The following is a 72,089-nucleotide window of genomic DNA, read 5'->3' as shown; positions in this document are numbered from 1 at the left end:
CTCAATTCTAGTGCAGTTGCTTTGAGATTAAGAAAGGTTGAATGCTTTGTCTAAAGACAACCAGTTCTTTATAGGGAGAAACAAAACCAGTACTGAAAGCTAAGTCCCTGCCCTGCTTGTTCACGTAAGGATGCCAGAGAGGTGATCGGGAGAAATAGTTGGCCACTGTCTCCTCACAATCTTACTTATTCTTTAAGTATAGTAATGGTCATCACCTCTCTACTTATCTCTTTCCCTATGCCCACCTTTCCTCCTCTGTTCTCCAAAGGATCAAGTTTAGCTCCAAAGTATTAGCATACAGAGAGCTACATAACCCCAGGGTAGGAATAATCTAGACAGGAGCTAAGGTTTGTCTTTTACTCCCTCTTGATGCCCTTCTAATATCCTGTATCCACTGATGGTCTTTCCAGATGTTCACCACCTGAGGTGACTAACCTCAGATTGCTCAAGAATGTCGAAGAATCCTGCATCCTGGGAAAATGCTCAGGCTCCAGACACTAAATCATCTTACCCTACCCAACCTTATCAGTACTTTCTCCTAGGAATTGTTCTAACTCTTAACCAAAGTCATCTCGGATCCATTCAGAAAGCAAATATTTATCCAGAGCCTAGGATATATTAGGGGGACAAGCTATGGGAGTGCACTGCAGGGATAATTTTAGAGGGTGTCAAAGAAAGCTTTCTGGAAGAGAATCATTTAGATATTTTTTTTACATGACAACTCACACTGCCAGGGAACAGTCTCAGATATTATCTTCCCAGGTGCATTTCTTCCCAGGGAGAAATGGTTCAAAGACTTGAGTCACCAGTGCCCTACTTCCTTTGATGTCTTACAATGTCCATAAGGAGGCTGAGATTTGAAGCCAGCCTGGTCATGACAGTCCATAAAACACTATCTCTAATTAATCACTAAAAAAAAAACAAACAAACAGAAGTGGAATTGTGGCTTAGATAGTAGAGGACCAGTGTTGAGTGAAAAATAAGAGACAATGCCCAGACCCTGAGTTCAATGCTAAAAGAGAGTGGGGGTGGGGAGGGGGAGGAGAGAATAAGTGATGGGAGAGTAAGAGATGGAGGGAACAAGGGAGGAGGGAAGGAATAAAGGAACCAAAAACAAAGTAGATTAAATATATTAACTATAATGGTGGCCATAAAAGGTAATTATACCTGGGATTTTTGAGAAAGGTCCTTGTATTCAAGTACTAAAACAGTTCAACACACACACAAACACATGTACACAGCTAGCTGATATGAACTGAAATTATAAGGACAGATACAAAGGTATTTTAGGTGGTGGTGAGGAGAACTCCATAATTATTCTTCTAACTATCCATTTACTCCACTGCTGGACATAAAAGACTTCCTCTTACTCTTCATTTATGTTAAGAAGCTTGACTAGAACCAGATTCATTTTTGTCTTTGGATTAAGATTTATACACACACACACACACACACACACACACACACACACACACACACACACGTTCCTGAAGATGTGGGAAAATTAAGATGGAACAAGTCATCCTAGGAGTAGCTGACCTCTTCCCAGGCCATCATTTGGTGCCTGCCACTCCAAACCACTGCTATTTTATGATAGCAACTGGACAAACAAACCTAGAGTCCAATGCAGAGCTTTCCAAAGCTTGATCCATATACCTCAGACGGCAGCAGCAGTCCTTGGAGTAAAAAAAGTTTTCCAATGTAGAGAGAAGAATTAGGGCTCTGGAAACAAGCAGAGAGAAGGTTTCAACAAACAAAAAAACAATGGATTAATGAGAAAGCATGAAGAAACTGGGCTCTGGCTGCATATTCTAAGCTTTTTTTTTTTAACCATGAAAAGTAACAAGAAAAAGAGAAAGAAGGGACTTCTTAGGCTTCTTTTTAGAGTTTTATAAGTAGTAAAAAATAAAGACAGGATAAAATTATATGTATCTGAAAATTTTTCATCATTGATACACGCTACATAATTTAAAACCACCAGGTTGGGCAATGACTTGCTTTTTCTTCTCTGCTGATCCTCATTGCTCGTTTAAATCAAATGATGGCTAAAGTCATTATCTTTCCTATCTGGCCTTTGACAGGCCATTTCATTTAGCCCTGAGCCCGCTGTAGGTTTTCAGTTGATTTGCTCAATGTTGCTCAATGTTGTTCGAGGTTGAGCTAGATTTTGACTCCTTGCTGTCCTAAGCAATAGCTTTTGGTGCTATGGGTTCCCTGCATTTCTGTGCTGCACTCTACCATACAACTAGATAAATGCTAGAGCAGAAAATCATGTCCTTGCTTCTGACACCACTGAGACAAATGGAACCGAGAGCACCTGGCTTCTGTCTGTAATACTGGCAGCAAATTTGGGTGAGACATTTTGTTTTGGCTTGTTTTTTGAAGTGTAGTCTCACTAGTCCATGTTGACCTGGATTCGTGATCTTCCTTTTCCAACTCTTGAATGCTGGCATTACAAGTGTGTGCCATCAGGGGAAGAATTTTTGAACGTCAATAAAAGGAACTCATGATTATACTATAGATATCTGCTGCCATTTGTTAGGGGTGGAAGAATAGGAGAGGATGAAGGCTGATTCTAGACAGGAGATTTGCATTTGAGAAGGTGCCAAGAAGGGCAATCTGATGTTGAAAAATTCATCCACGTTTTTTTTCCAAAGCCCAAGTTTTGACTTTCTTAATCGAACTGGAAACCAGGTCCTTTTAAAAAAAAAAATCCCAATCAATACTGGATGAACAGTGGATGCTAAGCAGAAAGCACATGGTTGTAGAAAAAGATGCTGATGTCTAAACTCTGAAATGTTCACCTTGGTCACTTGAAACAAAGGACGGTTCGCCTTTTGTCCATGGCATAGGCTTGCGTTATACTTGCCTTGCATTCACGATTCAGTTAATGAATGCAATGCACGGCCTGGTGATGGCTGTCTCCCTCCTCCGCAGGTGGCAGAAGAAGACAAGGAGGAGAGCGAGGAGGAGCTGATCTTCACGGAGAGCAACAGTGAGGTTTCGGAGGAGGTGTACACAGAGGAGGAGGAGGAGGAGGGACAGGAGGAGTCGGAGGAGGAGGACGAGGACAGTGAGGAAGAGTCCACAATCGAAACTGCAAAGGGTGTCAACGGAACGGTGGACTCCAGCCGGGTCAAGCCCCAGACCTTTAGGAGCCAAATGGAAACCATCCACTTAACCAACGGGAGCCGCGCAGGGTCCCCCGCGCCCCCCGCGCCCCCCGCGCCCCCGCACCCCTGCGGCAATCCCACGGTGATCGAAGACACGCTGGAGAAGATTCGGAACAACGACCCCGACACCGTGGAGGTCAACCTGAACAACATAGAGAACATCACGTCGCAGACCCTGGCCCGCTTCGCCGAAGCCCTGAAGGGCAACACGGTGGTGAAGACGTTCAGCCTGGCCAACACGCACGCGGACGACAGCGCGGCGCTGGCCCTGGCCGACCTGCTCCAGGTCAACCAGCACATCACCAGCCTCAACGTGGAGTCCAACTTCATCACCGGCAAGGGCGTCCTGGCGCTCATGCGCGCGCTGCGGCGCAACGCGGTGCTCACCGAGCTGCGCTTCCACAACCAGAGGCACCTGATGGGCAGCCAGGTGGAGATGGAGATCGCCAAGCTGCTGAAGGAGAACACCACGCTGCTCAGGCTCGGCTACCATTTTGAGCTGCCCGGACCCCGAATGAGCATGACGAGCATCCTCACCAGAAACATGGATAAACAGAGGCAGAGGCGGATGCAGGAGCAAAAGCAGCAAGAGGGGAACGATGGCGGATCCAGTCTTAGGACCCACGTCTGGCAGAGAGGAACCCCTGGCTCTTCTCCCTACGCGTCTCCCAGGCACTCTCCCTGGTCCTCCCCCAAACTCCCCAAGAAAGTCCAGACCGGGGGGCGCAGCCGGCCCCCCTCCCCCGTGGCCCCGCCCCCGCCCCCGCCCCCACCCCACAGGCTGCCCCCTCCCCCGCCACCCCCCCCACCGCCTCCACCCTCGGAGAAAAAGCTCATCACCAGAAACATCGCCGAAGTCATCAAGCAGCAGGAGAGCGCCCAGCGGGCACTGCAGAACGGACAGAAAAAGAAAAAAGGCAAAAAGGCCAAGAAACAGCCCAACAGCATCCTAAAGGAAATAAAGAATTCTCTGAGGTCGGTGCAAGAGAAGAAAACGGAAGAAAGTTCTCGACCTTCGACGCCACAGAGATCGGCTCATGAGAACCTCATGGAAGCGATTCGGGGGAGCAGCCTGAGCCAGCTGCGAAGGGTGAGTCCCCCCAGAGCAGACCCCCAGGCCCAGTTCAAGGCCCGATTCAGCTCTCCAAGCGCTTACTCACATGGCTATTCTTATCTTTTGGTATGCTTTTGGTCCTGTGGCGTGGCTTACACTCTGTTCCTGAGCTTTTGTGCTCAAGAATAATAGTGGTGTGCCCCTTGAGCCACAGCTCCACTTCCGGCTTTTTTGAGGGGGTGGGGGAGTTAATTGGAGACAAGAGTCTCACAAACTTTCCTTCTTCCCCGACCCCCCCCCCCCCCCCCGCTGGCTTCAAACAGCAGTCCTCAGATCTCAGCCTTCTTGAGTAGCTAGGATTACAGGCGCAAAGCTATGGGTACCTGGCTATATTTTGAATATTTTAACATGAAAGAGTGAGTATAGACAGTGTAAAAGATGAGAAGCAGGCACAGGAGAGTTGAGAACATTTCCTTCTGAGAGGTATATCTGGGCTAACTTCATATAATTTCCCAAATACAGAAACCAGGGAGTAATAATCCACGTTTCAGAAGGTTGATTAATCCCTTGTCAAAAACAATGTCACACAAAATGGCAAGTGATTCACTGGCAAATTTATAATTTGAAATGTGAATATCATGCAGCAATAATCCATACTTGAGTTCTTCCCAGAGAATACTAATACCGCTAGGGACAGAGCCTGCAAATACTCTTTTCTATTTTATCATTAGTTTTGCTTCACTGAAAGAAAACTTCTGTTTTTGTAGGTGGAAGTTCCAGAAGCTCTGCGGTAAGGAAAAAAAAAAGTTTCTTAGAAGAGGACACTGATGTGTTTGTTCAGCGGTGTTCAAAGAAATGTATTGTGAGATGTTTCGCAAATACCTTCTGTAATTTGAAATGCTCCCTGACTTTAAAGATAGCCTCACCCCAGAATTCCAAAGAGAATTTTAAGAAACGATGAGCAGTTTTCTTCTGTAAATATGAAAATAAACCTTCTTTTTTATGTTATGAGATTTGTATGGGCAGGAAGAAATTAAAGGTGCTCTTCCTGTTTCTGGCTGTCTTGGAGATTTTGAGTTGTAATAAGTTAAAGAAATGTGCTGTTATTTTTGTAATCACAATAAATTTGAATTGCGGTTTTCCTTTCCTTTTTTTTTAAGAAAAAGAGAAACTAATATTTTTCTGTGAGGTGTGTACATAACATTACTGAATATTAAAAATATGACATTCTCACTCCAAAAGGGCTTGAGTCCATAACATTTGCCTTTCTTTGTTTTTTCGTGTCCAAGAAAATCTGACCAGTTCTCTTTCTAAAAGACTGGAAATCAAGAACTTCCCAAAAAAAAAGGCTCTTTTAGCAGTGAGACAAAAGGTTTGGAAAAGACCCCAGTGTGAACATTACCCTGGATTCATGGACAATAATGTTACATGACAGCAGCAATTCCTGTCAGATAACTCCACACATTTATTATTATTCATATCAACTATTGTGGGGAATAAAAGTGTAAATTTAGGAAGTTTCTTGGTTAGGAAGAAGGTCTAGGAGAATGCCCAGAAGGTAAACCTCAAATTCAGAGCTCTATATTGTGGCTGGTGCTTTCATATCTCCTTTGATTTTCCTCAGACAAACCTTAGTCTACTGAGTCTACCCCTCTCCCCTGCTCAAACCTCATTAATGCCAACAACCAACCACAACATACACCTGAGGGCACGGACTTGTATAATTTCTGTCTCCAGCTATCATTCCATCCCTCCTTCCGTAATTCAGGAGACATCAGACTTCAAATAAGAGAAAGATGTACCAGCAAATTTCACCCCACTCTGATTTGCGCAAGTTGTAAATCCCTTCTAAAGTTCTTTGTATTAACTATGATTAACCATGTGTTCTTTGTGTCCTACAGATTAGAACAGGGACCTTAGCAAACTCTCTGGGCCACACATTCAATAATTGTCTGCTTCATTGGCAGAACTTTGTATCATTTCCAGTGAGCATGTTCCAGAAGAAAGATCTCCATGGTTGTCTCCGATGGTTCTTGGGTCTGCTTCCATTAGTTTGCTGGTACTGCCCATCCATTCTCTTGCTCAGTCGGAACAACTATTATAACTACCATATCATGAGGATTCCAGGGGTGGGGAGCTAAGTGCCTGCCCCTGACTTCAGATGAGTGATATTTGATGAACTGAGTTACATTAGGTACACTTTACAACAATAAAGCATGCTATCCTCCCAAGGGCAGAAAGGCTCACCAACATGTGAAATGAGGTATCTCTGACTTCAAAGCCAGGCCTCCTCTGTCAATGCCTTGTACGGTCTCCATCAGACTCAAATGTTCCACAGGAAGACTCCATTCTCAGAAACACAATGCAGGCTGCTGCTTCCTTCGCGAATGACTTCACTATTTTTACCTCTTCCCATTGGAGTTGACAATCAAGCTCATCCTTGTCACTCCAACAAATAAAAACCGAAGTGGTAGTTTTTAAAAAGGTGTGTGTGTGTGTGTGTGTGTGTGTGTGTGTGTGTGTGTGTGTGTGTGTGAATTTAGAGCAGAGAGCTAAAACAGACCTTCTTTCTCCTCAGCTTTGTGTATGTGTACCAAAGGAGAAGAGTGGGAAGTAAACAGTTTCTAACTCCATTCTGTTGAGGTAGAAGAGCAAATGTTTGCCAAGAAACCATATCAACAATAAAGATCCAGACAAAGGGTGTGTGGTCCTCCTGAATGAGTAAGGAGGAGCAGAGTACTTGAGCTGCCAGGAGCTGGTTTGGGCTGGGGAGACTGGCCAGACCTAAGTAAGTGACTAAAAGACTTGTTTCTCACTTATATTATAAAAATTCTGCTTTGCTTAAGCATTTTGTACTTTAAGAAACTGCAAAATTCACTTAGTGGGCTCTTGCTAAAATTTAAATGAAGTTATGGATGTGCACATGTGATCCACTGAACAGAATATTATAATGCCTAAAGTGAGACAGATATTATATGGTCAGATACTGATTAAGTGAATTTTTCATTAAGGAAAGGCACATCTACAGTATGTTATTTCAGAATTCAGTACTGTAAACACTCAAGGAATTACAATCATCGCTATGCAAACCAGAACAGGGATCCTAGTACACTATGCCTATAAACTCACACACTACTATGAACACTAATTAGTTCATCTCCTATAAAGAGCTTTCAACTCATTGAGAGAAAACCTATCCAAGCCTAGATGAAATGTGTTAGGCTATGATTTATAGGCGTACATCAATCTCTGGAAATATATCTCATCTTGATATGGAGCCAGCATGGTGCCTTACCGGGTTCAGAGGCCCTGCTTGTCACAGGTATTTAATAACCCAGGGTCAGCAAGATCTTGATTTAACACTTACCTTGAGCTATGGCTACCAGTGAGGAAAGGAGAGGGGATGCAATATCTTTGTCGAGAGGCTCTCTCCTGGGTGGGGCAAACCTATGCTCTTGAAAAGCTCCTCAAACGACTTCCTTTTCCAACCAAGTTAAAACTATCCCGTTACCCTGTGAGCCTCTTAAGGTAGACTTTTTCTTTCCATTTATCGCCATGTAGCATGATATAGAAGACTTGATCTAAGACTTAGAAACCTCAGAAATCTGGCACAGGTTTGGTGTAGTTAACTTCCACAGCTACTTTTTTTTTTTTGGTTGTGGGGCCTGAACTCTGGGCCTGGGCGCTGTCCCTCAGCTCTTCAGCTCAAGGCGAGCACTCTACCACTTGAGACAAAGCACCACTTCTGGCTTTTTCTGCTTATGTGGTGCTGAGGAATCGAACCCAGGGGCTCATGCATGCAAGGCAAGCACTCTACCACTGAGCCACCTCCCCAGCCCTCCACAGCTACTTTCTGAGTTCCTGTTGTGTTCCAGGTACTCTTCCAGACACTAGAGATACACTGAGTGAAAAAGGAGATCAAACCTAGTCCTCCAGAAGCAATACCACAATGGAAGGAAGAGGTTGACACCATTCCTTATGTACTTGTCATAAAAAAGCACTCTGTTCCAGTTTGGGAGGCCAAGTTGACTTAAAAAATGTCTTCTTCCTCACACAGTGGGGAAGAAACCAACCCTCCCAGACTCACAAAGACCCTTAGTTTCCAAGCTGTTCAAGAATAAGCATTGGGTAGCTTTTGCTGCTGAGCCACATTTTACCATAGACCCTAACTAAAGCAAGAATAGAGTAAAAGAAAGGTTCTCAAGGAGATTGACACTTAATTTGGGCATTTAAATATTTGAGATTTGTCAGGTACCAATGGCTCACGCCTGTAATCCTAGCTACTCAGGAGGCTGATATCTGAGGATCATGGTTCAAAGCCAACCACAGCAGAAATGCCTGTGTTTATCTCCAATAAACCGCTCAGAAAGAGCTGGAAGTGGCATTGTAGTTCAAATGGTAGAGGGCTAGCCTTGAGCACAAATTGGCTCAGAGATAGCACCCAGGTCCAGGACCAGGAAAAGAAAAAAAAAAGAATGGAGACTTACAACTAAGGACATAGTACAATCGCTTATGAGGAAGCCATCCTCACAATTTCTCCATGCAGAACTATGAAAACCTTATAGTGTACATCTTTTTTTCAAAATTATAAGTGCATACTTGAACACATGTATAGCTATTTTTATACAGAACTGGAAGGCAGCTTATACATCACCCTGCAACACACAAAATTTAAGCAACTTCAATAGTTGTTGGTCACTTAGGTTATTTTATTATTCCTTGGGTGGTGAGTATTTCATCTGTTCCACCTCATCCATTGTTTTTTTTAGCTTGCCTAAAAGCCCATATAGAAATAATTGGCTAGAAAAGACTCACAGTTACAAAAAAACCCTGTCTGCTAGATAAACTAAATGCTGTGGGCATCATTGTGGCACATCAAAACTAGCAGTTAGGTTTCAAATCATCAATTTACAAAGTTTTTCATAGTGAAATCATTATATGCCTAACTACACCATATTTTTAAAAAAGGATGGTAGAAGTCTCTATATCTGAATGAAAGAGGTGGCTTGAGCTGAGTCAAAGGGCCTAAATTGAATAAGAGGTACAAACTAAAGAATTTAGATTCAGACAAAACCCAGAAGGAATATCAAAGGATTGTAGAAGGGGTAGTGGCATGATGTGAAAAGGTGTGTCAAGAAGGGGCATCTTTGATCACCAACTGCAAGTGTTTGCTAGGCTTAGGTCCAGAGAATGTGAGCACAAGTCATTGAAAATGGAAGCAGAAAAACAACTAGGATCATGTGTGTTATGCAAGTGGATGATACCTTTATTCTGTCAAGTACAAATAACTACTGATGAACTCTAAGCAGGCAAATGGTGTGATTATGTAATCCAGAGAAGGATGGCTCTAGCAAGGCTCAGGCTGTTGGAAAGGCCCATTGTAATGACCTACGAATAAAGTAATGCAGACTGTGCTGTATGAGGGTGCACAGGCCAACAAATAAAACAGAGCCTAAAGAAAGTATAAGCTCTCCAAAGTTCAGTTATTAGTTAGTTGGAGGAGGCAAGAGAAAACAACAGAGAAGAGTCTAGATTGACTACTGCATTCCTGGCTGTGCAATTTAGCACGTCAGGAAATGGAATAGAGAGTTTAGCATGAAGAATTATTGAACAAGCAACATGAGTCAAGCTAAAAATACACTATCTGAGGTGTCTGAATTGTGGAGACGAAATTTGTGTTGAAGATCACACTGCATGAGAAGTATTTAATAGTAGAGCTTTTGATGAGCTCCTCCTAGGTGAGTAGAGAGGACAGAAAGATGGTATGACCAAAAAGAAAGCAAGAAATTAGAAAAAGAAATGTTGCAAAGCAGAGAGCTGAGCTAAGAAAGGAGCAATCCATACAGTAAAATGACTTGGCAAGTTCTACCTCTTAAAATGTCTCCTTGAACTGTTGACCTTTGTGAGAGCTAGTTCATACAGGACAGCAGAGATAGAAATCAGATTACAGCAATAGAGTGACATAACTCACCCAGAGCAGAAACTTAGAGCCAAGTTGGGAAAAATGAACTTGCTATTCTGGTGGAGTCAGAGAGTCTACAAAGACCGTATAAAAATCTTATTTTCTTTCAAACACACACACACAAAAACAGTGATCAGCATGATGATGTTTTGGTCAATGACAGACCCCCTTAGCAATGGTGATTTCATCAGATTATATCTTCTAGTGATGTCATAGCTGTTTTCATTTACACAATTACTGGTATGAAATTCACACAGGAAGTTGCCTGTTTGATCTCTCAGAAAACATTCCTGCTTGTACATTTGATTGCATATCTATCTATCCATCTTTGTCTATCTATCTATCTTAGGTAGAAAAATAGAAACTTATATCTAAGATCCAGATAAAATTGACTGGAAATTTGATTCTACTTGTGACAGCCCAGAACTTTCTGGAAGGCACCAGAAAGTTCCAGGGTGGAGGTATAAGGATGAGAGGCTTCTTGCCTATGATAATTTTTGGCTCCAAACTGCATTTATCTTACAAACCTGTGACTAATGCTTGCATTTCAAATCCCATCAAGTTTTTTTCTTAATTTCTGTAGACTTTATATTGTGTGGACATTTGTGAAATGAAGGTGAGGTTGTTGCTTCAGCAACACCAATGACATCAAATTAAACATGCAATGCTTTCTATTTAAAATCCTCTGGCTCACCAGGGGACAGTGGCCCGTGTTCTGTCATCCTAGCTATTTGAGAGGTTGACAGTAGAAGGAAATAGTTCAAGTCAGCCCAGGCAAAAAGGCTCATGAGACTCTAGCTCAAAAATAGCAGCAGAAAATAGGATTGGAGGTATGGTTCACGTGGCAGAGCAACCAGTCTAGCAACATGAAGACCTGAGTTCAAACCCCATAACTTCCAAATAAATTAATAATAATGAACCCTCTTACTAACTTGCCACCAGAGATTTTTTTCTTTTTTGCCTAGTTGCTATTTTATCCTTCATTATAGCCTACATTTTCTGGCTAGTTTGTAATTTCCTTCATCTTCCTTTCTCATGATTCTACTTTGTAAATACCTATGTATAAATAAATTGGTCAATGAGGGCCAACAGATATAAAGGACATTTTATTTATCAGGAGCCAATTTAGTTGTGAAAATAACTTTTTCCCCTATGGAAAAAAACTACCTTCTCTCCTTGACAGCTACAAAAATGCTTGGTGAGTCACTGACAATTTATTGCCTTTTGCTCCCTAACTGTTTTCTCAGATTTCATTGTATTTATTCCTGGTTTGTCTTTAACTTGATACAGTAATATTTTTTTTTCCAAAATGGCAATTCAAATCACACCATTTACCTGGCTTAGAGTTTATCAGTAGTTATTTGTATTTGACAGAATAAAGTTGTCACCCATTTGCATAACACACATGATCCTAATTATTTTTCTGCTTCCATTTCAATGACTTATGCTCACATTCTCTGGACCTAAGCCTAGCAAACACTTGCAGTTGGTGATCAAGGATGCCCCTTCTTGACACATACCTTTTCACAATCCATCCTACCTGAATCCTTCAAAAAGAACCTATGTTCTTTCTACATCCCCAGCTGTGTGACCCGATGCTACCCCACATGACCCTTCAATGGTAACTCTCCACAAACCTCACTTGTAGGATTCTAGATCCATGCACACCTTCAAATGCAATTCAGGCATGTTGTATTTAATGTTGAAACCATTTCCCTCTCTGAAAACTTGTTCCTGTTGTATTCCAGTCTTCTCTATCCCCAGTGTTCATTTTCTCAATGGGCAGAGTTAGCGCTCTTTGATTCCAGATTGAACATTAATGATGACATTTTCTACATTAGCTTTTTAAGGACATTAGGCATGTCTGATCTTATGAATGTCCCAAGGTCAAATCCATTCAGTAAATGTTGGTTGAATGAATGACCCCCTAGGAAATACACCTTGCTTGTAGTGTAGTCTTTGTGATAAGATGTTTTGTATTTCTGATATTAAACAGAGGCTACACCATTCAACACTTTCAACAGCTTGAAACTCAGATCTCAGGTCTTGCTTCTTAACCACATTCCTGGCTTCTTAATTTCTTGGTTTTGCCGTTGTTTTCCAGTTTACAATGCCCTTTTCTCCATCTCCTGGAGTCAATAAACTACTCAACTTTCAAGTTTCATTTCTGTTGACATTTTCTATTCTTTTCTTCTGAATTTCATAACCCTCTGTTCAAACTTTGTTCTTATTATGACTGCATTGTGCTTTGCATTGTGCAGTTGCTTAACTTTTATAAGTAGTGGGGACTTGGTGCAGGTATTTGAATAGATGGAGATAATTAGCCTCTCAGCAGCAATGAAGAGACATCAGAATACAATTCTTGCAATATTCCTCCCAGATATGGGATACTTCTCCTTCATGCAATCACTAGACATTACATGAATAATATTGTACAGCTATGAGAAATGTCCCAATTTGTTACCTATTTTGAAATTCATGAAAAAGATCATGTTGATAACGTATTTCCAAGACAAGAAATAATAGATGATTATTATATATATATATATATATATATACATGCATACACATTTTGTGTAGGTGGTCTTGTATGCTGTCTTTTTTGTCGATTGATGGTGCTCTACCACTTGAGACACATGTTCATCCTTATTTTTTGTTGGTTACTTTGGAGAAACTCAAAGACTTTTCTGTTGTGGCTGGCTTTGAACTGAGATCCTCCAGTTCTCAGCATTTTGAATAATCTGATCTTACTAATATGAGTAGGTAGGATTACAGGCACGAGTCTCTGATGCCCAGTGTAAAATGTGGTTGTTATTTTGACCTGTTGACACACTGGTATTTTGCACTAATTTTCAGCAGCTAAATAATAAATTTGTTTTACAATTAGTCAAATGATCTGTACAATATGTTAAACAGCTTGTTAGAAATCTATTTTACAGTCATATGTTTACATTTTTAATTAGGCATGTAATTAAGAAGTATACCAATCTCCTCTTACCAAAATTTTTCAGTCACCAGCACAATTGCTTAATTTCTCCCTTGCAGAATGAAATCTCAGATTACCCACTGTTGATACATATTATGCACTGCTAAAAAGTACAATAACAAATGATCTAGTTCGTATGCGTTACAATTTGCAAGTTTTCTTTTGTGAAGCTATCATGGAATAATTCTCCTCTATGATGGGAGTGTGTCAGAAATTCGATTTTTTAAAATCACTACATTTATGTAAACAAATGGTCCAACAATTACCAGCTCCAAATCATCTTTGATATTGAGTCAGATTTGGAAAATGTAGCTTAAAAAATTATACTAAGGAGGAAAGCCCATTTATTTATATTTATTTGTGAATGCTTTTCTAGAAGTTGCTTTGTTCTTCTGCAGCTTTTGTTTTTTCAATATTCTCCAGTTGGGAGTTGTGCATACTAAGCAGGAGGCCAGTGGACAGAAGAAAATACCGCATTCCAGAGAAGCAAGGGACTACTCACCAACATTTTATTTATTTTTCTCTCAATGCTGCCAGGAATTTTTGGTGACTGTGAGATACAGGAAGCTTGGTATGTGTAACTCAGAATGATTTAAACCCTTTCTCTGTCAAAGCTGCCACTAATAAAAATGGCCTGTAAAGAAGTGCAAGCTTTAAAAAACACACATGTGCACAAAACCCTGAAATGAAACCCCAAAAAATCAAAGTACTTCTTGACATCTACAAATTAAAAGTCATGACTGGTTGAAATAAAATAAATAAATCTATGTATCACCTATCTATCTATAGTCACACTGAGTTGCTAAAAATATGAAATGAAACAGGAAATACTTTGGAAGACATACTGGCAAGAGAGTACTTTAAATTCACAGAGAGAACTCTGAGGTAATTCCAAATGAATTTTTGTGTAATCATTTATTATGCATTTGGGATTACTCAGCCATACTAGTTACCTAATCTACTATTTCAAATAGGAAAAATATTTTAATGTTGATGGAGTTGGGAATGTGGGTCAAGAATGAGTAAACCAAGGAGAAATTATTAAAAATAATAAAATCACCTTCTTAAAAAATCTGGGCTGTTTTCATCTCAGAATTTGCATGATTTGCCTTAGTGGCTGCTGGTTTAGCTGCATGATTATAATACATCTTCCTTTCTGTTACATTTTTGTTTTGTAAACAGCATGGGAACATTTCTTCATGTATACATACTGAACAAATCATGTATACATACGTAGAAAAAATATCATAGGTCTTCTATCTTTGAAGTAAAGATAACAGAGTAACACTTGTCTTTCTTATATTATCACTGATGTCTAATGTTATCTGGTGGGCAGGAAATCACAGGGTTTATAATAGAACAGACTTGAGTGTGAGAATTATAATAGAACAGACTTGAGTGTGAGAATTTTATCTTTGTCAAAACTTGCTATTTAGCCTTGTGTCAGTTATTGAATCTCTTCAAGATTCATTTACCTTGGCTGGAAAATTGAGATATCTTTCTCATATAAAGCATCTCATGTTGCATGTATCCAACATTTAAGCAGTCCCTTGATTTTTTTCAAAGCAAACCATCTTAATGATGAAAGGTCTGGGATTGTGATGAGCTCAGTCATGAGAGGGTCGGACTATATCACTGGGAGGCATCAAAGTGCGTCTATATTGGGAATAGAAAACACAGTGGGCCCTGGGAGGAGTGGTTAGAGAAACATTTAAGAATTAGTAAACACACTGTTGTGACAAAAGGAAGACTAAAACATCTCCAGTAAACTGCTAGAGCAACCTTTTCAGTAGGGCCTCTGACCTTAATTTATATATCATTTTGTATAGTTTGGATGCTAGACATCCCCAAGAGTTCCATGTATTAAAGACTTGGTACCCAAGGTGGTGCTTTTTGGAGGTACTATGAGCCTTTAGTAGAAGTCTTGTAGGATGTACTAAAGCCTCTGGGTACATGATCTGTAGGGGATTATGGGACCAGATACCTTCTTTCTTCTCTTGTTTTCTGGTTAGGAGATGAACAGTTTTCTCCACCATACGCTTTCCATTATGGGCAACCAGACATCCCAAATGAAAACGTCCACACAATCATGGACTGACGCCTCTAAAACTGTGAGCTCAAAAACACATTGGACTTTTTTTAAGTTGATATCTCATATACGTCGATATAGTAATTATATAGATTAGCATACCAATTTATCTTTAGTGTTCAATGTTAATGAAACATCCCATACTTTTTCAATAAGACATACCTTTTTGACATGTCTACCTAATTGGTCATGGGCACATTGTCCATTCCAAAGCTGACTGTATCAAGGCAATTTAGTAAATTGCAAAAACCATCCTAAAGCATTAGAGATTGGAAAGTAACAGTCAAGATTACTTAATGGAAGTTGGCATTGTGTGGCTACATACTTCACCCAATAACTCTAATCTTAAGGGATATATTAATATAAAGAATAAGAAATTTATTATGGTGCTCACTCCCAATGTATAGTAACAATAATCATTTTATTATCCTTATTTGTTAGTCGTGGGGCTTGAACTCTGGGCCTGGGTGCTGTCCTTCAGCTCATCAGCTCAAGGCTAGAGCCCTACCGCTTGAGCCACAGTGCCACTTCCGCTTTTTCTGTTTATGTGGTAGAGAGGAATCAAACTCAGGGCCTCATGCATGCGAGGCAAGCACTCTACCACTGAGCCATCTTCCCAGCCCAACAATAATCATTTTTAAATTGGCTTTATTTCTAGAACATTAATATAGTAACACTTGCATTCAAGCATATTTATCTTTGGTTTTGAAAACAAATCAGACATTTGGGAATTGTTTGCAGAATCAGGAATATGATATAGGAAAACACTTCCTTCCTTTTGACATCATTCTCCAGCTTATCAGTGCTCTTTAGTATATTTGAAAGCTTCCTGGGAAAAACTCCCAATAAATATTTTTTTTTTTATTCAAGCCTCATTTTCATAGAAAATTCTGTGAAGCTCAATACAAACCATGATAGAGGGCTGGAAGGTGGCACAGTGGTAGAGTGCTTGCCTTGCATGCACGAGGCCCTGGGTTCCATTCCTCAGCACCACATAAGCAGAAGAAAAAAAAAGCCAGAAGTGGCACTGTGGCTCAAGTGGTAGAGTGCTAGCCTTGAGCTGAAGAGCTGAGGGACAGTGCCCAGGCCCAGAGTTCAGGCCCCACAACCGGACCCAAAAACAAGCAAACAAACAAAAAAACCAAAAAACCACAATCCAAAGACAACGCTAAAGAAAGGCATAAACAAGCAGCAGAAAGAGCAAGCACATTTTTTTTCTATACAAGGTGGCCAAATCTCATTTTTCATTAAATAGTGAAATAACTTTTGCAAATTCAAAACAATTCAAATTCATAATGTTTCTAGGTCCTAAGCTGCTAGAATAATGTATGTTTAAAAAAAATACTTAGCCTGCTTCCCTTAAAACTAGCTTTTTGCTGTTTGGGTTCTATAAAAACAAAGTGATAAGAATTTCTAAGTAAAAAGAAGAGATGTAGAAATGTTCAGGGTGGAGAAACTTTCCTTTGCACATGGCTTGTCTGGCGTGAACCTGGTCGTATGGGCTAAGGCTTAGGGTCTGCAGGATTTGTAGGCACTGTTCAGAATGTACTTGAACTGTTGAAACACTTCTCTAGACAACTAGTTCAAACATACCTCATTCAGTAGCAAGGGAAAGAAAGGCCTTAAACAGAACCATACTGTGCTCTGTTCATAGGCAGCTTACAAAGAAAGTGGCTCAACGTTTGAGACTGCTTATTAGTCTCATAATCGTCTAACAGTGAATATTGTAATCACATCACAAGCTTTAGCAAATATTCAGAGCAAAGTTCAAATGTCTTTAAGATAAAACAGAGCAAAACAAACAAAACTCTTTACAAGAGTACGGCCTAGTATAGTTTAAGCTTCAACTGGTAACAACTAAGAAAGCTGGCCCTTTTACTTTGCCATGTTTGCTCAATAGACAACAAAAATTCTGTAGTATCAGCTTCTCTTTGATTTCCATTCTTCAAAACAGATGCAAATACATTTCTCACTTTTCCTGAGAATTGTCTCAGTCAATCACCAGTCTTCAGTAAAACCAAACCAACCAAAAAAAAAAAAAAACCCCTTACAAATACAAATGAGGAGTCTAAAGACCTGTACTACAGCTAAAAACACAGAAAAGTTCTTTTTGGGTCTAATTGATTCATGGGCTTAATTATACTTGCCTTGTAGACAACTGTAGATTTGGGACATTATAAGCTTTGCTTTTTTCCCTGTAGTCAATCAGACCCAATGGTGCCTTTTCCAGATACACATTTTATTTTCCTGTTTATTTTCTAATGAGGATGAAGTACACGCAGCCAAATTAGAATCTCCCTTCTCTCACCAACAGTGAAACTAAAAAGTTTAAAGTGTTCATGTTGTCCTTGTTCTCCTTGGAAGAACTCCTAGGCTTTAAATTGTTAGTGCAGCTGTTGACTAATTATGCAGAGATTATTCTCAAATCAATCAGGCAAGTTAAGATGGTAAGAATATACAAAAATGTTTAAAGCTTAGTGAAGATAACACCTGCTTACATCAATGAAAAAATTAATGATTTAGATGTAACCATCAAAAGCTCAACCTTATTCCAACCCAGTACTAAATGACAGACGTATCCTGTGATGGCCAAATGCTTGGGCAGTGCTGGGTGACTGTCACATATTTTAGTCAGAGGCTGACCCCTCAGAGTAAGCCAGCTTTTCTAGGCAGTGATGGACTTAGGATACTGGTATCTTCTATCAACACTCAGATGGTATGTGTGAGAGGGAGAAATGTTACCATAAATTTTCCAGAAACAAACTAAATTGGTGGGTTATTCTCAATTGAAAAAACTGAAAAAGAAAACAAGGATACAATATTATGGTACATGGAACAGAGTTTAAGTCTATGAGATCCTTCTCACTGTTCAGTGGCAAGACCCGTGATCACCTTAAATTCAGCATGGTACCTCTTCTGTAAAGTGAAGAGACTGATTCATGCAGGTCACATCTGCCTATTCTAACACAATGGTCTCCCAAACACAGCTTTCAATTGTAATAACACATATATTCAAATAATGTATACATCAGATTCACATGTTAAGTACAGCTGGGGCCTATCTTATTTGAATATATTATTGGATCTTATTGTGTGCATAGTTTTCGGTTTTGTGGCACTGTTAAACTCCAGGTCTCATTTGCCTTGCCCTTAGTCCTTCTGTTTTTCAGATAGTCTCATACTAATTTTGCCCCAGCCAGCCTTGAGCCAGGAGCTGGGACCATACACATTTTTATGCACCACCATATTGCAGTCTTAACTTTCTCCTGGACTACCTTGGACTCCTACAGTTTCTGCCTCTTCTGGAGACAAGGTTTACAAGTAGGTATCACCACACTAGCTGTTGAGATTTTTTTGGTGTGGTTAAATGTACTTAATATACAATGAGAATAGTATAATCCTCCACCTCTCTCTCTCTCCACCTACCTACCTACAATAAGCCATGGCAGATGCACCTGTTTTGTTTTAAACTTTTAAATAGCTCCTCATGGGAGTGAGCATATGTATCACATACAGAAGATCTTAGTATTTACTAACTGTAAAGTAAGATCCACATCACATTCCTAATAGGTGATTCTACCACATCTTTTCCCAATGGTTTCCCTAAAAGGCAGTAGTTTTAATATAGGCATCCAATAACCAAGACTAGGAGAATGCTAGGCTTTAGAGACAAAATGTGATAGTGTCAATAAAATGTTTCCACTGAGGATTTCCTATTGTACTATAAATAGGCCTAAACACTCCCCTTGTCCTTCAGAGCTCGTTCCTAAAGCAAAGTCATTTCACGAGTCTCTGTTGACTAGAGAAGTATGATGCATGGCACAAGTCTGAGGCAGCCTTTTCTTTAACATTTCCTTAAGTTTGCTTTACACTCTTAGAAGTGCACAATTTTGGACAACAGAAATGACTTCTTAACAGAACATACTATTCTTGAAATGTCTGTTAAATTTGTCGAAAGCTCTTCAAGAAATTCTGTAGCATCCTACACTCTGGATTCCATAACTGATCTCCAGACACCCACATGCACCAGGGTCAGTGAAACACAAGGTTCTATTCATCAAAAACTGCGTTTCCTGCTTAAAGTGATCACCATCTTCGATGATTGTTTATTAAAAGCTACTTTATGTCACACTATGTTTGGCACTTACTGAAGCTACCAATAAAGTCCTGTTATTGTAATATGGAAACCTTCAACATTTCTGGTTTGTGAAGGAGGAGCTCCAGTTTGACCTTGCAGTGTGAGTGCCCCGCACACCAGCAGTGGCTTCCCAGGAGCTGCTGAGCAGCTATTCTACTTCCCAATAGAACAGGGTGTAACATTCTTTGCTTACCATGTGTATTCAATGGCACACCTAACTCTCAGGGAAGACAGTCTGATGGAAACTCCATGCTGTGGACTTTTTGCTATATTCTACAATTTAAGTTTGTAAACTTATTTTTCTCTCTCAACAAATAAATAAAAACACACTATTTTGTACTATTTGGGTCAAATTAATTTTATTATGCTCTATGATGAATTGCCACCAGTGCATCATCCTATTCACTATACATTTCAAAAAAATTCACATACTAAACAAAATTTCAGTTGATAAATGGAAATGATTGAAAATCTTTATGAATCTCATACATACAATATGTGGCTAGCTAAAATTGTCTATCACGTAGCATTTAGATAGAAAAGGCCTCATGCTAGTCTGTTAAATGCAAAGGCTACCAGACAATCATTTAGCTGGAGTATATGTGGGAGGCTTTCAGACAAAGCACAGGAATGATGCCACCCCGAGTGCAAGGCAGTGGAGGACTGGAACATGCAACCTTACATCTTACTTGCTAAAGCGCTTTAGTCTTCATGCCTGGACTGAACCCCAGAGCTACTGTGCTCCAACTAACAGTAATTTAGACTGTGCATTAACACGTGTTTTCTACTTTGAGGAAAAAGAACAAATTCAATTATCTTTGGCAATAAATATTATAAGTGGGGTTTCCAACTCAAAGAATTGACATCCTGTCCTCAGAGAAGCATCTGGTAAATCCCAAAGTTAGCTGGAAAATCCTGAATCCTTGGCAGTAAGTGAAGAGACATTTTAAATTGGCATTATCTTAAAGACACTGTAGGAAATTTTAGACATCTTGTATAATGTGACATAGAGAAGTAGTTCACTGTCATTGAAAGTAATTATGATGTCCTATCATCATGAGCACACACTCCTAATTTTACTGATTAGTATTTGTCCAGCCTCATCCACACAAGAGTCACTGAGCTCAAGCCACAATAAAGGTGACAATACGCAGAAAATAGTTTTTAGCAGCAAAGAGCACTGTTTTTACAGGAAACAAAAATCTAGAATCTTTCCCATGTGCTTAAATTACTCTTTCAAGGAAGGTAACATTCCTTGAATAACTTAAAACTATTTTACTGTACCACTTCCTTCAGTAACTAAACCTTTTAAATTATTTTTTTATGATAACTAGATGTATGATCACTTGAGATTATGTGATAAACTGGTTAAAATTCAAGCCACATCTTGCAGGTCCAGCCTGTCAAGATCATGCCAATACTTGGGTTTTGGTCGGTACAATTCTATATAGCATATTTTTTAGTTGGATAGTGTGACTATAATAATGAAATACATTTGAAGCTACATTCTGCATATGACTCAATGTGAGAAAAATGTCTGTATTTAAATCAGATAATTTTCTACCTCAAACTAAAAGTAGGTAGATGTGATAATTAGCACTATAAATATCAGACAATCACCATTAGGCAGATTAGTGCACTGTAAAGACAAGGAAACCCTAATTTTAACACACCATATAGTATGCATAACAAATGGGTAGGTTGTAAAATTTTATTTTAAAAAAAATCTACTAAAATCAGTTATGTGTTCCAATAAATTTGACATTGGGACCATTAATCTTTCAATAAAAATGTAATACCTCACCTGATATTTGACAAAATTCTTGAGAAATTACCCAAACAAAAATTATTTATATAGTGTATACCTTTGCCAACATATTTTTCTCTATGGTTGGTATTTCTGAGTACCTCAAGTTTTACAAACTGTAAAATAAAAGCATTTATTTCCATACTATTAAAATAATGTTTTGCTAACATTTTTAATCAAACACTGAAGTAAACATATTGGCTATGAAGCAGGAAACTATTCCCAAACCTGCAAAACTCCAATTAAATAACTTTTCAGAATACCAAAAATATATTTCAACTTTTTGCCAAAAGGGGCCTGCCACATTTGCTATAGCATAAAAAATAACCTCAATTACAGGTATGTGAGGGCTCCTATGATTTCAGCCTACAAATACCACTGCTGAAACATGACGGGCATTATGATTAAGAAGAGTGTACCATTCTTCTCCATTAGTATTTCTGTAGTGATTTTATGCAGAGAATATTGCTAAAATTTGAAAAACTGCAGTGTAGTGATACCTAGAGAACTGTGCAATGTATCAGCTTCAACATTCATATGTAGCATTGTATTCAAAATGACGGGGCTAAAGAAATTGAAGTTTATATCACCTTAAAAAGAATGTAGTGCTATACTAGATTTTAATAAGAAAATTTAGGTACAGAAAAAGGAGGGTATGAAAATAGTGTTTTCCTTCTGACATTATAACTAAATTACATTAAGGTTTATTGTCAGTCTCACATATAATATTTAAACTCCTCTGTTGATGGAATGAAAAATATTCACAATAAGTGAGCATTCTGGTGTAAACTTGCAACAATAACAGGGAGTAGATTATGACAAACCTTTACAGATTAAATGAGGTATTGCACAGATTAAAAAAAAGCAAAAAGGCAACAAAAATATACAGCAAATTGGTAGAACATTTACATGATAATTTTACAGAATCCATAGACAGAAAGTAGTGTTTAGTATTTCACCGTAAAAATATATATATGTATGTATATATATATATATATATATATAGAATATATATATAGATCAGTCTTCCCATTCATCATCATCCTCAAAATCTTCTTCATCATCTTCTTCATCATCCTCATCTGGAAGAAAATTACCAAGACAAATAATTAATGCATATTTATTGTGGGGTGCTGGCAGCTCACACCTGTATTCCTAGCTACTCAAGAGGTTGAAATTTGAGGAAAGTGGTTCAAAGATAGCTTAGGAAAATTTATAAGACTCTTTAAGTAATTACTCAAAAGCTACACTTTTTGAGCTGAGGCTCAAGTAGTAAAGTGCTAGCCTTGGAAAAGCTAAGGACAGTGCCCATATTCTGAGTTCAAGGTTCAGGTTGCTGGCCAGAGATTCTATCAGTATTTTTTGTTATAGAACAAATAGACTATTCTTAGGGGCAGCAATTTGGTTAAATATGTCCCACAGCAGAGAAAATAGTAACAAAGATAGTCATAAAAAATAAAAGAAAAAGAGAACTTCAAATAATCAATTTTATTCTGGGTGTTAGTGGTTCATGCTATCATTCTAGTTACTCAGGAAGCGAGATCTGAAAACGAGGACTGAAAGGAACCCTGGACAAACAAGTACACAAAACTCCAATTAACCAGCAAAAAGCTAGGCTTGGAGATGTGGTTATATTGGAAGAGTGCCAGTTGTGAACAGAAGCTGTGTTACAGCATGAGTTCAAGATCTAAGGCTGGTGTGAGTGCACACGCGCATGCCATGCGTGCGTCCCTCATACCTGAGGAGTGAATGGCTTTGCTCCTCTTCTGCATCACTTCCATCAAGGCACCCACAATTCCTGAAGTGGGTGCAGGCGTTGGTGGCGTAGACTCTTGGCCATCAGACACCTTGAACAAGAAAATTAGCAAAGCTCAACTATACATCCTTAGCAAAGAATCTTTGTCATCAAAATACTGTCTTTTTAGAACAACAGGAGAAAATTAAAAAGAAAGCAAATGTGCAAGCCTAAAACAGGATTAAGAAAAAAAATTAAGAAAAAAAAACAACTGCTGTCTTAGAAGAATTATTGAGATCTGATTTCCTTTATTTCATAATATGTTAAGCCATCGATACATTTGCAAAACAAGTTATACAGAAATATCTTTCCTGAAAAATATTTGCTCTTATGGACTACTTCTATTCATTCTAGTCTCTAAGGTGTTAGCATGGTAAACCTTGACACTACTTTATTGCAGAATTTTATAAACACATATACATATAAACATATGCTATCTGGTCTTTAGAAAAGTTTTTCATCTCTATATATATTGTTTCAAATGACCATCTTGTCCAATTCAGAGAATTCAGAATTATCAGCTTTTACTCTCAAGAATTCTATTAGTGCTGGGTGTTGGCAGCTTATACCTGTAACCCTAGCTACTTGGAGGATGAGAAATTGGAGGTTCGTAGTTTGAAGCCAGACTGGGAAGAAAATCCTATTCATCTCCAATTAACCAGCAAAAATGTCCAATGGAGCTATGTTTCAAGTGATAGAACACCAGTACAGCAAGTATGAAGCCTTCAGTTTAAATTCCAGTAACAGAAAAAAGAAAAAGAATTCTATTAGAACTCTGAATTTTCTGGAGTCTGGTGTTTTTACTACTCTAAATTTTAGAATACAGAAACTGTAGATTGTCTACACATTGATACAGAAATGTGGGTTACACATCTACAGGCATTTATCTAAACTGCTGTGTGATGGTTCACATGTAAAATAACCAGCTACTCAGGAGTGTGGTTTCAGGCTAGCACCAGCAAGACTCAGCATGTAGTAAGATTCTAATTCAAAGGCCAGGCCAGGTTGTACATCTCTGTTCATTATAGCTACAGGAGAGGTATATGTAGGAGGATAACAGTCTAAGGCTAACCCAGGAAAAAGTGCTAGACTTCTACAAAAAAATAACAAAGTAAAAAGGGCTCAAGGTATAATTTAGGTGACAAAGTATCTGCCTACCAAGTGCTACAGCAGAGTCTAAAACCCCAGTACCACCACCAAAACAAAAAGCCAGAAAGAAACAAAACTGAACTAAAATGCGGAGTATCATTGTTTATATAAAAAAAGTCTACAAGGTTGAAACAAAGATAAATAGCGTAAGGTAAAAAGATAAATTCAAAACATGTCTTTCTTCAGTGAAAAAATAAAAAGACCTTAGAATCCAATGATGTTAAATGATCTCAAGATCATTTACAGGCATCTTACTTACAGATTTCAGTTGAATGCCCTGCCGTATCTGGTCTAAGAGTGCATCCCTCCCGGAGCAGGACACCGGTCGGCTGTTCTGCCCCACCTTCTTCAGCTGAGCGCCCTCTCTAATTTGATCTAAAAGAGCTGCTTTGTTTCCTGCGGGAGATGGAACTTGATGGTCCCCATCAGGAGGGAGGCCAGGGGGCGGTGGTGGCCCGGGTGGAGGCGGAGGCGGAGGTGGTGGGGGTGGTGCTACTGATGCTGACACTGACACTGTCATGGGTGGAGGAGGTGGTGGAGGCCCTGAAGGTGCTGAAGAAGGAAGAGCTGGAGGTGGAGGAGGGTACATCCTGTTTGGTGGGGGTGGAGGGACCCCCACCCCAGGCCTGGACGGAGGCGGTGGTGGAGGTGCAGCTGTGGGGGCTCTTGACGGTGGTGGGGGAGGAGCACCTCTTCCCCGGGCAGGAGGAGGAGGAGGACCTGAGCTGTGTGGAGGGGGTGGAGGGGGGGGAGGGCCTCCTCTTGATGGTGGTGGTGGTGGTGGTGCTGAAAACAAGAAAAAAAAAGATCATGTTTCCCCCCCATAAACAACATATTAATAAGACAACTCACGTTGATATATATGATACAAAAATACCAAAAGTTTCACATTTGCATCTTTACAAACATTTGAGCAGAGGGTATCTTCTAATTTTCTTTGAAATATTCATTTTTTTCTGTTTTGTCGGACCTGGGGCTTGAACTCAGGGCCTGGGCGCTGCCCCTGAGCTTCTCTGTGCTCAAAGCTTGTGCTGTACCACTTAAGCCACAGTACTACTTCTGGCTTTTTCTGTGTAGTTTATTGGCTATGTCTTATAGAGTTTCCTGCCTGGGCTGGCTTTGAATTGCTCCTCAGATCTCAGCCTCTAAGTAGCTAGGATTACAGTATTTCACCAGGAACTGGTGAAATAAAAAGTAAAAACATAGCACTTTTTATTTTAAAAAGTACACCTGGGAAGGTGGCTCAGTGGTAGAGTGCTTGCCTTGCATGCATAAGGCCCTGAGTTTGATTCCTCAGCACCACATAAACAGAAAAAGCCAGAAGTGGCACTGTGGCTCAAGGGCTAGCCTTGAGCTGAAGAGCTGAGGGACAGTGCCCAGGCCCAGAATTCAAGCCCCAAGACCGACCAAAAAAAAAAAAAAAAAAGTAAACCTTCATTATGTAATTTACATGTTAATTTTTATCTTCTAATACAATGTCTAGCAATGGTATTAAGGAAGGTTGTTCTATTTACTTAGGAAATCTGAACTGATTATTAACAAATTGAGACATTTATAAGCTAAAGTTATTAATAAAAATAACTTTTATCCCAATAATGATATTTCAATTATTATTCTGTGTAAAGAAAAATTTATTAGATAAATCCCAAAGTACAGCAACATCAAAATATATATATTTCTCTATTCATTTAAAGACTGACAGAAAAACAAACTATTTTATGAGAAATTTTGTAATCTAATAGCTATTTGTGTCTACCTATATGAAGTGTAGTCTGATACTAAGAATATTCCTAGTCACCTACTCAGTTGTAAGTACCCACCTTAATTTTAAACAATAAGCTTAGATGCCTACACTTCTAAAGTGAATATAATGATAGTTACGATTTCATTTGGACAAATTATGGACATACTACAAAATTTATAACCAAACATAATCAGGAATATTAACTGAAACTTACAGAAAGACACAAACTCACATGGTTATTGTCTCTAGTCATATACATTTTCAAATTGCTACTAATATACGGCTGTAAGAAGCAGGTAGGATATCACAATAGGGCATTCCTATGATTTATGCTCAAGGTATATACTATAGCTCTGTCTGGGTGTTAAACCTAAAGTTCATTCAGTTTTTCCTTTTTTGTGGAGAAAAGACCCTATTTTTGGGGCTGTGTTTCTTCTTCTTTTTTGTAACAGGGCTGCTTCCTATTATAACTTAGTTTATACTAAAAGACGTATATCCTAACTAGTGGAAGCTTTAATCATTTTAAAAATAACCCAAAACGGGCTGGGAAGGTGGCTCCAGGGTAAAATGCTTAGCTTGCATCCATGAGGCCCTGGGTTTGATTCCTCAGCACCACATAAGAGAAAAAGCCCGAAGTGGTGCTGTAGCTCAAGTGGTAGAGCACTAGCCTTGAGCTGAAGAGCTGAGGGACAGCGCCCAGGCCCAGAGTTCAAGCCCCACGACCAACAAAAAAAAATAAACAGGGGGGTAGGGGGAAGATGGGAAGGGATGGGAAGGGGAAACAAAGGAGAAGGCAACAATGCTTGATAAGAAATGTACTCATTATCTTGCCCATGTAATTGTAACTCCTCTGTATTTTCACAATAAAAAAATAAACAAACAAATCTTCAGAAAAGAGTGGGGAAGTTCTCAGCTATTATTTCACTGAATAGATTTTCGATGCCTCTACTATTAAATTCTTCCCCCTCATCTATCCCAAGGTTTACACAGATTTGATTTCTTAACTGAGTCTGCCAATTCCTGGACTTCTCTTTGGTAGGTTCTCAATGTTTTCTCCATACTTTTGAGTTTTTATTCTAGCTACTCTGTTTTATCCTCGGCTTCTGAAGTTCTATTTTCCATTTTACTTATTCTGTTAACTATAGATTCCACTGCTGTCTGCACTGTGGAATCTGAACCTTTTACGGTTCCCAGCTCACTTCTCATAGAAGCCGTTTCATCTTTTAATGCAGTGTATAGCATGTCTATTTTCTCTATAAATCTTTCTGGGAGTCTTGGATTTTCTTTGTCATCTCTTCTTTATCCTCTTGAAGTTATTTCTGCATTTCCCCTTTTATTTTATTGACCATTTCTGTCATCGTTTCTTTAGTGGTTCTTTTGTCTTCCATCTCTTCATGTCCTTCCCTGGAGCATTACTGGCTATTTGATTTGGTTTGTTGTCTTGATTGCTCATGAATCTTGTAATCTTTTGTTGTGATTTAGGCAGGGTTCAGAAATGGTCAGGGCCATGGTCGTGGCTTGATCTGTTTACTCCTGACAAATGGCAGCCCTCATTTGCCTTGGATTAGTTCACAGAGTAACCTAGCCCACACTGGGTCCCCAGGCCAGCAAACACCTGTGGTGTGCTTAGCCCCAAACTAGTTGGAGGGAGCTCAATCAGATCTGCAGCAGGGATCGGAAAGGTTAGACTTGTGTCTGAGTTGGATGTGCACTGGGCTGTTCCCTGCTGCCTGGGTGCTAGGCCGCTCCTGATGCCAAGACTAGTTTTGTTTTAAAGCTGTCCTCACACTTGCTAAAAGCATAGTACTTTTCTAGTGCATTTTCAACCAAATTGCAAGTAAGGTAGGAAATGGTATAGGTGTATAGTACTATGCACATTCCTGAATAAGAAACTACAAAGTTTGTATTTCAAATGGTAATAGTATCTATCTACATTGGCACTTGTTTTTGTTGGCCATGGGGCTTGAACTCTTGGCCTGGGTGCTGTCCCTGAGCTCTTCAGCTCAAGCCAAGCGTTCTACCACTTAAGACACAGTGCCACTTCCTGTTTCCTGGTGGTTTATTAGAGCTAAGAGCCTCACAAGGACTTTCCTGCTTGGGCTGGCTTTGAATTGCGATCCTTAGATCTCAGCCTCCTGAGTAGTTAGGATTACAGGCGTGAAGCACCGGTGCCTGGCTAAATTACCAATTCTTTCCCATGGTTCCACTAAGAACTTTTAAATTAAAGCTCTTTTGAAAATGCATTCAATTTATATACTGGGATCCAGGTACACTCCTTTAGAGTCTAAAAATCACTGCTCAAGAGTAGGGGAGGGCTGGGAAGGTGGCTCAGTGGTAGAGCGCTTGCCTTGCATGCCCAAGGCCCTGGGTTCGATTCCTCAGCACCACATAAGCAAAAAGAAAAAAGCTGGAAGTGGTGCTGTGGCTCAAGTGGTAGAGCGCTAGCCTTGAGCTGAAGAGCTGAGGGACAGCGCCCAGGCCCAGAGTTCAAGCCCCACGACCAGAACCCCCCCCCCAAAAAAAAAGAGTAGGGGAATCTTCATTTATAATGAACAAACTGACATCCAGTTTTAGTGCAGTACAAACCCATCACACTTCTATTTTCATGAAAAGTGATTAATTTCTTTAAACAAACAAAAACTCCTTAACCTTAACAATATTCACTATTTATAGACTGTATTAGCTCAACATAAAAAGCAAAGTATGCCAAAAAGTTGTGTATCTCAAGGTAAAATGAAAATGGCAGTTAGATTTACATGCCCAAAAATATCTTTCAAGACAGTATAAATAAGTACAAGAAGTTCTGATACAGATTTTCAAAACTCTAAGTTACCATGAAGACCACAACTTTTCATTTTTATATTTTTATTATTTATTTTTTATTGTGAGAATACAGAGGAGTTACAAATCCATGGTCAAGATAATGAGTACATTTCTTATCAAGCATTGTTGCCTCCTCTTTGTTTCCCCTTCCCATCCCTTCCCATACTCCCCCCACAGCTCCCACCAAAGTTGTAAGATTCGTTTTTCGACATAACAACTTGTACATCTCATTGTTGCAATGGGTCCACCTGTATCCCTAGTTAAACGGTTTGTTTTTGCCCTACCCCTCCACAAATTATACCAACATCAAATACAGTGAAAGCAGGGGTTATACCATGGGGGAGAGACATCCAAAGCAACATAGATATCACCTTATAAATATGTTAGAAACAATTGCATCAAAGAAAAAAAACCATTTGACTACTTATCTTGGGGTTCATTCCCCTCTATCAACTTATCTGACCTTTTCTGCTTGACTCAGACATATACTAATTATTGCAAATAAGGGAAACCATGGGACCTATGTTTCTTTGGGCCTGGCTTACTTCACTTAATATAATTTTTTCCAAGTCTTTCCATTTCCTAACAAATGGGGCAATGTCATTCTTTTTGATGGAGGCATAGAATTCCATTGTGTATATATACCACATTTTCTTGATTCATTCATCTACTGAGGGGCATCTGGGTTAGTTCCATATCTTAGCTATGGTAAGTAACGCTGTAATAAACACAGTTGTGGAATACAGTGGAAAGCATGAAATAAAACTTACCACAAAAGAAAATTGTTCCTTTTATCAAAAAATTAAAGGAAAAATAAAATTTATTTTAAAAAATCCCTTGTCTTGAAGTATTATACAAAAAAGGTTGATATACTTAAAAATAGCCACGCATTATTATTAAGAGTACTGTAAGATATGGTACATATCCTCCATTTTAGCACTCAGGAGACAAAGGCAGGAGGATCACAACATTTAGTTCAGTGTGAGGTACAAAGTCTAGGTCAGCCTGTGCTTTACAGTGAGATCCTATCTCAAAAAATTACTTAAAACAAATAAATACAGAATCATAGAATTCAGGAACAACTGATCCCATGTACTTTCATGAAGGTAAAACAAGCAAAAAAATTATCTAATAAAAATTTAAGTTTATGGAAATGCTGACAAGTCCCTGAGTAAACATTTATAAAATGTTGTGCTTACTTTTGTTAATTGTCTTCTCTCACCCAAGTTAATATAAAAATGTAAATTCTGTACAGGTTATAGAAAAAATGCCAGATATGAAAAGTAATCACAAAATAAGTATAATTAGTAGCAATTAAACCAACAGGTTATTTCTGGCCAAGAAGTGTTGTTACATAAAACTAGAAAATTCCAGTAAGTTTCTAGATAAAAGTACTAAACTCTGAATAATAAATATTCTTTTAATTTTTAAGTGTATCCTAACCATTAGTTTGAGATTAGAGCTGAAAATTTCACTATATAGAGAGGCAGAATATATAAACTACATTTTCTGAAAAATCAACACAGCACAGCATGCATCATATAAAGCACATACTCAATCTTCCATATACATACCACTCCACTGTGGTGGACCTATAGAACACATACTATGAGTTAATGAACACAACTATACAAACCAAATCACAAGTCTAGCTGTTTTATCAATCATGACTACAGGCTTTATAAAATAAGTATCAACAGATTTCCTTCAGTCAGTTTTACAAAATGTATTTTCAAGACAACTTAATTAGCTTTTCTTCTTTATATTTATGAATATTAAATTATGTTTCACTCACAAAAATTTTAATAAATTGTTAATCTTTTTATTATTCCATTAAAAATCCATCTTACATAAAACCATTCTTTTTTAAAACAAGTTCTGCATTGAAATTCAAGTTATTGAATATAATAAATTCTGTTTTTATATTCTGTTCTCAAAGTATGTTTTTCAATGTCTAAGATTTCTTATTTTAAAGAAACTAAATTAAGAAAAACCTGCCTGTTTTTAAAACATGCTTTTAAAAACTCAATTTAGTTGATATTCTTCATTATTGGTTACAGCCATGAAGGTGAGAATGCAGAGGCACAGATGGCAATAAGGTCAAGAGTTACTTGTAAACGTTCAAAATCACTGGTGTGGTGTGCACAAGTGATGAGAGTGGAAAAAAAATTAGCTCTGAGAGATACATTATGGTTCTCTAAGACCATAATGGTTTTCCATCATCTCAGCATGCCAGTAATGCATTAAAAAGAATGGTGCGAAGTAAGGAGGGTGGTTCATGCCTGTCCTAGCTACTCAGGATGCAGAGATTAGAGGATCATAGCTTGAAGCCAGCTTGGGCAGGAAAGATTGTGAGATTCCTAGGTTCAAAAAGTTGGTAGTGGAGCTGTGGCTCAAGCGGCAGAGCGCTAGCCTTGAGCAAAAAAGCTCAGGGGCAGTGCCTGAAATTTAAGCCTGAAGACAGGCTCAAAAAGAGAAATAATGTTATGCTGTGCCTACAATGTGTTGTTTAAAATCCACAGTTTGGAAATGGAGCATCATGCTAGTGGAAGAAACACTTGTTTCCACAACTGCAATATGACCTTGCACTGGACTGTAATACTTCTAAGAAAATAAACTGTCTAAATATCCTGAGACTAGTTTAGGAATAATAATGTTTACTAAATATGTAAATGAATGATTCATAATCAAAACATCAGCAGGGAAAAACAAAAAGGTAAATATATACATTAAAATAAAAAATTTAAGAACACATTATCTGACGATTTTGCTGTTATACTGTAATGGGTATTTCAAAAGAAAATTAGTCCTGAAAGATCAAGGTAGCAAAGGGATGACTTTCATGCTGAAAACTTTATTTGCCTTGTGCTATCATACTTGTTAAGACACATTAAAACATGAGGTGATTTAAGTGAAATTTCATATCTTAAAAGACAGTGAAATTTTTGTATTCTCAACCAAAAGAAAATTTTAACTTATTAAAAAAAGTTTGTATTTCAAAATTAGTAAAAAAGTTTACCTTGTTTGTATTATGAAAACATTGTTATTAGTGATTACAAAGTGATTATATTTAAATTATTATTACTGAATTATAATAACTTTAATGGCTTCTGTTTCATTAGGCAAAATATATAGGCAATTATAACTTTTTAGACTAGCTGGGAGATTTTTACATAGATTTTCACAAATTTAATATGAAAAAATAATAAAGGCAAAAAATAAACCTTGTCAAGTTTTAAAATTTTATCAGAATAATACAAGATATAATATGCTGGGCAAAATTAGTTGTCCATAATTTCAAGCATTCTGCAAAGGGAGGGGTACACATGAATGTGCATGCGCGTGTGTGCATGCACACACACAATAAACACACACACACACACACACACACACACACACCTGCTATGAAACATCTCAGGAGCTCAGATGTACATAAATCAGTAATATCACTTTCCTAATATACACAAAGCCCAGAGTTTAATCTGAGGGACTCTCCCAAAAAAGGAGCTAATCTCAGAAAATTCAGAGGGGAAAAATAAAGATATGAAAGTGACTAATCAGAATAAGTTACCTTGCCTTCGGAGTTCATTTTTAACAGCTTCAACACCTCCTGTTTTCTCAATAAAGTCATAGATAACTTTTGATGTTTCTCTGTCTTTAAGTTGGGCTTCTGAGATTCCACACATATCGAAAAGATTCTTTAGCTCTGGATCCAAATTATTTAGCTACAACAGATAAAGTAACTGCTAACTATAAAAAATTGGTTATAATTTCAATCATGACATTTAATACTCATCTGTGTCCTTATGAAATGATTTTGTTTATAAATTTTTAAAACGTTTCCTTTAAATGGAAATAATACATATTTTTATAAAGAACCTGAACAAATAAGAACCAAAGAGACTTTCTATTTTATTTCATGTTTGCCTGTCTTTACAAATAGAGGGTTTTTAATTTACAACTCTGATATACTACCCTGCCTTTATAAGATTTCTTATCATGAATAAACACATGGAAAAGAATCAATTTGGAAATGTGAGGACGAAGACTTCCTTAAATCCCTCCTTGTCCAGTAGGTAACACAAAGTGGTATAAAATGTTTTTAGAATTATCATTATATTATATAACCACAAGTTTTGCTGATACCAATCACAAATGATGTTTTTAAAGTAGTTCCATCTCTAAAATGAACAGCAGAAAACTGGGCTAGCTCTGTGTCTGAAGTGGTTGGACACTAACTGGGCAAGCAAGCTAAAAGAGCTAGAGGCTCTCAGTACAAAAAAAGAAAAAGAAAAAAAAGTAAGACTTGAAATTCCAATTGTTTTGTTTGTTAGTTGGTTTTCTTTGCCTGTTGTTTTACTTAGTTTGCTCTCATAATACTACAAAATAAAATTTTGTGAGGGGAAGGACAGGGGATTGGTACCAGAGTTTGAACTCAGAGCCTCATGGATTTTGAGCCTGTTTGCTTGATTAGTACTCTTTATCACTTGTGCTCTGCCTCCAGGCCATTTTTTTACTGGTTATTTTAGAAATAGAGTCTCATGGACTTTTCTGCCTGGGCTAGCTTCAAACTATGACCCTCCAGATCTCAGTCTCCTAAGTAGCTAGGGTTATAGGTGTAAACCACTGGCACCTCGCCTAAAATAACAAATTACTAAAGTGACAAAAAAAATAAACAGAAAAGCTGTAACTAATTATATACCAGAATATCCCCAATTTAATTATACTATTTTCACATAATCTGGATGTACTCTGTTGAAGTTAATTATAATTAAAAAAAAAAACTTCTTCAGCTATCAAAACACAGTATTTAACCTACTATAAAGTTTAGACAATAGCAAAGAGAGAACAATATTGTATTTTCAAATACCAGTAGTATATACACATAAACACAAAGCACATTCACATAAACATTAGAATACAAAAAATGATAATAAAAATAAAAATCTAAAGGAAACCATACTATCCTTCCAAAATTTGGTAATAATTAATAGTACTTGAAAAGATACTTACATCAAAACCTGTATTTGGATCCCAACCAACATGTCCAATGTGCCTAGAACAGAAAAATAAAATTCATACAGGATCTTTAAAACATAATAGAATGAAATCCATTCTTTGCTTGTTTTAGCTCTCACAGATATAACTGGCTTAAAATACACACACACACACACACACACACACACTAAGCATACTTAAATTTTAGTCCTAGTGCTACACACACACACACACACACACACACACACACTAAGCATACTTAAATTTTAGTCCTAGTGCTATACTGACTGAATCTTAACATTATTTGTACAACTTCTTTGAACAGCTAGTATTTTAACTGTCAAAATTAAAGAATTTCAGTAATACAAGAGGATACAAAAATTGTAAGAAATCAATGAAATAATGCATGTGAAAAATTAACATATGTATATATCACAGGCTTTGTTTTACCTTTAGACAATGTCTATTTTACCTTAAGACAATACTTTTTGATAATGCAATTTTCAAATACTACTTATATATCATAGTGATATAATGTTCAACAACTTGGTGGATAAATAACTTTGTTTCTTTTTTGATGCGTGAAAAAGTAAGCCATAAAATCCATAGAACAAGTTGGGCATGGGAGCACATGCTTACAATTCTAGCACTAGGAAGCTGGGGCAGTACAATCAAGAACTTGAGGCAGCCTGGACTACAGAGCTAAATTTTGTTTCAAAAAGACCAAAAGATTCACAGAACATCTACTGAGCAAACAAACACAAAAAAACCCCAAACAAACACAAATCCAACAAAGTCCATAGTTTTCAAAAAGTTATGAATATATACATTGCTACAAAAGAAAACAAAAATTTCTAACAGGTTAAAAAAATGAGCAAAATGATAAAATCAAAAGTGAAGGCCAGACACAGTGGTAAATGTAACCCTAGCTACTTGAGAGGCTCAAGAGATAAAAGCAACATGGGAAGTATAGTAAGACCTGTTCAAATAATAAAAGAACAAGTGAACTATCTTACTGAAAATTGCTTGGAGTTCCAATATCAGCCTTGGTTAATCTCTTCTTTTTAGCTTTTCCTTTCTTCTTTTCTTTGGTATGTGAGATGTTGTTGACTTGTGGACCATAAAATCTATTTGTTGTTATTTCTGGATTTTTTATGTCAACTGTAGCCATGGGTAGATTGGGACCTACAAGTAAGACCAAAATGGTATGAAGGGATATAATTTAATAAAACAGTAATTTACAATCAAACTGTATAAATTATATAGCTGTGTAATTTTTAGAGGATCATATTACTATAAACTGAAGCTTATAGCTTTACAGTAATGTATTACCTAAATTTCTAATGCCTTAGCACACATAATTATTTAAAACAAAATTAATATTTTTAAAAAAATTAAGCCTCATGAATATGAATGTCAACGTACTTAATTGGTTGGATCACTTAAATTTTAAAAATAATAGCCTATTATCAAAATAATACTCATTGGTAAATGGGATATGTAACACTTAAGGAAAATAGATCTACTTTGCTTTATTAACTTTAACAAAGAAATCTAGGGGGTTGAGAAGGTGGCTCAGTGGTAGAGCGCTTGCCTTGCATGCATGAGGCCCTGAGTTTGATTCCTCAGCACCATATAAACAGAAAAAAAAAAGCCAAAAGTGGTGATGTGGCTCAAGTGGTAGAGCGCTAGTCTTGAACTGAAGAGCTGAGGGACAGCGCCCAGGCCCAGAGTTCACGCCCACTACTGTACCCAAAAACAAAACAAAAAAACAAGAAAAAAAATAAGAAATCTAGTCTTCTTTGTTATAACTTTATCAGTCTACGAGTAAAAAACTGCTATTACTATTTTTTTCCAAAACTGACAGATTTATGTCCAATAATATCTTCCTCTTAAGTACATATAAAGAAGCATGCAACTCAGAAACTTAAAATAGAAAAAACAAACACACTCAGCCAATAAAGATAATTGTAAATATATTTCAGGCACCTTCAAATATTATCAGTAGAATCTTCAGGAATGATTCTAAATGCTGTAACATACAGCTTGTCTTATAATTCACAAAAATATTCTTGCGCTGGGCACTGGTGGCTCAAGCCTGTAATCCTAGCTACTCAGGAGGCTGAGATCTGAGGATCACAGTTCAAAGCCAGCCTTAGCAGGAAAGTATGTGAGACTCTTATCTCCAATAAACCACTAGAAAACCGGAAGTGGTGCTGTGGCTCAAGCGGTAGAGCACTCGCCTTGAGCTGAAGAGCGCAAGGACATGCCCAAGCCCAGAGTTCAAGGCCCATGACCAACTTAAAAAAAAATTCTTTCTGCTAAAGTCCAGTCTGAATACAAAATAGGCAATTAAAGATTCCTTACAAATTGTACTAAGGTCATTACACGCTCCTTAAGCATCCTATTTTAATATACAAATTTCATACAATCTCACTTCAAAATATTCTAAGATTATTGCACTAATAACAAGCTTCAAATTATATATAAATGTAACTACATATTAAAGAAAAGTTAACACAGGAAGGCTGAGGAGACTGGCATGTAGATTTTGAGACAGCTCCCTGCTCAATTGGACTCCCTATACCTAAACTTTATGCTATTGACATGTATTATGTTCAATATCTGATATGTACTAGGATCATGATATGTACTAGGCAGACAATCCCTATGAAAATCCTGGGCATGGTTTGAAACCCTACTTATCTGTTTTAAAAGTGAGTGTAGAAAAAGACGGTCATGTCTATAAGGCACAGTCATCTTAAACTTAAGACAAAATTTGGTAATAAAGATACAAGTCATCTCCAGTTGTCTCATTTTATTCTATGAAATTAAATTCATTCTGAGAATATCATCTAAGTAAATATATGAGAGAGGGCTGCTTTCCTCTTTTATCTAAAAATAGTCAAATAATAAATTAAGAACAAATGTTATAGGAAACGAGTTTTGAATATTCTTGTAAGTAACACATCTTTCTAGTTAATTTTATACCTAAAAGAACAAATTTAAGTTTCCCTTTAATTTCATTAGAAGCATACAACTTTACTAAGATAACATAGTTGAAAAATAGGTGAAGAGCAGTAATAGGAATGGAAGTAACCAATGAAGGTAAAAACAAACCATTGGAAAGGAAAATGTGACCAATACAGAAATTAGGAGTTAGGAAGGAAGAAACAAAGCTGAATTTTAGGAATATACGTGTAAGTGCTATGTAAAATGTGTTACTAGTACTTATAATATGAAAACATCTGATAAACCTAAAATCTAAATGAAGAGCTGAGACACTGTGACACTGTGGACATGGTAAAGATGTGTGCTACCACCTAGTGGCAATGCCCAATATGTAAATAATGTAATCCTGCTCAAAAATAGTAGTCTCCACTGATGAGAGAGCAAGAGTAAGAAAAAATAAATTCAAATCTGTATTAATAATTATTTACTTCACTTTTTAAGGTGCGTGTAATCCAGAAATGTAATGTTTATATATATTTCATAAATAAAATATTGGCAATATCTACTGTATAATGTTGATCTTTAACAACATAATAAAAAATATTATTTAAAGGAAAAAGGCCTGAAACAATAGCACCCAATGATTAAACTATAAAGCTACAGAATAAAAACAAATGCAATCCGAGGAAGATACTACATTTGATTATGAGTGACTGTCCCAGTTACATTCCCTTTTAAAATAAAGGTCCCTGGAGCAATGTAGGGTCAGGGACCCCACTCAAATGTGATGAGACTCAAGGAGCCTCTCCAGAGAAAAGAATATAAGCAAAACTTATCACATAGCTTCAGAAAGGCCATAGAGATCCAGAATGACAGGTCAAGGATCCTACAGATCAGAGATACTATTCTTTGCAGCTGGCATTCAACACCCCAATAAAGAACTAAGTGAATCTGCCATACTGCAGGTGTTCAATACTAAATCAAAGAGGTTATATGCAGCTACAAATAAACACACCTTGTAAACACACGTTCCTTTTTAAAGGGGCTGCACATAAAAATAGAACAAATGTGAAATATTTTGAAATAAAGATACCTTAGATATCTCAAGATAAACAAGTATGGAAGATAAAATGTAATGCCTGTAGGAAAGATTTTATTTTTAACTTGTCAACTCCATACATTTGTAGTATGAAGGGGATGCACTGTGATATTTTATGCATGTACACAGTGCACTTACAACAAACTCATTCCTTCAACCTATTCCCATTCTTCATCTTCACTGCTTCAGACACTGAATGAATTTTAAGAATAAAATGTAGTTTCTAAAATTGTCCAATTTGTAAATTTAAAGGAAGTGCCAGTCACCTTCATCCTATGTATTTTTTTCCTTCATGCGGAAAAACACCAAAACAAAACCATGTTTCATAAATCTCACCCAACATTCATTAATTTTAAGCAAGGACATAATAAAACATAGTACTTTAATATCAGGTTCTAAATACTAGGTATATATTACAAGAACAAAACCACAATTTAAAATCTTTTTGGTGGATACTTATAAAAAGCTTACCATTTGGAGGTTCTCGCCTTTTCTCTGTTAGAAAATAAATTGGAATATTATTAGGCTTAAGAACACAACCTCAACAAAAAACTAAATTCACTTACACTGTTTCATTCCCATTGACAAACAGGTTTAGGTTAAGGAAGATATTTCTGAGAATTGACATTTAATAAGATTCTAAATATCAAGTGGGGAAAGGCCCAATGACCTAAGGAAGGCACAACACCAGGTAAGGAATGGACTAGAGTGAACCAAGAGAATGAGTAGTGCAAGGAGAGAAGTGAGAAGGATTCATACATTTCAAAAGAGCCCACTATCTATGTATTCTGTATATCACTGGGTTCCAACAGAGAAAACAGACTGTTTTGCTCAAGTACATTGTCTGAAGGCTGTTCTGACATTAACTTAAGGGGATAGCATGAAGTCAGAATTGGAAGGCAAAACTTAGGGAGTCCTTAGCATACAGAGTGTCAGGACAGGCAAATACTAAAAAGTTATATTCAATTAAATAGGAGAAAGAAACGGAATAAATTTGCATTTATGTTTTTACATACCAGGTTTGTTCAGAGCAAAACAAAACAAACAAACAAAAAACCTAGCTTGGCTTTAAGAAACTTCAAAAGGGGCTGGGAAGGTGGCTCAGTGGTAGAGTGCTTGCCTTGCATGCATGAGGCCCTGGGTTCAATTCCTCAGCACCACATAAGCAAAAAGAAAAAAGCCAGAAGTGATGGTGTGGCAAGTGGTAGAGCACTAGTCTTGAGCTGAAGAGCTGAGGGACAGCGCCCAGGCCCAGAGGTCAGGCCTCCCGCCAAAAAAAGAAACTTCAAAAGTATTCAAGGAATTTACAAATGTAATTTCCACATTTTTAAAAAAAATTTCTGAAATGTAAAAGATCCATATATAACTAATGTAATATTAGTTTATAAATAATCACAAGTCAATAGAATCTCTTTAGTGGACAAATAAAAATAGGAACTCAAACTTATGATGAAATAATTTTGTCAAACATTTAAAGTAAGTCCTCTCTATGTCCAAGAAAGTCAATCTTCAATTTCTAAGAGTCTGCTATCTCTTCATACAAAAAAGCAGCAGTATTTCTTAAATCAGTGGGTGAACAAAGTAAGTGACTATAAAAGTTCAGAATGTATCTGAGGAACAATTATTTAACTTGAGCTAAGTAATTCTTGCTTGAGCCATTCACATGAAAATGAGAATAATTGAGTTGAACACACAATGATAGCTAATGCTATGAGGTATTTGTTAGGCTCATTACTGGAACAGTATTAAGGATGGTTTAGTACCACAGTCATAGTTAAACTACATATGTGCTAATGTGTTCAACAGTAACTTCTTTTAAAAAGAAATAATTAGATGGCTATAAAGTGAGGAAAAGAACTAAGAATGAAGAGCTACCTAGCAGTAATTCAACTGCTTCCCTAATACCATGCTCTTTGTGCTATTGAAATACTGCCTAAAAGTATATGAACTACCATTACACATGAGAATTCCTGCGCTAGGTTAAAGGCGTTCTAACTCATATACAAGCTTCAAAATCAATTTTGCACTCAAGGCTAGCAGTCTACCAAATGAGTTACAGCCCTACTTTTAGTTTTCTGATAGTTAACTGGAGACAAGAGTCTCCAACAGTCTCAAAAGGTTTCCTATCTGGGCTGGCTTTGAACCCAGATCCTCAGATATTAGTCCCTTGACTAGCAAGGGGCTAATAATTACAGGCATGAACCATCAGCATCTAACATCAATTATTTTTTAAAAGGTATTTTTGACTCATTTATCACATATTCTGACTTTCTTCCAGAAAGCTCTTGGTCCAGCACCATTGAAACAGTGACTGAACCATGACTCCTACTGTTGAGGTTTAGATATAGTATTAAAAACTTTCCTATTATTGAGTCAAATGGTTCTTGGCTCCAAAAAGTAGTAGGTCCTAATAATTCTCCTATTTACCCATAATAAGTGGAACACACTAAGATGGCAATAGTGAGGTAACAATTTGATTTATTTTTACCTCCCCCTCACTAAAACTCACTAAAAAACAATAAAGACCCATAAAATGGGATTCCTGCTTTTACAGAGCAACTTCCAGATTCACTGTATTCCCAGTGATCTTTCAGCTGTACAAAAAGGCTTTGTAATACATGAGGTAATGATTTTAGAGTTGATCAACTTTCCTAATCACTCTTCTGTACTAGATCAAGGCCTGCTACCTTTGTCAAACAATAGCTCTATGGCAGTTTATTTAAATTCAATATGAGCCTAAATTTTTTTCTATGTATTAATGTCCTCTTCTGTACTAAATTAGGTTCCTTGTGGTTTTACAATATGCAACACTAAGGACAAATGAGAAACAAGGTGATGGTTGTAGATCTTGTTTTTATTTCTATTTAATTGCTTGCCTAAAGTGTTTACAAAAATGAAAAATTTGTCACAAACAGTGACATAAGCAGTGCAAATTTAGAAGTCAGCATACATGGAATTTTACCAACAAAAATGGTTACTGGAATAAGTTCTATAATAATGTTAAAACAAAATACGGTCTTAATAAAAAAAATGCCTTTTGAGGTAAGGATCATCAAACATCTTTTAGGAAAGGGAGGGCTATCCAGTAAATATTTTAGGGTTTGAGGTCTCTGTCATAACTACATTAACTATTGACCATGTCAAAACAGTAGTCACAGACAACATGTCAATGAGTATAGCTGAGCTTCAATAAAATTTTATGTACAATAACAGCCAATGAGCCATATCTCTTTTTCCCAAGCTGAGTATGCTGGCTCATTTTATATACCAAAAAAAAAAAAAAAAGAAAAAAATAGAAGAGTTTACCAGACTTCCTTTGTCGTCGGCCCAAGAGGTCTGTAACTGCTTTTCGAAATTTTTTTGCTTCTTCTTCATTGGCAAAATTAAGAGCAACTTGACAAGTCTAAAATATTTTCAGTAAAAAGGGCAACAATAAAATGCATGAATTTAGCTTTATGTTGCAAAAAGTGATCATGATAAACAAAGTACATTTCTAAAGGAGAAAGGTTTTTTCCTGGCAAACAAGAAATTACTTTATGATCTGATTAACAAGAAGGGGAATGCTTAGAAAATGTAAAGTAGAAGATAATTATTAGAAAAGCTGTTTAACGTAGCAGAAACTCAATAAACTGAATATTTATCTTTCAAAAAAAAGCAGTAAACTGAGTTTGATCTTTCAATAGGATTCTATAAGTAATTCAGATTAGAAAAGGCAAGCAATGTAAAAAATTAAACAAGAAAAATGACTTACATCTCCAGCAAAGGTATGAAAATATCCTCTAGGACTATTATACACAAAATTATTGTATAGTTCTTGTTCCCACAATAGTTTCCCATCCTAGAAAGAAGTAAATAAAATCAAATAAGAGCTTCCAAAACAAACAAAAAACCAGCCCAAAACTCTAGGAGTGACACAAAGCAGGCATCTCATATTAAGGGAATTGTTTATATTAATAAAAACATACAAACATGTATTTTATATGTGTGTTTAGCATATAAAATCACACAATTTAATGATTTTATTAAAGTACCTAATTATGAGTGGTCACCCATGATTATATCCAGTTGATGGAAAAATACAATTATTGCAAATAAAATAATGCAAAATTCTACCTAAATCCAACACGTAAGATGTAAAATACATTATACACATAGTAGGCTCACTATAATGGGATTCCTTTATTTTTAGTAGAATTGTATGATATTCTATTTCTAAATAGTGGTTCTTGTTGGTGATGACAAATATTATTAAAGCACTTCTTCGGAACTATGGATATACTCCTATCTCCTAGAATCACTGCTATATAGTAAGCCAGAAAGTGACAATAGCATGCCATGTCTCTCAGCTGTCTTGGGATATTCAGAAGGACATGCTGAGAAGCACCCATTTACAAAGTATAATAACATATCTCATTTAATCTTCATAAAAAACTTTTGTAATAGACCCCAATGATTATCCCATTTAACCACTAAAGAAGTGGGCAACTGTAAATAAGTTTGACTATAACTTAGCTGGTCTCATTAATGCCCAGTTCAATGCCAGTTTTAATTTAATTAATTTCTTTAGGTGCTGGACCTGGGGCTTGTCCTTGAGCTTTTTTGTTTTACTCAAGGCCAGAGCTCACTTTTGGCTTTTTCTAAGTAGCTAATTGGAGATAAGAACCTCAAAGACCGGCACCACACAACCAGTTTTAATATTTTGTAATTAAATCCAACTATGTTTATTGTCATATACAAATGTTAACCATGGAGGCTTATCTAGAAAAAAATTTTAAGATATAATGGAGCATTCTAGGTGATAAATACCTTACAAGGGGCATATATTCTGTGACAAGATAGGTTTATAATTGAGTGGGAATTATAAAGCTATAAAAATCCAAATATATCTATAAAAATAGTATAAAGAAGAATAGGCAGCAAATACATTTTTATTTTTATTTATTTTTGTCTTTTCTTTTTTGGTACTGGGGATCGAACCCAGGACGTTGCTCTTGCTAGGCAAGCGCTTTGCCACTGAGCTACATCCCAGCCCAGCAAATACATTTTTAGAATGGGCATCAAATACATTCTTAGAGATAAACCTGGGCTCAAGTAAGTAACAGTACATATATAAAGTACAGACAATAGTCTTTTGATATATCCTGAAAAGATGATATAAGCTTGTCTACAGTAAGCAAAATGGATAAAAGTATATTACTAGAAAAAAAAGAAACTGGGAGAAAGTCCAAGATAAAAAAATGTAATTTAAAAAACATTATCTTTAATGCACAGTGCAGTGAAGAGAAAAAATACAGAATTACATTTTTTTTTTAGAATTATATTCTAAAACATCCCATGGATGTACACTGGATCATATATATATATATATATATATATATATATATATATAAAATTTTTCCTATAAAAATAGGATAAAATTTCCAAATTATCCCAATAAAACTAATAATATAGCAATCACAACAATATGCCTTTAAATAGCTATCCAAAACTTATAAGTTTATTCCAGAAATTTTCTACTCAATATTTTGGTGCTGTGGCTTACCACAATAACCAAAACTCCAGAAAGCAAAACTGTAGATGAGAAGACAATACAGTATTCTTATTTGGCCTTAGTAGATGTTCCTATTTTGTATACTTCAGTATCTAAAAGATATCATCATTCTCTTATTCATTTAAAATATCTCATATTACAACTATGACAGAAAACCTAATTAGATTGAAGTGAAATCAAAGTAAAACTCACTTTAATGTCAAATATTCTTAAAAAATAAGATCTCTGTGGATTGTCCTTAACAAGACAAGCAACACCGCTGCACTTCTTTGACCACATACAGTTCCGATCTGCTGCATATAACTGTACCACAGCTGAAGACATAGTCTGCAAAATAAAGTTTATAGCCATTAGCTTCAAAATAACCCCACTTACCCCCAATTCCATGCATCTGATACAAGGCTACCCAGCTAAGGTGCTCCTAAATTACTGACTTCTAGAAAGAAAAGACTATAGATGTTTATTATAATTTTAAGCCACTACTGGTTGAAATAATAACTTATGCAACAATTAACATTCATTGATGCAAGAATGAGTTAGGAAATATATAACCACCTGTAAATAAAAATCCCACTTAATTGTTATTACTATGATAACTTTACTAACGCAACACTTAATAAAGATAATTTTTGCAGTATTATACACCTAAGTGAGACAGCTAAAATTGCAGCCCAAACTGCAATCTGACTTCAGATCCTATATTCTATCTTCATAGTATACTATAATCTCATAAAGTGGATTTATCAGGAATGTAGTAGTAATAGTTAAGCAATGCATTAGGGGAACTAAGTCAAAATTGAAAGCAAGTTCCTAAAAGTTCCTATTTAAACATTATAGAGACAGATCATAATGTTTCCTTTTTTCAAAATGATAAAAAACTGTGGGGGGGATTTTAAAAGTTTCACTGAGGATATTAAAAATTATTTGAGGGGGGAGTGGAGGGGGTGGAAGATGGGAAGGGATGGGAAGGGGAAACAAAGGAGGAGGCAACAATGCTTGATAAGAAATGTACTCATTACCTTGCCCATGTAATTGTAACCCTTCTGTACAGTATTTTCACAATAATATAAAAAAAGGTATTTAATTTAAAAAAATTATTTGAAGGTCTAGAGACAGAGCTCAGATGGCAGAGCATGTGCCTAGTAAGTATAAATTTAAACCCTAATTCTGCTAAAACAAACTATCAATATGACTGACTACTGTCTTGGTCTCCAAATACATAGTATGCCATTTAAAGGTACCCCTTTTCAGGGCTGGGAAGGTGGCTCAGTGGTAGAGCACTTGCCGTGCATGCATGAGGCCCTGGGTTCGATTCCCCAGAACCATATAAGCAAAAAAGAAAAAAGCCGGAAGTGGCACTGTGGCTCAAGTGGTAGAGTGCTAGCCTTGAGCTGAAGAGCTGAGGGACAGTGCTCAAGCCCAGAAATAAAATAAAGGTACCCCTTTTCAGACTCAAAAATTTAAAAATCAGATAAGAAAATCTAAAGTAATGAAATTCATATACATTTTTGCCCTTTTAGGTATATTGCTGTCAAAATGAAGTTCTAAAAAGAAAAGCAATTAAAAACCTATATACCAAAAACTTTCCTTAGTTTTTGATCAGAAACAAGAAGCAACACCTTGTATTCATATACTGTTTTGTAGAATGGGAACTTCTTTGTACAACTAGTTAAAGATAATAATAATTAAAAAATGTTAAAAAACAAAGAAAAAGCGAGTTATTAATATCTGAACTTCTATGATCAAAAATCTTTTGCACATGTTAAAACATTGTAAAACATATGCATGTAAAAGCAAAGAAACAAAAAACCTAAGCATTTAAAATTAAAAATTTACATGAACTTAAAACAAAAACTTAAAACATCTGATTGAGAAATACTCAATTATTCTGTAATTTTTCACAGACATGCAATAGTATTATAAACATTCTAATACTAAAGAAAAGCAAATTTTCATATGCAATTTTTACAAACAGATTCTCAAACATTTGCTACTATCTTCGAAAGTTGTGTTCATTTCAATCCGAACACTGAGGCACACGCTTATAATTCTAGTTACTCAGAAGGTTGAGATCTGGGATGCTAGTCCAAAGCCAGCAGTGCTAGAAAGTTGGTGAGATCTTTATCTCCAACCACCAAAAAGCAGGAAGGGAAGCTGTGTCTCATGCCCAGGCCCTATGTTCAAGCCCCAGAACTGGCACACACACACACAAAATGCATTGATTTCAATTGTGCCATATTTAAGCTGGTGAAGTCTGAACATGATCATAGCACTTTCTAAACCCTTTTTTAATACAAAAAATGCAAAAAGTGCTTGTATATATACACAGATCATTTAATATCTAGATAATACAAAACAGTAACTACCCCTTGAACTCTAGACTGACAGTAACTTAATTAAGTTTTTATAAACATTCCTTCCATTCTTTTCAAGTAATAACAGCTAATCAGCACTGTTACTTCTTGGCTTTCATTACCAAGAAGATATTAATAAAAACAACCTAACAAGTGCTTCAGAAGGAAACCTCACTTCTTGAAAGCCCAATAATGTTAAGGATAAAATCTATTAGAAGGGAAAGTATGGCATCAAATTTTGTAGAAATTGGCTTGCCATATCTTATGTGCTCCAGATATTTCAGTTCTGAGTAACTAAAATAACAAATCCAGCCCCAGAACTTTGATTGTCAAGGGTAAAAATAAAGAGGGTGTATTCTGGGAAGGGAGTTCCCTCCCATTGACCTTAGGAAGACCACTTTCACTTTTTTAGGGTTAACTCTGAAACAACCAGGTTGAAATGATAACTACTTTCTCCTCATGCTTCCCAGCACTTTTTTTTTTAATCTGTGTTACTCCTATGTCACAGATATTATTCTAAAGTAGTTTTCTATTTGGCTTGTTAGACAAGACTGTAAGTCCCTTAAGCCGTTTCATATATATATATATATATATATACACACACACACACACACACATATATATATATATACATACACACTTCATTCCAACAATACTTCGTTCCTAAGTAAACAAATATCTATTTAATTAAAAAAGCTATATATGTTTTGACTTTGATAGCATGACAATGAATACAAGGAAGACGATGATATTGGAATATATACCCTGATTATTTTGGAGGGGCAATATACCTGTAACTTATTTTCATTACTCAGGGGGGAAAAAAAGAATATACATGTACTTAGGGAGAGAGAAAACCAAAGTAAAATGTTCTAAACATGTGGCAAATTTAGATAAAAGATATATCAGAACAAAGATGTAACTTCTCTGGACATTTAAATACCATTTAAATGGAAATGTGTTTTGCTGTTGTTGTTGTTGCTGCTGGTGGTGGAGGCATTTGTTTTTGCTTTGTTTTTTTTTTTCCTTCTGGGGGAAAAGGGAGGGGCGCAGAAAGGAGGGAGAATGTGTGAACAACTACAATTATGCTATTCAGTATATACTATGTGGAAAATTACCTATGTAACTTGTGGGCAGGAATGAGAGGAGGAAACTGGGGGAAGGAAGGGGTGACATAGTCCAAAAAAAAGAATGTACTCATTACCTGACTTATGAAATGGTAACCCCTCTTACAACACCTTAATTGTAACAATAAAATTATTTTTAAAAGATATACAGGAATTATTTGTATTTATAACTTTTCTGTAAGCATGAAATTGTTATAAAAATAAAAACTTAAAGAGCAAGTGAAACTCTGCCCCTTTCACAAGAGAATTCCAAAATTAAAAAAACTGGCTTTCTTAGAACAATTACTACTCTACATATACTAGCCACTGCTACAAAGACATCCAATGGAGAGAACAAGTATTTCTCATCTCCTCCATGACAATTTTGTTAAAAGGAGTCCTATCTTAACAGTTTACTACAAACACGCAAAACTTCTATGGCTTAAATGCATCCTATATTTTTGCAACAATCATGCTATTAAAAGTCAAAAGAATGCTGGGTTCCAGTGGCTCAAACCTGTAACTTAGCTACCCAGGAGTCTGAGATCTGAGCATCATGGTTCAGTGCCAGCCTGGGCAGGAAAGTCCATAAGATTCTAGTTTCCAATTAACCAACAGAAAACTGGAAATGGTGCAGTGATTCAAAGTGCTATCCTTGCAGCATTATTTACCATAGCTAATGTATGGAACCAACCCAGATGCCCCTCAGTATATGAATGGATCAAGAAAATGTGGTATATATACACAATGGAATTCTATGCCTCCATCAGAAAGAATGACATTGCCCCATTTGTTAGGAAATGGAAAGACCTGGAAAAAATTATATTAAGTGAAGTAAGCCAGGTCCAAAGAAACATAGGTCCCATGGTTTCCCTTATTTGCAATTACTAGTATATGTCTGAGACAAGCAGAAACAGTCAGATAAGTTGATGTTAGGCGAAATGAACCCCAAGCTAAGGACTCAAATGTTTTTTCTTTCTTGCAATTGTTTCTAACATATTTATAAGATGATTTCTTTGTTGCTTTGTATATCCCTCCTCCACGGTATAACCCCTGTTTTCACTGTATTTGATGTTGATATAATTTGTGGAGGGGAAGGGAAAAAAACAAATTGTTTAAATAGGGATACAGGTGGACCCATTGCAACAATGATATGTACAAGAGGTTATGTCAAAAACAAACTTTACAACTTTGGCTGGGGGGTGGGTGGGGGAAGGCAACAATGCTTGATAAGACTCATTACCTTGCCCATGTAATTGTAACCCCTCTGTACGGTATTTTCACACACACACACAAAAGTTAAAACAACAACAACAACAAAAAAAACAAAGTGCTATCCTTGAGTACAAAAGCTCAGGAATGGGCTGGGAAGGTGGCTCAGTGGTAGAGCGCTTGCCTTGCATGCACGAGGCCCTGGGTTCGATCCCTTAGCACCACATAAGCAAACAGAAAAAAGCCGGAAGTGGGGCTGTGGCTCAAGTGGTAGAGCGCTAGCCTTGAGCTGAAGAGCTGAGGGACAGTGCCCAAGGCCCAGAGTTCAGGCCCCATGACTGGATCCCCCCCCAAAAAAAAAACAAAACTCAGGAATAACATAACATCCAGGCCCTGAATTCGAACCCCGTAACTGACAAAAAAAAAAGAATTTGTAATCAGACAAAGAAGTGTTTCTTTGATTACAGAATCAGCTAACATGTAGTGAAGGACTAGAAAATACCAGCACACATAGAACTTGGTTATTAACACCCAGTATCTACAAAAATTACAATAATACTGGTAACAGTCTGCAGTAATTAATATTTTAATACAATACTTACCTGTTCAGCAATTGCTATGTGACATACAGCTACTGTAGCTACAAAAAGGCAAAACTGAAGATGTCTGTCTAGAGAGTCTCCTATAATTACAGCATGCTTCTCATTCCTGTGCAGTGGAATGACATTTTCACTTCCCCAAAAATATACTAAAACTCTGACCTCAACAGCTCCACTGCTCGATTCTTTCTTTTCAGCTCAATTATTTTTGATTATTCCTTATCTAGCCCGGTTATTGATCTGGTCACCCATATGAAAATGGCATGAATAATTTATGTATGGTCTGATTAGTGCACATTTACCAGCAAAATGATACAGGCAATAATTTGTTTCCAATCATAAAAAGAAATGTATGTGTCATCATCTTTTTATCTGCAACTTTCTATACTAAAGATGACCTCAAAAATCATTACCCTTTCAAAGTCAGTGCTCCCCAAAGGGAACATGCTCATTTCCTGTTGTCTGGTATAGGTTATCCAACTGAGCTCCCACAATGCCCAGGGCATCTTCATTACAGAAGATTATATACTACTATTTTTTTTTCTCTTAGGTCTTCTCACTTCCATAAGAGGGGGTCTGTCCTATTTCTGTATTCAGGGAGCACAATGGCAGACACAAGAATATGCGATTATGATCATGAAAAGTAAAAGAAAAGTGAGCTGGGGATGAAGCTTGGTGCCCTGGGGTTGATCCCAAGAACTTCAGAAAAGTATTAATAGGATGATAAGCAATGCAATTTCATCTTATAAGGATATTTAGTCAGCTTTAATCATGAGATATCTAGAGGATGCAGTTACTCTTTTCATCGAACCTTGCCAAGATGGTCTTCAAAACAGTCAATAGACTAATGGTTTATGAATTATGTTGTTTTAAACTATATAAATGATAATGGTTAAACATCTTTTTTAGTAGATAAGAAATGCAAAGAAATAAGATAAAGTAAGCATTGGGGAGAGGGGGGGACTTTAAACAGGAAAAGTTACAGTTGCTGACATAGCCAGTCTAAGGACTTTCCTGAGGAGGTGAGGAAGAGACACTAAGAATAACTGTTTGAAGGAAACCAAATTGATAGTTTCGTCAATAGTAGAGGTATTATAATCCTCTTCTAGACTTTCAGAAAATACAAGCAAATATACTCAAACTCTGCTCATATGAAATAGTAACAGTAGGTTTCTGATGAGAAATACTACAGAATTATAACATGTAGTATGAAAGAGAGCTAACATTGGCTAGTTATAACTCTAAAAGTCTAGTTTTACCATGGCTAGAAAAAGATCAAATTCAGAAGAGAGAGCTGAAGAAGTAAAGGATTTTGGAATAAAAAATGTTGCATTGTAAAAATAATACACTACTTAAAATGTTTATATATATAGTTTAGCTTCTCATGTAACACTTGAGTTCAGTAAAGTGTTTACCAGAGCTAAGAGATAACACTTTTAAAAAGCCTATCAAAATTGAGGCTTTTAGATGTAACACTTACGGGTTCAAATCTACAGGAGACTAAAATGATACAAAATTCTTCAGGCAACTGGATTTTTTCTAGATCATCAAGAAAACACCCATCAATTCACTAAATATGCCACAGTTTAGCTATACAATAGGATACTACTATACAGCTGCTTTATAAAAAGAGAGGATGGGCCTGGGAAGGTGGCTCAGTGGTAGAGCGCTTGCCTTGCATGCATGAGGCCCTGGGTTCGATTCCTCAGCACCACATAAGCAGAAAAAAGCCGGAAGTGGTTGTATGGCTCAAGCACTAGCCTTGAGCTGAAGAGCTGAGGGACAGTTCCCAGGTGAGTTCAGGCCCCAGGACCAAAAAAAAAAAAGAGGCTCCTTAATGATAAAAATAGACAGGATACATTGTTATATGAAAAAATCAGGATGTAAATGCAGAGTGTAAATGCAGAGTATGTTAACCTTTGTACAGTAAAGCAGAAATAAGTAACTTGCATTTGCCTATGTAAGCACAGAAATGCCTGAAAAGAAATAAACAGAGAAGATTGCCTACTTAGTGATTTTGTATGTGTGTTATGAGGGAAGAAAAGGCCTAGCAAATGTAAGATAGAAAAAAGAAATGTTTTATTTTATATACACAAAGTTACTGTTACATAATGTGAGTATTTTAGCTAGTCAAAAATAATCATCTGCAAATACACAAAAGACAGAAAAAGACCTATTCAAGTCACATAAAAGAATGAGTCTGGAAAAAGGAAAGATCATCTTTCTGACCTAGAAACTGTAACCTAGAAGAATTCTGAGTAGCTTTTAAGCCTTTCCCTTAAAAATTAAAAGTGAGCATTCCTCACTAACATGGTAAGGTTTCTAGAGGCTTACACTAACAAAAAACAAACTTTAGCTACTAAAGAAAGATGGCCTATGTGTAAAATGAAGACCAAAGTCCATGACTGTTTTAAGACTTTCTCTCTGAGCCATTTAAACCATCAAACATAATTAATCATAATAAACAAAATTAACTACCTTTGTTTCTTTTACTTATCACTGTTTTGCAACTCTCAATTATCCATGCATTCGGAGATAGTCACAATGATATATCTACACAGATACACATACATACATACATATATAAAATAGGCACATATATATAAATATATATTTAACTTGCTTGACTTACATATGTACAGTAAGTGGAAGAGCAAGTAAAGGGAAGGTTAACTTGAGAGCAAATGAACAAGATAGGAACCTCAATTGGACATGGTAAAATAAGGACTTTCTTTTCTTTTTTAACAGGTAATAGAATTTAAACTCAACATTAAACCTAACTAAGGACTTTCAAGTACAACACTTGAAACTCTTTCATATATTATGCATAAGAATTAAGACTGGGGGAAAAAAAAAGCAAGGATCTTTTCGAAGTTGTATTTGAAGGTTTACAATTTAAGAACCTTAAATCTGAAATGTACAATAATGAACTAGTCAATAATTTGCATAATAAATTATTCAATGAACAGTTTTATGCTTCCTACTTTCAAAAGACAATTTTCATTCTAAATTCATGAATCAGTATTTCCACCTGGCATTTATTATCACTGAAATTCAATGAACATGCAAAATAGCAGCTCTTATGAAGGAGTAAGCAGTGAATTAAAATATAAGGTGCATCATGTCCTCCCCCTGCCCAATCAGTAATGCAGAGGACTAAAGGAAAAATGTAAGGATTTTATGTAAACTTGTCTATGAAACCAATTATATACTATAAAAGCAGAAACAGGAAATTGATCACATTCTTTTTTTTTTTTGTCAGTTGTGGGGGTCTTGAACTCTAAGCCTGGGCGCTGTCCCTGAGCTTTACAGCTCAAGGCTACTGCTCTACCACTTGAGCCACAGAGCCATTTTGATAGTTAAATAGAAAGGGTAACTTTTAGATTCCATGGACATACTTAATGACAACTGCTTTATTTTCATTAAGTTTATAAATTATTTGGGAGCTGTTTTACTTTGAATCACTTTTACAATGTTACTAAGCACTAATGTCTGGGGCAGAGGGTGCAAAGGAAAAAGAATTGATTCTATTAGATTCAGATCTCCTTTCTGTTCTCTCCAGCTGTACTCACTAATCAAATACTACACAGAATTGTGTAAATTTAGATAAAGTTAAAAATCCAGTTTTCAGCCACACTAGTCACACATTTTGTAGTCATTTGCTGACTTAAATTCAAAGGGTGTAAAGGGTGTATATTTTTAAAATATAGATTACTGCTATAGCAGTATCAAAATTATCTGAAATTCCCAGATGATAGAAATTACTACTCTGTGATACTAGAATTATTTTGAAAGAATGGCATTTCTCTTCTTGGTATTTCATTTTAATCATTAATCTATATAACATGATGAAATACCTGTGTTTATATAGATTCTCTACTCCCAATACTTTAAATGCCACAAACCACAGAAATTTGCTTCTATCACAGCTTCCCTTATATCAGGGCGGGTGGGAGGAGGAGGCATGGGAAGGGGAGGTAGTGGTAAAGACTGGCAACACAAACGCACACCATAATCAAAATTTTTCAAAACAATACTTACTTCACATCAATTTTTAAAGCATGTCAAGGCCATTTCAGTCAGATAAGTACAGTAAAAGGAGATAAGTTTCAGGACACAAGATTAACTAAAACAACAATTTTTTTTTTGTATTTTAAGTCAGTCTTAGAAACAGACAATATGGCATTTCTTTACACATTGCTGTAGTGCATACACTGTATATAAATGTCATTTCCTAGTTAACTGCTGGACTTAATATTAAGTACTCTAATTAAATATTGTTCCCTGTGTCAAAAAAATCATATAACACGAACTTTAAAACTTAAACACAAGGTCCTATTTATTAAAGGAGGCAGTAACTTGAAAATTATAGATATGCAAATATGATAAGTAAAGCTCATGAAATTTCAAAGAGCATTTACACTTCTGAAATATTTCTATTTTTAATTTTTAAAAATGAAAACTAAACCATTCTTGAGACCAATAATTTCTATTTCCTTACTTAAATATCAATCCAAAAGGAATTAACATCATACATGAGGAAATTAAAAGACATTTAGCAAATGGTCATGTAAGTTACATGGGGTTCTAAGCTCAAATTAGCCTTATTGTAGAATCTGTCCTGATAAAGGAGTATTAAAATTTGATGTCCTCTTGGTTTCTAAATGGGGGAGTTGGGATTGTAATTCCTTCCCACTTTAAGTCTATAAGAATTTCTAAAAATTAATACTGGTCAAAAGAAAGGAAGATAAACAGATATAATTTCAGAGTTACATATTACTAGAGAGCTGATGAATATTTTTAGTGATCATTTAAAGCCAACATTAACTGTTTTTGTTAAAAAAATATTATAAAGTCTTAGAACAATAGGCCTCATAAATATGGATGTACAATCCTAAAATACCAACAAGTCTGAAGAAATATAATCATAATCAAGTGGGCTTTTATTCTGGAATGCAAAGATGGCTTGACATTTAAATCTTACTTTTCCCCATAATATCAAGATTATTACTACTTAAGATTCAACACTGTAATAGAAGTCTAATGCAGAGAAATAAGGCGAAGACAATAAGTAAAGGACATGAAGATGAGAGAAGGAAAACTTCATTATTCATAGAAGACATGGTTGTATCAGAAAAAAAACACATGATCTAAGAAAAGTTATTTCAACTAACTGCTAAATTTTTCAAGGGGAGACACAGGTCAGCACAGTATAATATTCTCTCTCTCTCCTCTCTTTCTCTCTCTCTCTCTCTCTCTCTCTCTCTCTATATATATATATATATATCAGCAATAAAAAAGCAAAGTGCCACTTAAAATAGCATAGAAAAATAAGCACATAGAAATAAATATGAAAATGTTATGCTCATGTGGAAAACTCAATTATTATTATGATATTAAACTTCCCTAAACTGAGCAGTACATTAGCAAAATACCAATGAAACTCTAGCAGATTTTCTGAAAGAAGCTTGAATAATTCACTTTAAAATTCAGGTGAATATTCAGTGGACATGGAAGAGACAAAACAACCGTAAAGAGAAGACGGCACATCATACCTGAGTTTCAAAATTTAGGATACGTCTGCCATCATCAAACCACTAATATATTGGCATCAGGATACAGAATAAAACAAATGGGAAAAGATAAAGAGTCTAGAAATAAATCCAAACATATATGGTCAATATATATAAGAAAAGCACCAAGTTAATTCAATAATAAAAGGTTTTGTTTTTAAACCAATGGTACTGTATCAAGGTGATCAATAAGAAAAAAGTAACTTTAAAAGAAAAAAATTATACATCATTTCATGATCCTTTCTGAACTCCATTAACAAAAAAAACCAACAACCAGATCAGTCACAGATCTAAACATAAAAATTAGAACTACAAGCTTCCAAGAGTATCTGCATGACTACTGCATATGCCAAGGGATTTAAGAGTCAATTCTTATTTTGAAACGGTACTAGGCAAATCAGGCATGGTAACTTATGCTTGAAATCTCAGCTACTTCTCAGGATCATGGTTTGAGCAAGCTCAAGCAAAAGTTAGCAAGATCCTATCTCAATAAAATAAGCTGGAAACTGGGAGAGAGCAAGGGAAGGGGTTACATTTTCTTTTTCTTTTTTTTGGGTCCGGTAGTGGGGCCTGAACTCTGGGCCTGGGCGCTATCCCTCAGCTCTTCAGCTCAAGGCTAGCACTCTACCACTTGAGCCACAGTGGCATTTCTGGCTTTTTTTCTTTTTGCTTATGTGGTGCTGGGGAATCAAACCCAGGGCCTCATGCATGCAAGGCAAGCACTCTACCACTGAGCCACCTTCCCAGCCCCCCCCTTTTTTTGCCAGTCCTGAGGCTTGAACTCAGGGCCTGGACATTGTCCCTGAGCTTCTTTTGCTCAAGTTAGTACTCCACCACTTGAGCCACAGTGCCACTTCCAGCTTTTTCTGTTTATGTGGTACTGAGGAATCAAACCCAGGGCATCCTGCATGCAAGGCAAACGCTCTACCACTGAGCCACCTTCCCAGCCCCTGGTTTACATTTTCTTAAAAGAAATGTACTCTTTATCTGACTTATGTAACTATAATCCCTCTGCATATCACCTTTATAATAACAATAAATTTTTAAAAATACCAAGCTGGATGCGATAACGCATACCCAAGGTCCCAATTACTAGGCAGAATGAGTTATATTGCTCAAGTGGTAGAACACTTACACAACACCTTGGGTTCGAGGTTCAATCCACAGAAAAACACACACATACACACCACGCACAAAAAAACCTGGCAAGACAATATTAGATGTACACATCTCTAACAATAACCTTGTGTCCGGAGCATAGAAAGCAATTCTAACAAATCAACAGCAAATAGCAAACCACCAAAAAAACTCCAACAACATAAAATTTAAAAATCCAGACACAATAAATATAATAAACACAAACATAATAATACACTTCATAAATTTCTAGCCAGCCTGCCAAGAAAAAAAATACAGAAGACACAAACTGCTAACATAAGACACCTAACAAATAAAAGAGTGACCTTGTAGAACATTAAACTATAGCACAGGAATATTATGATGAGCTTTATGGAATACACTTAATAATTTGATGAAATGACCAATTCCTTAAAAGACAAATTATTAAAACATGAAAATTTAACCATCCAAATGTGATTATAACGATTAAAGAAACTGAATCAATAATAATTTTCCCAAATAGGAAATACCAGACCAGATAGTTTCATTGATTAATCTCAAGCATTTCAGAAATATATTAAGAAATAAATTATATAAATGCTCAAAAAATCTTTCTCGAAGATAAAAGCTGAGAGAAAAATCTTCCTAACTCTTCTGTGAGGCCAAAATTATGTTAATTCAAAACCAAAGAAAGATTTAACTAAGAGGAAAAATTATAAAGTAGTAATCATTCACGAATATAGAGGCAAAAATTCCCTATAAAGTATTGGCAAATCCAACAATAACATAAAAACACAAACACCAGTAAGTGGAATTTATTGAAAATATGTGCATATGGCTCAAAATTCAGAAATCATTAAAGTAAAATTATCATATGAATAGATGCAAACAAAAGCATTCCACAAAATTCATTACTCATTCATGATGAAAATTTAAGAGGAGAGCAGGAGCTTCCTCCAGTTGATTAAAAAACAAAATCTATAAATAACCTAGGCTGGGGGTTTAGTTTAAGAGTAGAGCACTTGTTCGGCAAGTATGAAGAACTGGTTCGACTTCCAGTTACTCACACATAAATACACATATGTATACATACATAAAAACACAGAATAACACTCTACTAGTATCAAACTTACTAGGTAAAAAAACAGATTAAATAGTTTAATCTCCTAATACTGGTAACAAAGCAATATTCTTCCTTACTGTAACAAAATGCTGAAATAAGCATACAGGATGACCCGTAAGGAGATGTACTAGAGGTTGGGGAGGTGGGGAGGAAAGGAATGGTAGGGCAAAGACAAAGGAGGGGGTAACAATTCTAGATAGGAAATGGACTCATTACCTTGCTCATGTAACTGTAACAAAAAATATATAAAAAATAATTAACACCATTCAAGAAGTCCTAGAAAATAAACAGAATAATCTAAAAGGTATAGACTGGGAAGGAAGAAATAAAACTGTTCAACTGGGAGAAAATGAGGGAAGGAATGACACTTCAAAAAGAAATGTACTCAATACCTGACTTATGTACCTGTAAGCCCTCTGTACATCACCTTTACAATAAAAATTAAAACTGTTTCTTCACAGATGACATAAATACATAAGTAGAAAATCAACAATCCAGCTGAGCACTGGTGGCTCATGCCTGTAAGCCTACTCACGAAACTGAGATCTGAGGATCACGATTTAAAGCCAGCCCAGGCAGGAAAGTGCGTGAGACTCTTATCTCCAATTAACCACCAGAAAACCAGAAGTGGCTCTGTGGCTCAAGTGGTAGAGCGCTCTCACCTTGAACTGAAGAGCTCAGGAACAGCACCCAGGCCCAGAGTTCAAGCCCCACAACCAAAAAATAAAAATAGAAAGCAACAGTCCAGAAGAAAATAATTTTTCAAAATGAGTAAGCCATTGCAACATCAAAAGTGAGGAAGACAGAAAAACCTACTTAAAAATCTAACAAGTATCAGGAATCAGAGATACAAATAAATAGATATTGAATGTTTGATGCTCATGATCAGTGTCTATTTATATCAATCCATCTACAGATTGAACAAAACTTTATTCAAAGTCCTTGGAATGGTGTTATATGCCTATAATTCCTACCACTTGAGGAAAGAGGAAAGAAGGGAAGATTGCAGCTTGAAGTCACCCTAGTCAAAGTTACTAAGAGCCAATCTCAACACATGGTACATGCCTGTGATCCTATCGACATAGATGGCAGGAGGATTACTACCAAGGGTTGCCTCAGGCAAACCCAAGACCATCTCTGAAAAATAATTGTGAGGGCTTTATACACTATTGATGGGAATGGAAGTTACTATAGTATGAGTATCAATATTATTATAACTAGGGTTAATCACCGCTATGCATATCAGTAAGGTGGTTCTTCAAAAAACTAAAAACAGATCAGTCAAAACTAAACCTGCAATATGACCACTCAAGCATATATGTCAGGATACAATAGAGGCACTTGAATAGTGATGTTAATAATAGTGATGTTAACTGCAGTACTATTAACAACAACCAAGCTCTGAAAACAGCCTAGATACACTATTACAGATGAATGGTTCAAGAAAATATGGCATATATACACAATGGAGTGTTATTTAACCACAGAAGAATAGTACTTCCTTTGTAGAGAAGTGGATATATATCATCATGAAACCTAAGTAAATGAGGTTAAGGAGAACAAAGATTGCATGCTTTCTCTCATAGTCGATGCTAGACCTAAAATAACTTTGGATGAGGACTGAAAATGACATTTACTGAAAGCTATTGAATAATAGGGGTATGGGAGGATGTGGAACATGAAAGTAAGAAAGGAGGATCAATCTATTGAAATGCTGAATACATACATGTGAAATATTATTGTGAAACCTCTGTGAACAATTAGAATATACTTACCAAAATGAAAGGAAACTATAATGGGTGGGAGTGAAGAGACCAAACAAAAAAACGTGAAGAGTAAAGAAAATGCTTCATGTATGTACATGTGTGAAAATAGAACAATTAAGCTTGTTAAAAGATTAGTTTGGGAAAAGGAGAGAGGAAGAGTGACAGAGGGGGTGAATCTGATCAAGGTACATTGTACACATGTGCAGTAAAGTCAACTGAAGCCTTCTTGCACACTGACTAGCAAGCTCAAGGCCCTGAGTTCAACTCCCAGTAATAGCTCTCCTCGCAAAAAACAAAAAACCTCTTAAACCCTGGAAAGTTATTTTATGAGCATCAACAAGTGATTCTAAAGTTTCTATGAAAAGAAAAAAATAAGCTCCAGAATCAAGACAATGTAAATAATGAAAATAATGTCAAAAGGACTGGTACCACCTTACCTCAAGATTTACTATAAAGCAATAGATTTGAAGTCAGTGGAGTAGCATTGCTAAGAGACAAAAAAGCCCAGTGGAACAGAAGAGAAAGCCCAGAGAAATATAGATACAAAATGGTCAAATAATTGCTGACAGAAAAGCAAAGATACTGGAAAAGGACAATCTTACCAACAAATGGAAGAGGAAAAAAAGGACCCAGAGTATACTCATCTACATACTAACCTCACATTAAGAAATTAACTTCAAGTAGATCAAGCAGCCTGTGAAATGCAAAGCTATAAAATGAAGGGAAGATAATATAAAAGAAAATCTAGGTAATCTTGAAATTAGTATGACATTTTACACACCAGAGCAAAAACACAGGTTCCATGAAATAAAAAAATTATACAAGTGGACTTCATGAAATTTAAAACTTGTAAGACACTGAGTATTGAAAAGCTGCTGCAGACTGAGATAAGACAAATTTAAAACATGTATCTGATAAAGCACTTTGTTCCAAAGTAGAGAAGAGTTCTTAAAACTCAGCAATAAGAATCAAATGATGCAATTAAAAATAGAAGATGTGGGTCTTGCCTAGCATTCATGAGACCCTGGGTTCAATTGCCAACAAACTCCTCCAACCATGAAAAAGGCAAATAACATGGAACACAAAAACACATCTGTAGATCCTTAAAGATATTCAAAATCATACGGCATTAGGGAATTGCAAATGAAAAGAGCAAGGTACAACAAAAACTAGTAATCTGGCTAAAATTCCAAACACTGGCTGATGGGGGATATGGAACAGCAAAAACTGGGAGCCAGTCCATAAAGGCCACATAGCAACAACTATTTGATACTATAGAGAAAGCAAAATAATAGAGAATGTTTTTTTTTTTTAAAGTGGATGTTTGCAGAGGAGAGGGGAAGAATGAGCAGTTGGAGCAAACAGTATTCTTCAAGTAGTTAAACTCCCCGGTATAGATATGGTGTCCATTTGTGAAAAACAAAACCAGGAAGTCTATATAATAGTTAAACCTAATGTATACTTAACGCATTTAATCCTGTATCAATAATGCTTCACCAATTTAAAAGAAAACTACACTATACTATTGGAAACTAGAGGAAGAGAAATATGGAAAATCCAATTCCTTGAGCCTTCTGAAAATTGTTTTCTGTCCAGCTGTAACTGCTTTAAAAACATACATATTTCTATTGGCAAGAAAAATGTTTTTCAGTGAGAATGAACATCTTACATGTTGTATGTCTTACATCTTACATATCTATTTGCTACATCTTTTTCAGACTAATTCCTTTTCTTAGAACACTTTCTGTACTTTCCGAACTCTTAATGCATTAGAAATATGTAGCACTTTGGATAATTCTTTATCTTGTTGTTGTTGTTAGTCGTGGGGCTTGAACTCTGGGCTTGGGCGCTGTCCTTGCATTCTTCAACTCAAGGCTCGCATTCTACCACTTGAGCCCCAGCGCCACTTCCGGTTTCCCATGGACTTTTCTGCCCAGGCTGGCTTTGAACTGCAATCCTCAAAGCTCAGCTTCCAGAATAGCTAGGATTACAGGCGTGAGCCATGGACACCGGGCTTCTTTATCTTGATAATAGTATTTTGGCAGTGTGGTAATTGTACAGATCTTAAATTTTTGTGTAGTTACTAAATATAATGGTCTGCTATGTTAAATTTTGGGAGTACTTTCCTACTTTAGAACTGTAATATTAACCTTATTTTGTTTCAATCCAACAGAATATTTCTTTTACAGACAGGTTTGTACAGTAAATCTTAAAGTCAAGTTAAAAATGTTAAAATTCACTACTAAAACTAAGATATAAATTAGTATATTTGGTACATAAAGTATATATGGCAATTAAAGAGATAAAAGGGGTCTTTTCTAGATTTCTCTCTTCAACCATTATCTACAGTAATTATTTTGGATCCTAAAAAGTGATAATTTATCTACAACACAATAATTATAAAGTGAAATTGGTATTTTCTATTTAATTTCATTCTTCTATTTTGCCATTATAGTGATGTTTTCTGCAACTGAGAAAGTGACACAGATGTGATAAATTAAAAAGGAATGCATTTGTTATACTGTACATATGAATACAGTCCAACATGGGAAATATCTAATTACTAAGCAAAAATTGTTCATAAGCTAGAATGAATTATAAACAATGTATATTGTATTACTATGAATTACTATGCATTACTATGCATAAACTTGTTTTATTTACAAAACCTTTATAGTAAAAATAAAAAGCTCATTAACAATGTTAGCATTTTATCTGAGAGCAAACCTGTGCCCACCAGACAGAGACAAAATAATGCACAATAAACTTCAACCCTATATGCTCCTTTAGGACAGACTTTTCTATTCAAACTAGAAAAAGTTACAATCACATACCATTAAAATAATTCACTGAAACCCGTGGAATGTGGACAGAAATTAAATGAGTCTACTATAAACATGGATTTCATTGGAAACTCTTAGCCGTTTTTGTATTGACTTTAAAAATCATGCTGAGACTAAATGCTGAGACACAAGGCAGAAGTTACTTAGCACAAGAAGAACCCAGCTCTCTCTTCAGTCCTTCAGCTAACACTTGAGTAGGCTGAGACTAATGTGCACAGACTATAGACTTTTTAAAATTTTTACAGACTTGACAATTTGTCACTATTCAAAGCTAATGTTTTTACATTAAGGACGCTTTTAACAAGTTTATTTTAAATTTAAAAAACCCTACTACTATTATCCATAACAGAAAGAAAAATAAAATGGCTCAAAGCAGTAGAACAAGGGTGGCATAATTCAGAAAGGTTTAAAGAACTGCATCATAAACTTATTCAAGCTGTTTCTTCATACTACTATTCATTTATACTCATATATAGTTCTCAACTTATACTATACTTCACTTACTTTAATTTGATTTACCCAAATCAAAACAACGCAATTTAGAGTTCAAATTTACTGTGAAATCTCTTTGTCAATATTGGGAACTTAAAACTGAGTGTTAAACTGAATAGCATTGAGAACGATTTTCATATGCTTCTTCAAATTCCCAGGATACTTTGTAGATGTCAAATATTCTTAAGTGCTTTACATAATTATTATCCCTTGAAATTATTTCCTAAGGTTAATGTTGGTTACTAAGTTAACTGTGACCATTTACAAGATTTATATAACCCATCCCCACTGGATTCTTCTCAATCTTCCTATATTAGACTTTTGTGCTTTTTACCTTTGTATATTCCAACTCTGAATTTGATTTTCTCTCTTTACTACTCAAACTGAAATACACAGTGAGCCCTAACTTGCCACCAGTAATACTTTATACTTAAGGCCTTCAAGAGAACCAAACTGCTACAGTGCCTGCTGGGAACTGCCAGGCCACTGAAAATGCCAATACACCCAAATAGAAAAAAAGGAGCAAAAGAATTACCCTAGGTACATCTTTTCCTCTGAACTTACTTAGAATTACTACTCAGAAGATCTGATTTAAAACAAAACAACAACAACAAAAAGCTGGTAGCTACTGCTACCAACTATAGTAGTTTGGCAGAAGAATTAAAGCAGTTTGTTCTCTGAATAAAATGAAGAACAAAGTCCAGATATCATCTTCATTAGAAAATGGAGATTTTTACATCTTGATTAAGAAATGAGAAGTACTAGAGAGGCACCTATGGAATAAACAAGTGAGTAGTCAGAATTACTCAATCAAAAAGTACTCATTAATCTGTGATAGATACAAAATTATAAAAAATTACCAATAATACCGAATACAGCATAACGCCTGGAACTGTGTATGAAGTGAGAAAACAAGTAAGATTTAACTAAAGAATTTGAGCAAGCTAAAACAACTGAAGAGGAATTAAAGAAAACGAAGGTTAACACTGATTAGTAAAAGATTTTTAAATATCACTCAATCTGGAAAAACAAAACTGGTAAATATGGCAGGGATAATGGTCAACATTATCAATCCCAATCTTTCCAATCAGAGATGACTGGAGAGGACTAGATTCAGGCTGTATTTTTCTGATATCCTAATCTATTTATCAAGATTACACATATTAATCTCCACAGAACTACAAAACAAAACTTATTACTTGTAAACTTTTTAAATTGTTCTACTTTAATACAGCTACATACTAAATGGCACCAGAACTTCATGTAAAAATTCCTGAAACATACTTATATATTACATATAACTTTAAATGAAACCCCAATTAAAATATTTAGAAAAACAATGAATTTGCTTAATGATTCTCCTCCTCTACAAAACCAATCACCAGAGTCCATTAACATTAAGGCATATTTCCAATTAGTGAGATATGTATGTTTTTACATACATTTCTGTTGGTGCTTATAAGGTTTGGCTTTACTATACAATTCTCTTACCTGCCCTTCTATATCTAAGTGGCACCAAGTTCTGATTAAAATCTTTTCTTTTGAATTATACTTGAATTCCCATTATAACCAGTTTAATTCGGTCCTTATCATATTTCACATGGACTTCTATGAACACCTACCTATCTGATCTCTCTTGCTTCCATTCCCACAGTCCTCAACCTCCCCTCCTCATTTCGCTCACATCCTAAAAGTTAAATCTGATCTCTGGTTCCCTACTTTAATACAGTAATTCCTTATCTGTATCTTCCTCTTACACAGTTTTGAAATGCACTCCCATATTTTAAAAGAACAGATAAATGCTGTACTAAAACTACTTGGGGATTTTCATTGTTGCTGCAGGGTTTTTTTTTAAGTTACTGTTTTTGAAAGAGATGGAATTTGAACTCAGGGGCGTCATGCTTGAAAAATAGGTACTCTGCCACTTGAGTCATGACCCCAGTCCTTTTCTGCTTTAATTGTTTTAAATAGGGTCTCACTATTTGCTCCATGACAGCTTAAAACCTCAATACTGCTATCTATGCTTTCTATGTAGCTGGGAATACAGATATGCACCCTTAAATCTTGCTAGAGGGGATAGGGTCTTAAATTTTTGCACAGGTTAGCCCTGAAACACAATCCTCCCAATCTTTATTTCCTAAGTACCTGTTCCACAGAAAACTATTAGTTCTCCAGATTTTTCAAACTGCTTCACATCTCTTGTGTAAGTCTGAAATATCCAAATATTGCCCATGTTACCCATCCCCTCTCCTACAACCTTTTCCTTTCATTCTCCAAACCTTTTAAAAACTTTACATATATTTATATTCAGTCTTCCTACCCATATAACCATTCCATAAAATAGGATCCCTATTTTACAGATTGAGAAATCAAACCCAGCAGTGGAAGGTAAGAGAGCTGTCCTAAGTGACCTTTAGTTTGAATCCACAATTACTGATGACAAAAGCTATGGTGTTTACCACAGTGACTTAACAGCCTCTTACATATCACTCTGAAGTATTGACTTACTCATCAGTTTACACATTTGTTTCCCTCTTTAGACATACTATGCTCCCTGAGGGCAGGTATCAACCCTGGGTTTGACATCAACATTTAGTTTCTTAATACATGTTTGTTCACTAAAAGAGAGTAATAAGCCCCTGAACAGCTGGTACCATGACTACTTATTTCAGTTCTTGACTTCTTAGAGCTCTGACTGTACTCCCTACCAAACATATTTATCTGTAAAATTACAGCTGGACTTATGAGACAACATGAGACAATGAATTTCAGTTTAAGCTACAAAAAAAGCTGCATAGTTGTGCATTTTTAAAAAAAATACTATTCCTACATTACAATCTATCAAACTGAGGACTTCAAATTTTCAGGGTAATTTTCACAACAGTTTCATCCCACAAGAGCAGGCAACCATAGCAGTGCGGTTTTAAATAGCTGAAATTCAAAAGGTAAAGTTGATTAATAATAGATGACATAAAGAAACTGAGCACTGAATACACAAGGCCCGTTTGGCAATCCACTGAGGCTAACTAGTGAGCAATGCTGTCTTTGTCATAATGTTCTCTCATCTTGTCATTTCTGAAACATTGGTAAAGTATCAATCAATACACTAGTGTATAAATGCTATGCCCTTCTTTCATTAAAGTGCATCTGTCGGCGAGGTAAAACAGTAAGCTACTTCCTTTCATTTAAATCACATACCAAATATAACTGTCAGCAAAACTGACTTTTTTTTTCTCATTTGCAGATAGCTAGCACTCAAACCACCGGATATATTTTAAAATATACTTTAAAAATATACTTTCATTTTATAGGTTTCTGGTAAAAGTGAAATGGTTATTCCTTTAACACCTCTTTCCGAAATAACTCAGTAAGAGGGAAAAAAAACTTTTCTAAACAACCTGATGTTGTGGAAAATACAGACATACAGGCATAGTACTGGTTTTCTACTTCAGGAGTGATGGTTTTCTAGCTCCAGTCACATTATTAAACTGCTGTTTAACTTGGGACTCAATAGCTATTTTCTCTTTCTAAAAACTGTATATGTGGGGAATGGACTTGATTTTCTTTAAAGCTATCTTGCAAATTCTGATGTTTCAGTCTTCTAACCAAGTTCTAGACTTCAAATTCTAAGTAACAAACACGTCGTGAATTGAATGAATGATTCCATATGTAGGGGACAACACAGAATGCAAACAGAAGACTCATACACAGCTAACAGGTTGGTAACTTTCCAGAAATTGTCTAATCTTAACTTCTTAAACAAGGAGGCGTAGTCTTGCTTGACATAGGTAAGATTACTAAGGAAATTTATAAAATGGCACTGCTGCTCAAACTTCTCTGGATATTTCCTGGGTTCCAGTGGTGCATAACGTGCAGGTGCAAGCAAATAGAGAGAGCCAGTCACATTCCAACAAGCCACATTTCAACCCAGTCACCTCAGTGGGACCTCCTCAAGGCCTACAACACGAACAAAACTTCCCCACCCCCAGAAGCGCCTGCAGCCAATGTAATGAATGCTTCCTTAAACAACACCCATTCCCTTCCCACAGCAGAACGGCTTGCTCCCAACCTGCCATCTGGGGTTGGAACTGGCCGCTCGGAACTAACCTAAGACTCTTTCTTGGTCCCGCAAAGGGCAAGAATAACTAGAGACTGAGGTTTCCCTGCCTAGGGCTGGGGGCTGGGGGAGAATCTGCACCCCTCCTCCCACAAATGCAAAAAGAAAAAAAAGCACGACCAGGCCTAGGTGTATTTGCTGGAGAAACAAACTGTTTCTCTGTACTGGGGAGGGACAGAAGCGATCCCTTCCTGCCATCGCACTCTGGAGTGTCCAATAACGTGCAGTCGGTTTCATCCTCTCTTGGAAATACTAAAAAGGAGATTAAATGAACGATGCACTTTCCCCTAGTTCTATTCGCTCTTTCAACCTCTGGCATTGTTAAGGAAGCTACCCCGACCGAGCAGAAAGAGGTGACGCTAGGGCGAGTGCGAGGGTCCCGTTCTGCGAGCAAGCAGCTTGTGCAAGAGAACGAACACATGAAAGATGAAACCCTTGTGGTGTAAAAGTTTGGACCGGCAGCGCAGACGCAGACCCGGGGCCGTCCAAGCCGGGCTCCAAAAGGCAGGCCGGCGGAGGTGACACTCCCTTGTTCTCCAGCCGCTCGGGAGGCGGCGTCCGGCCGGCGCGCACCCAGGAGCCGGGCAGCGCGGCGGGCCGGGGCCCGGACCCGGACCCGGCAGGAGGCCGGGGCGTCGGGGAGGACCCCTCCTCCCCCGCCCCCTTCCTCCCTCCCACTCTGCGCCGGGGTCCGGGCCCGCCCGCGAGGGCACGTCGGGGGGTGGGGTGGGGGGGCGGTGGAGGGGGTCTCGGCCACTGACCACACATTTCTTGCCGAGGAAGGAGAAGAGGGACTCGTTCTCCTGCGGGGTGAGCAGCAGGGACCCCACGTTGGTGACCCTCCGCGGGGGAGGCGGCTGCTGGCCGGAGCTCATGGTGTCGCCGACGGGGCTGGGCGTGCGGGGCCGCGTCCGAGGGCGGCGGGTGGGCGGGCGGGCGGCGGTCTCCCCCTCGCGGTGACAGGGGCGGGGAGCGGGGGCTCAGCGGCGCATCGCCCACCGCGCAGCTCCTCCGAGGCGGGCGGAGGCGGCGGCGGCGGCGGCGGCGGCGGCGGCGCGGGCTGCGGGGCGGACGGCAGGCCGCGCTGCCACCCGGCGAGGCGCAGGCCGGATGCTCCCGGTTCCGCGGCACTCTCGGCGTCTGCGCTAAACTCTCAACCCCTCCTTCGGTACTCCGGCGGCGGCGGCGGCGGCGGCGGCAGCCGCACAATCCAACATGGCAGCGGGAGCGGACGAAACCACGAGACGCAGGACCGCAGGGGAGTGAGGGAGCGCGCCGGAAACGCCCGAGAGGAATTCACGCCTCCCACCCCCTCCGCTCGCGGCGACCTGAGCGCGCCCGCCGCAGGCCACGCCCACTTCCGGCAGAGGCGCGGTCTGAGCTCGTCACGTCGTGGCCCTCGTCTCCGGCTGCTACCTGAGTGAGGCCTGGTCGCCGCGCCTCGTCGGCCGCGCGTGGCGTCTGCGGCGGCGGGACGGACTGGAGGTTGGTCTCGGCGGGCCGGTGCGCCTCCCTTCTGTGGGCGTACACCTTGGCGGGGCCTCCCCGCCCTCAGTGTCCCTTAATTTCTCTGGCCTGGTTCGAGCCTCCTGTCAGAAAGTTCTGGAATCGAGGACACGTTGAGGCGGGTAGTTGGCCCCCCTGTGCTCCCCTGGTTTCAGTCTGGGCCACTGGCGCCTGGACGTTCTCAGACGCGGGACACGTTTGGAGGCATTGCAGGAGATGAAGAGCTGGACCCAACAGGTTGCTCCAAGAGCCTGGTGGATGACACAGAAAACAGTAAAAACAAGCTTAGAAAAGACACGTCACTGCCCCAAGTGTGGTCCACATCCAAGCCACAGGACAGTGTCCAGAGGCCCTTTTTCTTCTCCTAGATTGGAAAATTATCTCTCCCCTCTCCCCCTCCCTCCCCAATTTGTCTCTAATCCTCAGGTCTTTAAGAAGCAAATCCCTCAAGATTATTTTTTAATGTGTATTTTAGAATATTAAAAGTTAACCTCAGATATACCTCCTTTGCTGAGTATATACTGAACTGTTGTAAAATTGGAGAATATGCGAGTGATAGATTTCAATGAATTGCAAAATAAACATCTGAACTTTATTACCACTGTGCTTGCTTAATTTCATCAAACAAAAGTTTTGTGTTAAATTTATGACATATTTTGTGACAAAATTTGGTAAAGGCGTCTTGTGTTAAAAGCGTCTCTGATAGCGCCCAATAGAAATCTCTGATGTACTAAGTAGACTGATAACACCATTAACCATGCACTTCGAAATTCATCCAAAATGTAAAATTAAAGTCACCCTTAATGAAATTGAGTAAGCAGGAATAAATCAACAGAGGAAAACGAAAGAATAGTCATCGGTCTTCACACAGAACATGGGGATTTCAAAATTAAACTTCATTGAAAAAAAAGGGAGTTTTACAAAGCAACACAATTCTGAAATACATAGATTTAGCTGTATTTTTTTTTTGTCTTTTCTTTTTTGGTACTGGGGATCGAACCCAGGACGTTGCTAGGCAAGCGCTTTGCCACTGAGCTACATCCCAGCCCTGAAATACATAGATTTAGAAACAGGAGGGAAGTAGAGTTCGGGTGTTAGAATTAAAGAGCTAACAAAGCTGGAAGACTTAAACACAAAGCTCTTAGGGGCTGGGGAGGTAGAATGCTTGTCTAACATGCTTAAAGCCCTCAGTACCACATAAACAGAAAAGGCCACAAGTGGTGCTGTGGCTCAAATGGTAGAGTGCTAGCCTTGAACAAGAGAAGCTCAGGGACAATGCCCAGGCCCTGAGTTCAAGCCCCAGGACTAGCAAAAAATAAGAATAATACAGCTCTTAGACGTTGAAAGCACAGTGACAAAGGCATTACAAATTCTTGAAAATGAATTGAAATTACAGCCCTTTTATTTTCAAACCTGTGGACAACTACAATAACAAAAAATAGGCTTCCAATAGACCAAAATTAAAGTTCCTGCAAGGCGTCTTAAAACCTTATGAATCATGGACAAGATGCCTCTCTGTTTCCTCTTATGTAAAACTAGAAAGAATTTGTTTCACAAAGCTGCAGTGTAAATGGGTATAATTATACCTACCTTGAAGTTAAAAGATAAACCAGGCATATAAAGTAGTTGATAACATAATTTTTACATGAATTTTGTCACTTATCCTTTTTGCTTGTTTTAAAGGCAGGTTTTTAAAAAACTGTCCTTTAACTTCATAACCACACATAAATCTCCAAATACATGTTGATGTGGTTAGAGCATAGTCTCTTGCCTGGCAGAATTTCTGACTATATTATGTTGAGCAGACAGCATTTATTCAGTATGCCAAAATAACAAACTTTTAATACTATAAATTTAGAGTTGGAATCCACTTTAAGAAAAATGACAGAGATGGAGGCATAACTCAGTGGTGGATTTGTGCATTTAGTATGTTTCAGGCCCTGAATTCAGTCTCCACTCCCTCTAAAAAATGATAAGTAGCATGTTTTGTGCTAGAAATGCCAGCCACCTCTAAGAACTTGTAGACCGTCCATTTTGAAAATTAAATAAGTGAGACGAGATCTATGGGGAAAAGAATCCCTATGGGATGATAGTGAACAGTATTGTTGATGAATAATGTTGTACTGAGAACTAATGAGTTTTAATCATTTTACAACCTTTTATTAGCCTAGGCTTTTAGTGCTGCAATTACTTTTTTTCCCCTTGACATTCTAAACTTACTAGAATGTATTTTTTTAATTCAACCTTGTTCTATTTCCTATGAACTTGAAGATTGAAAATTTTTACCATCACAGGTTTTATCTCCTGAGGCCCAAACTATTTTAGTTTATCCTCTAAAATTTAAATGTATTACTTTATCTACAAAATTGCAATTTATTTTGTTTTTTTCTAGACTTTTTACCAATTCCTTTTTAAAGTGTGGAAAACAGAAAATTCAAATTCTTTACAGCTTTGAACATGTGACAGGCAATATTTGGGGTAATTGATCAAAGTTACTGTTTTTCCACATTCACCTATATATAGGAAGTATTGGATATTTTAGTTTCAATATTTTAGCAAGTCTTTTCTATCTTTTACTCTTGATAGAATAATTTCTTTTCATTAGAAAACAAGGTATCTTTCACTATGTTTTCTTTGGCAAGCTGTTTTTTTTTTTTTTTACCTCATTCTTTTTGCCCAGTCTGATAGATTGAATTTGATCCAGAAAACACTATTCTATTTTCTTTCAACCTGATATCTTAAACTTTGTAAGTTAGGCTAGGAAGACTAGAAATTTTTATCTTCATATATACATATAAAGTACAAATGCTAGCTAAAAATGTGCATAAATACAGCTAAGAAAAAGATATTTCTTGGAGTAAGTTTTTCATTTGGCTTTCCTTGCTGGAACTAGAATTTATTCTCCATTCTCATTTTCTTTCTATCTTTGCTATGTTCTTTAAGGTGAGATCCTAGGTTTTGACAGAAAACATTGGGGTAGTGTATTTATAGATGTAAGAACATATTTTCTGATATCTTCTGCTGTTATAACTACCCTTGCCCTCTGTTACCCATTTTTGTTTTTTTTTCAAATGTCATTGCTTATGTACTGTTGAAAGTCCTATAGAACATGTGATTCTCCTGGCTAATATTAATAATTTTAAAATGGAATGACACCCTTCACTGTAAAGGAACGGGCAAGTAGCAGCACACAGGGATCCATGCCATTCAGCAGCTATTGTAGCCATTATTACTGGTACTGACATGTTGCCTGGTTATGGATATAGAGACAAGAACAACGTCAAATTTTCCACAGCAGGGAAGATAAATGCTACATCTTTCATGCAACTGCCAAGTGTCATGGATTTAAAATGTTTACATTGTAAAATGTCTCCACACACTTTGCTATAAATCTTACATACAATAGTGCTTAAGAAACTGTCGCCCAACTTAAATGTTGGAGGGTTTATTTTTCATCAGAATTCTTGGAAAGGAAGCTAGAGAGTAAATTTTCTTTTCCTTTGAAATTCATCTTAAGAGCAATACCTCTTTGTGACTTTTAAAAGGATAGCTTACAAACCATGCAGATATTGATATTAAGAGAAAATTGAGTTATTTTACTAGTGAATTGCCAATAATAGTTACTGTATAGTTTCTAGATGCCCAACACATACCTTTATTTGGAAGTGATATTAAGCACCAAGGTTTTTATAGTACCAAGGATGCTGCTTCCTGGTAGTGTTCCAGCTGAGGCTCTTTAACTTTAATGAATATTCAATAGCCATTAGCTTAATTACTCCAAAGAGAAAGTGGAAACATTGGCTTCTTGATTATAATGTGCTCAAGGTGAGTTGACAACTTGGGAACTAGGGCTAATTTGAAGATGCTGCAGGTTCCCATTCATTGATAGTAATAGAGTAAAGGATATGGTCTCTTCAGCCATACCGGCCTTAAAAAGCCAATTCAGACTTTTATAAAAAGTGATAGGTGCTCATAATTTGAAAATTTACTTATACAAGACTTATACAAGTCTTATACAAGACTTATACAAATATAAGGCAGAAGCTCATCTTTCCTCATCAGTATGTATTAGCTCTCCTCAGACATCTACTTTGAGTCCTTTGAACTATTTTCTTCTGCTATTTATAAATAAATTTCTAATATTAATTTATTTGAATATTTTGATTTATTTATTTTATTTATTTATTTCAATATTTAATATTGATTTATTTGAATATTGAAAGCTTTATTAACTTCCTATTATGAAAGAATTTATCTCAGAAACTACACTTTTCAATTTTTCCTCCTCCAGTTTATTATCTTGTTTAAATCATTATCATACAGAATAAAATATCATTCCCTAATTAGCTAATATTGCAGTATGATTGCTCTACATTCTTATGTTGGTGGTAAATCCACTACTAATGTTGGACACTGGAAACCAGAATCTCTTCAAGTATCTAAAAGCTGAATGTTTATATTATGATCCTAGCAACATGAATTCTTTGGGTACCTGCGTCTTTATGAGCTTTCAAATCTCAGTTAACCGTGGATGTGTCTGTTTAGGGAAAAGCTACAGACCTGTTCTGTCTGAAAGCCTGAAATTTTAGGTTCAGCTCTAGAGATTTACTGTTTCTTAAAGTAGAAATTCTCCAAACAGGAGATAGATATTCATAAGATACTCATTGGATTACTTGAGAGGAGGTCTGTCTAAACATGAAACAATAAGTCTAGAAGATCAAACATAAATGATGGTTATTTTCCAGTTTTATCAAGATGTTGATGTTTGTCGAGTGCATTATATACATATCATAGACATAATACAAGTAAAACTTGTCCTTGGGAAGTGAATGACCTTATTTCATTTTTGTTCGGTGAAAATTAACATTTTCCTCCCATATTAACTACTTTACTTGTCCTTTGAAAGTTAGTAATTACTCAATTATTGGTATTATAAGTTCAGACACTTACATGTCATTT

The 72,089-nt window shown here is 36.9% G+C and overlaps 2 protein-coding genes across 2 annotated transcripts in view; one reads left to right on the top strand and one right to left on the bottom strand.

Moving 5' to 3' along the window:
• Lmod2 (leiomodin 2 (cardiac)) overlaps positions 1-5,021 on the top strand; it is a 7,588-nt gene extending 2,567 nt beyond the window's left edge. The window contains exons 2-3 of the mRNA XM_013019980.1: positions 2,945-4,263; positions 4,995-5,021. Of these exons, the coding sequence (XP_012875434.1) occupies positions 2,945-4,263; positions 4,995-5,021 (1,346 nt within the window). The remainder of the gene's footprint in view (positions 1-2,944; positions 4,264-4,994) is intronic.
• Positions 5,022-19,744: 14,723 nt separating this feature from the next.
• Positions 19,745-66,553, bottom strand: Wasl (Wiskott-Aldrich syndrome-like). Its single transcript, XM_013020015.1, has 11 exons — positions 66,386-66,553; positions 43,513-43,647; positions 41,521-41,607; positions 41,076-41,172; positions 38,241-38,264; positions 34,735-34,903; positions 33,734-33,776; positions 32,292-32,445; positions 24,413-24,939; positions 22,948-23,056; positions 19,745-22,291 (listed from the first exon to the last, which is right to left on the bottom strand). Exons 1-11 carry the CDS (start codon positions 66,497-66,499, stop codon positions 22,230-22,232), a joined length of 1,521 nt encoding a protein of 506 aa, XP_012875469.1. The 5' UTR covers positions 66,500-66,553; the 3' UTR covers positions 19,745-22,229.
• Positions 66,554-72,089: the final 5,536 nt, after the last annotated feature.

This window comes from Dipodomys ordii, unplaced genomic scaffold, assembly GCF_000151885.1.
Source record: "Dipodomys ordii isolate 6190 unplaced genomic scaffold, Dord_2.0 Scaffold48, whole genome shotgun sequence".
Lineage (NCBI taxonomy): Eukaryota > Metazoa > Chordata > Mammalia > Rodentia > Heteromyidae > Dipodomys > Dipodomys ordii.
The sequence above is the reverse complement of the archived record's forward strand: the minus strand, read 5'-3'. Positions and strand labels throughout refer to the sequence as shown.

Coding starts and splice junctions, on each gene's coding strand:
- Wasl (XM_013020015.1), bottom strand. CDS start 66,499: ATGAGCTCCGGCCAGCAGCCGCCTCCCCCGCGGAGGGTCACCAACGTG. Junction 41,173..41,520: donor TTCATACCTTTGCTGGAGAT/GTAAGTCATTTT, acceptor AAAATATTTTAG/ACTTGTCAAGTTGCTCTTAA. Junction 22,292..22,947: donor CAAAGCCATTCACTCCTCAG/GTATGAGGGACG, acceptor ATTTTCTTCCAG/ATGAGGATGATGAAGAAGAT.